A 72,089-nucleotide genomic window follows, 5' to 3' on the forward strand; every position below is an offset into this window, starting at 1 on the left:
GTGTGAGAATGGGACATCCCAAAATTGATCCTGGTTTTGGAGCACCTGTTTGCTGAATGAAATGCTGCTTATCCCACCATAGTAGGGAAGGGCAGTATTTTGCAGCAGCAGCAGGATGGTCATTACTCCAGAAAGTTCACCAGAGAATTGATGTCCAGCTGGCTGTGGAGGAGAGATTATAGAAATTAGAAAAGCTACAACCTGGAAAGATATGTCAGTCTACCTCCCTTTCAGCCCCTCATCTGACTGAGAAAGTGGGAAACTCATACCACAAGTTTGAACCCATAGCTTGTCAGTTTGTGCTGCTTGTGCTCAAAAAAGTAGATGGGAAAATAGGTGTGATCTTCTGATCAGAAAGTGTTCAACATATTGGAATTCCTGGAAGAAGTGGATATGAGGAGAAACTTGAGACAGAGTGTTAGGGCACCCCCTATGAACTTTGCCTTTTAACCAGATCATTAACGCAATGCAGAACAAAGGCATAGAATATTCAGATGCAGGAGAGGAATGTCCCATTGATGAAAGAATGACTATTTGGAATTATGCTGCAGAATTGCTGGCTATTGCAAAAAGTTTTAAATAACTGCTCAAAAAGTTTTAAATAAATTCTGATTGCCTGGATGGCTAGACTCTGGGACACACAAGAGTCGTGAGTAGGAAATGAAGCTGAGAAGATGAGTAATAGTACTCATAGTAAAAGTCCTACTCACCTCACTTCTTTGGCAACATCTACACAATGCCTACATATCCAAAGTAATCTTTCCCTTATGGATTGGATCATCTTGGGCATAAGAGATTCATGACATGAAGGTAGTATGTTAGAAGAGATATGGAAAAGCTTAGAGGAAGCCTAGGCTGTTCTGTAGGAATTGAGGATATGACAAGCCATTTATATTCAGGTTTTTTAAGAATCTCATAAAGCTGTATTTTTTTTTGCCAGATCCTCTAAAGGAGATGGAACTAGAACACAAGACCCTTTCTCTTCTGGAGTTCATTTAGCTCACACATAGGATGTAGACATTAAGCTGGGAGTCATAAGTGATTTTTGAAGGAGGCAGTTGTTTGGGAGATTCCAGATAGCAGGGAGTAAATCTTTTAAAGATCACCCACTCTTGGGAAATTTACAGCTCTGTTTTCATGTCAAGCATGTTCTGTGAGTTCCAGATAATCATCTGAACTTCAGGATGCTTTTCTGAACTAAAATTCTGAACCTCTTGAGGTTTGCTCCTTGCTATCTGAAATTTATACCAGATAGGCTATTTTCTAGAGAGTACATTTAGTATTTTATATTCTGACATAAAAAACGGACTCAGTGAGTTGGAGTAGAGATAAGCCTTTATCCTCAGAGTGGTATTGAGCTGCTGGTGAAATATGATCTCTGTGCTCTCCTTGATGACAAGGTCCTTTGAGGCCAAAGATCATCTTTTGTCATCTACTGACATTGCCTTAGCATATTATGTGGTATGCAGTGGTTAGCAATAAAAATAAAATTTAGTTAAGTAGTTGTGTACATATGATTTACTGTCACCTTACAGGAAAAACAGGAAGTAAAATTAATCTTAGTGTCTAACTCTAGTAAGTAGTGGTAGTGCTTAACTCCAGTTATAATATTCTTTTCATATTTTATACATTCCTTCCTTGTGTCTTTTCTTTGTTTCCCTATAGGTCTTTAGGACTAATCCAAGAAAAGTAAATATGAAGGTAAGACTAGGCCATGGGCCATACTTTCTGATATTATAGTAAGGAAATCCTGTGTATTCTTGATGATAATGTCCTGAAGACTAGAGGTCTACTTTCTCCCTTTGAGGCATGTGAAGAGTTCTCTGCTTTCACAGAGTTTAATTAGCAGCTAACCACGATTTGCACAAGGCTCCTAGCTATTAGTGTATGATAAGTAAATCATGGTTAAAGTAGTTTCTGGTTAACTTTACAATTCAAATGTGGGGCTCTGATGAGGCATTCCTGTCAAGAGAGCTCCCAAGGATAATTTCAAGCTGTTTCTTTGCTAATTCTGCTTCTAGGGTAGACAAGTAACTTATCTCAAAGTTTAGGAAGAATTAATTGGGCACGCTTAACTTCCCTAATTCTCTTTTATCCTTTGGGGGCATGAATGATTTGATTTGGTTTCCACAATCCTGTGTATTACTAGAGTATAAGTCCTCCCAATTCTGGATTTTAGTTATGGACTATTTTGTTCTCATTCAAAGTGGAGTCCTTAAACTCAAGTTCCAACCAATAAAAGGAAATTTTTGACCACCACCTTACTTTTTTATTTTTTAACATTCCAAAGCTGGATAGAATAAAGGTATTTACCGGAGAACCATAAAAAACTTCAGTAAACTGAAAAGGAGCATTGAGAAATAAAGAGCAAAGTACGTAATTTTGGAGGGTAAAATTTCTATGTGAAAATATTTTCATCTGCCATGGAAAGTGGTATTTTGACTTGGTCTTTAATGTGAAGTGAGATATTTTGGCCTTGATGTATTAAAAATATATATACGTTTGGGTAAGGTAGATTTGTACAACAAACTTCTGAAGCCTGGGGAAAATTTAATACCTGCTGTATCAGTTTCACAAATTCATGCGTAGGACTATGGAAATTTGTTCTCACCATTCTGGGGGCCAGTAATTTGAAGTCAAGTTGTCATCAGGGCTGTACTCTCATTGATACTTTTGGGGAGAACCCATTCCGTGCTTCTTTACATTCTTGTGGTTTCCTGTTTCTTTGGCTTGTGGCCACATCACTATAATCTGTTTCTATCATCAGATTATCATCATTTCTCTGTTCCTGCATCTTCTTTTTTAGTCTGTCTCAAATTCCCCCTATTATTTTTTACTGTAATTCTCTTTGGGGCCCTGCTGGGTAAATCAGGATGAAGATCTTTTCTCAAGATTCTTAGCTTAATTTCATACACAGACTTTTTTTTTTCCAAATGAAATGAGGTAGATTTCAGTAATTCCAGGTATTGGGACATAGATATATCAGACTTTTACCTGCCATAACATATATTGACTTTGACTGATGCCTGAAACTTACAACATAGGGGAGTGGTTGTTTCTGCAGAGGCAGAGATTTAAGAGACTTGGATTAAAGACAAGGACTTCAGGGAGAGGCAGGTGGCTGAGAGAATGACTGGAGCAAGGAAAGAAGGGACCAGGCTCTAGAATTTAAGGTGCTTGGGAGTCTATTGGATAAGAAAATCTCAGCTAACTTTCTGTTGAACTTACTTCTCAGACCCAGATTTTCCTAAGTAGGCTAAACTGAAACAAAAAACTCAACTGAAGGGAAAATAGGTTTTACAGAACTCTTCAGCATATGTGGCTTGCTGTCAGCTCAAGTAATTCCCTTTACCAAGTGGTCCCAAGCTGACTTCTAATCCATTAATTACATGTGAGAGAGGTATTCTCTACAAAGCAGCTTTCTTCAGTCACACAATTCCATAGTAGGAGGACATACAGTTCTGTAAGCTGTATACACATCAAAGGCTACAGAGGCAATATCATTGTATAGAACTCATAGGTCAATATTGCTACCTGCACAACAGGGTGATCAGAAAGGAAGTGTAAATGAAGACTCTGTGAAAACATATGAACAATGACATGTGCTGTATATAATAAAACTTATACTGCCAAATTAACCACAAGCTAAAAGAATCCTCTCAATTCTAAGTTCACAGATCAAAGTTTTTAGATAACTGGCATAGACTACTGGGCCTTCTAGTGAAGACCTTCTAGGCTAAAACAAGGAAGGCTTTTTCTTTCTTTCAAATGCTATTGAGTTTCTGCTGTTATTTGGCTATAGTTACTGCATTCTGAGAACAAAATTTTTCCTAGTTTGTTCTAGGGCCTAGGTATTGGATCACATTCTAAATTTCTTCATCATGGAGCTAATGGTATAAGAAAATTATCCTATTAACTCTTTGGACTTTTTAACAGCATGGTTCCTGAGAAACATGCATTAAATTAATAAAACACCTGAGGCCCTGTGAAACCAACACTCACATCAATGAGAGAAGTTCAAGTTATAAATATTATAGAAGCTTTCAATCCCACTAAGGAATAGAGAATACTGTCACTAAAAAGGAACCACATAACACATTGGGCAGGATTATTTATGGACCTTTAGAGCTTTAGACTTTCAACCCACAATAACCAAAATATTAAGCTTAGACTTTAATATTTTGGGAACTTAGTCCTTTAGAGATTCTTGATATATGTCCTTCAATAAATATCTACTGAATAATTTTAATGAAAGGTCTTATTTTCAAATATGAAACATTTAATGTTCAAATTATATTACCAGAATGTGTTTATATTTTTATCTTAATTTCTCATTTAACCTTATTGTCAAATTTCCTCGGCTAGATGAATTTTAGGATGACTAATAATAAAGAAAGTTGGCTTTCATCATAGGATATAAGTAGCCTTGGACTTGACTTTATTAATTTATTTTCTCAACCATTTCAGAGACTTCTAGGGCAAAATGTAGTTGTCCACTAGCAATCTCCAGAGTCTACTCAAATGAGTAGCCCCATGAAAATGACAGCAAGACTATACTGATCGACTTCTGTCCCTTTTTCCCTAAAGGGGCCAGCCATACTCCATTGACTACAGATTTAATGACATAGTTCAATGGGTAAGAGATTTAAAAGCAGGAGAATATTAGCGAAAACTTTTCATCTGTATGCTTAGTGTTGCCACCATGAGAAGGGAATTTTTATTAGTATATTTTTGACTTCCCTGAACTTTTATTATCTGTCATGAGGTAGAAGATGTGGGGTGTTTGTTAAATTTGGGAAGAATAACTTAACATTCTTGGTTAAATTCTTTTTATTTTATCATCTTGAGAATGAGCCTGTCGAGAAAGACAAAAGTTCTGTCCTCTTCCATTCTGTGATATTATAAGAGAATGCCTCTCTCACATGGGTTTTCCTAGAATCAACTGGGCACAGATGGGTAAATTATGTAATTATGGGGTCCCATCAGCAGATTCCATAGTCTTTTTTCTAAGATGGGCTGTCTAGGCAAAAATGTGATATCCAAACTAATGTAAAGCGTGGAAACCAGTATGAAATGAAAATAAAGGACACCTTGTTCAAAATGCAATGAACAAGATCTTCTGAATGGAACTTGTGAATGGAAACTTGTAAAATAGAGTAGCCTGCTTTTGAAAAGTTATAATAATTAATATGGGGGTATAATTGATAAGAATGCAAAAGCTAAAGACTAGTGTCCTTATGAGCAGAAAGATATTTGGATATACATAGACAAATAGAAGATGCCATATAATTATCAAGGCAAAGATTGAAGTGATGGAGATGTGCTGACAAAGAACACCAAGGTAGAATTCTTCCTATGTCCTTTTGAGGAAACATGACTTTGCTAACTTATTGATTTTGGGATTTTTGCCCTCCAGAACTATTAAAAAATAAATTCTGTCGTTTAAGCCACTAGCCTGTGGTACTTTATCAGGGAAGACAGAGAAAAGTAGAATACAATGCTAAAGTATGAAGCTTTTCCTTTTCATCTTTTGTCTCTCAAGTTTTAGGATTTTTTTAAAAAATTGCTATATAATATTCTTATGTAGCATTTATTAGTTTGAATTTTATCATTCTTCTTTACATGAGGCAATGCTACTGTTTCATGAAAATATAGGAATATTTATCTGAGACATTCTGATATGTAAAATCACCAAAAAATAAATCACGATTTTTATTTTGCACTGTGTATATGCACATTTCCTTTCTCTTTTTTTTTTTTTAAAAACCTAGAATTGGAGTTAGTTATTTCAAACTAACTTCACTGCTTTGATATCACTTTTTGGTATGCACACGTTCTACCAAAATTCTGTACCATCATCTTTGTGCTAAGTAAGGAAGGACTAAAAGGAACAAGAACTATGTATTGCTCTCTCTTTCACTTTCTTTCTATGTCTGCCATCATTTTCATAAGCATAAATGGATGGCTAAAACTGAACATGAGTGAGAAAGAATATGATGGAAAGTGCTTTAATTTTATCAGTCATATATGTTTTGATATGGCTGACTACAGAATTTTAATGGACACATGATACATGCACATTCTGAGACTCCAAAGTGAGACTGTTATGGAGGCTAGAGTAAATTTTGTGAATCCTACCTGTAAAAGAGCAATGGAAATAATGACAGAAACATTTATTGCATGTGTCACCTCTGTTCATTTGCATAATGCATTATCCCACTGACTTCACTTACAGAACCTAAGTCCAGAGGTTATTGTAAGTGAGGTCTACCTAATTATGCTATGTCCATGTATAAATATACCACAATGAATTATGAATCCTGAATACATATGTATATCTTCAAGTTATATATATGTGTGTGTGTGTATGTATAGAGATATTTATAAAACTTTCATTAAATTAACAATAAAAGAAGGGAAATTAGTAGAGTTGAGCAAGTCGATCAGGAGGGAGAAAGGGAGGAAAAGGGAAGTTGCTGGGAGATAAATCACATTATGCTATGTGCATGTATGAATATGTCATAATGAATTGCATTATTATATATAATTATAATGTAATAATCAAATATAAGTAAATGTAATAATAAAAATTTAATACAATGAATTTCAAGACAGCAACAGATGAATATTCAATCAAGTATGGGTCTTCCTGACTATAGATCCTAGATAAGTTCACTTTTTATGTGGCCATAAATCCAGGTCTAGGAAATATATTTTGACCTCCATCTTTCAGTTTTCACATAATTTTTTAACATCTTTAGAATTTGGACAGGTAATTGTGCACTTAATATTCACCACTTTGGAGATGACAACAATAGGTTTATACTCAAGCTGAGTATATTATCTATTATCTCTCCCACTTCTCACCTCAAATATCACTTTTTACCTAAATTCATTCTCTTAGAACTCAGCATTTAGTGTTAAATGTGAGATTTCACAATGGAGGTCAAATCCTTGTCAACCTCAATAATTGTGGTGTACAGGGGCTGGGCCTCAGTAGTAGTGCACTTACCTGGCATGAGTGAGGCACTGGGTTTGATTCTCAGTACCGCATGTAAATAAATAAAAAATATATTTTTTAAAATAATTCAGGTGTCTCATATTAATTTTATGAGAATCAAATGAATTGGTAAACTTTTAGTACCATGGCTCAGTGGTTGAGTGCCCCTAAGTTCAATTCCTGTTACTAAAAAAAAAAAAAAAAAAAAATTCTAAAGTGGACATTGAACTTTAATAGTCACAGAATTTAAGTGACTAGTTTTTATTTGTTTGTTTTTGGTACCAGGGATTGAACCCAGGGGTACTTAAACACTGAGCGACATCCTCGGGTTTTTTTTTTTTTTTTTTTTTTTTGGTGGTGTTGTTACTTATTCATTTTTGAGACAGGGCCTAAGTTGCTTAGTTGTTAAGTTGACAAGGCTGGCTTTGAACTTATGACTCTTCTGCCTCTGCCTCAGCCTCCCAAGCTACAGGGATTCTGCAATTAATAAAACAGGAATAGGCTGCTCTATCCTAGAGCATTTTATTGAAGTATGACTTTAGAACCTCTATACCTCTTGAAGCAGTGAATGTCTTCCCTACAACTCATTGTAGACTTGCTATAGATAGATTCTATCTAGAGTTCTTCTGTTCTCCAATGCCTAAATATACTGAGACTAGAAGATGCCCTTTATAAGCATATGTTTTTATTATGAACAATCTATAGATATGCATGTTTGCATGTTTCTATTTCTCTCTTAGAAATAAGGCTAAATTCCACAATATTCAAACATCAAACCCTTAAATTTTCTATAACCTGAAGGTCTATAATTAATCAGCAAACCTCTCCTCTGACTGCAGCACACTCTGAGATGGTCTCATCAAAATAAAATTATTAATTGTTTTTAAGTAAAAAGAAATAATGAGTCAAATAAGGAAATTGCTTATCAAAAGAACTTGTCTCACCACAGCAAAACTAAAGGTTAAAAAGTCAAATTAATACAGGAATTTTGACTCTTATAAGTGTAAAGAACTTTGACAAAAAATATCACAGTGCTGATTGCTATTATCATCTTTTCATTTATAGTTACAGTTGTTTATATTGTTTCTTGAGATTTCACTGAAGTTATCAAGGTTTTTATATGTCAATTTTTAATAAATATCTTAAAATTTCAACACAAAAAGTGAGTAAGACCATGAAAAATATTTTAGACAGGTTGACAATATGATTCCTTATTCATTTGTCTTTGTACTGAAGTTCCATATTATTCATAATCACATGTATAAGCCAAATACAACAAATCCCTCTACAGGGATGAAATGTAAAACAAGGTAGTACTAGAAAAGTCTTAAAAATTATGCATAGTATCTCAGTGGATTTAGCAAACAAAATAATTTTGAAACATTCTTACATTCTTTAAATGAACCCAAGCTACATTGATTTATATACATTTCAGATAGGCCTAAGTATGTGTGGTAAATTGGTGAGACCATGATATGGAAAGGCAATCTACATGAACCCCTGAAAAGCAGTCAAAGACAGAATTTATTTTTAATCATGTCAAACATAATAGGCCAATGAAATAGAAGAGGTCCTATATTGAGCCACACATGTAGGAAAAAATGATTTTCTAGAAGGGTGCAACAGCAATTCAATGGAGAGAAGAGTCTTTTTGACAAATGCTTTTGAATATATGTAGTAAATGGGTATGGAGAAGAGAGAGCCATACCAAAAAATAGGACTTTGTTCCCCAAATCTTACCACATAATTACTAACTCAAGATAGATCAAAGACAAAATATAAAACATAACACTATGAAATTTCTAAGGGACAAAATCTTCGTGTTCTTGGGTTAAGCAAAAATTTCCTACAGACAATATCAAACACAAGATCCATATGAACAAATAGATGACAAATTAGATTTTATCAAAATTAAAAAGTTCTTCTCTTTGAAAGATATTATTGTAATAGTGAAGGGACAAGGCACGGAGTGGAAGAAAATATTTCCAAATTATGCATCTGAAAAACTTCTTTCTAGACTAGGGTTATAGCTTAATTTATAATTTGCTTGCCTAGCACATGTGAAGCACTGGGTTTTATCCTCAGCACCACATAAAAATAAATAAGTAAAATAACGGTATTGTGTCCATCTATAACTAAAAATAATAAAAAAATAGACTTCTTTCTATATTGTATTAAGACTGCAAATTGGTGCAGCCAATATGGAAAGCAGTATGGAGATTACTTGGAAAATTGGGAATGAAAGCACCATATTACCCAGCTATCCCTCTTCATGGTCTATAACAAAAGCACTTAAAAACAATGTTTATAGCAGCATAATTCACAATAGCTAAGCTGTGGAGCCAACCTAGATGCCCTGAGTGGATGAATGGATAAAAAATGTGGCATATATACACAATGGAATATTACTCAGCAATAAAAGAGAATAAAATCATGGCATTTGCAGGTAAATGGATGGAGTTAGAGAAGATAATGCCAAGTGAATTTAGCAAAGCCCAAAAAACCAAATGCCGAATGTGTTCTTGATATAAGGAGGCTGATTCATTATGGGATAGGGAGCTGGAGCATGGAAGGAATAGACAAACTCTAGATAGGGCAGAGGGATGGAGAGGATGAGAGAGGGCATGGGGTTATTAATGATGGTGGAATGTGATGATCATTATTATAAAAGAACAGGTACGAAGACACGAATTGGTATGAATATACTATATATACAACCAGAGATATGAGACATTGTGCTCTGTATGTGTAGTAAGAATTGTAATGCATTCCACTGTCATATGTAAATAAAGAAAAAAGAACTCAATAGTAAGAAAATTTTTAAAAAATTAAAGACAGGGTAAAGGTATTTTACCTTTACCTCTAAAAGACCTCTAAAAATTCAAATGAGCACAAGAAAAGATGCTCCTCATAATCATTTCTTCAGCTGAATAAAAATTGAGACCACAAGGGAAAAGTTCTGTATACCTACTAAAAAGCTAAAATTAAAAAATATGACCATATCAAGTTTTGATAAGAAAGTGTAGATATAGAATCATGTCATCTGCAAATAGTGATAATTTAAGTTCTTCTTTTCCTATTTTTATGCCTTTAATTTCTTTCGTCTGTCTAATTGCTCTGGCCAGTGTTTCGAGAACTATATTGAATAGAAGTGGTGATAGAGGGCATCCCTGTCTTGTTCCAGATTTTAGAGGGAATGCCTTTAACTTTTGTCCATTCAGAATGATGATAGCCTGAGGCTTAGCATAGATAGCTTTTATAATGTCAAGGTAAGTTCCTGTTATCCCTAGTTTTTCTAATGTTTTGAACATAAAGGGATGCTGTACTTTGTCGAATGCTTTCTCTGCATCCATCGAGATGATCATATGGTTCTTATCTTTAAGTCTATTGATGTGGTGAATAACATTTATTGATTTCCGTATATTGAACCATCCTTGCATCCCAGGGATGAATCCTACTTGATCATGGTGCACGATTTTTTTGATGTGTTTTTGTATTCGATTCGCCAGAATTTTATTGAGGATTTTTGCATCTAGGTTCATTAGAGATATTGGTCTGTAGTTTTCTTTCTTTGAGGTGTCTTTGTCTGGTTTCGGAATCACAAAGAAACTACTAGAACTAATAAATGAATTCAGCAAAGTGGCAGGATATAAAATCAACACGCATAAATCAAAGGCATTTCTGTATATCAGCGACAAAACTTCTGAAACGGAAATGAGGAAAAACACTCCATTCACAATATCCTCAAAAAAAATAAAATACTTGGGAATCAACCTAACAAAAGAGGTGAAAGATTTATACAATGAAAACTACAGAACCCTAAAGAGAGAAGTAGAAGAAGACCTTAGAAGATGGAAAAATATACCCTGTTCATGGATAGGCAGAACTAACATCATCAAAATGGCAATATTACCAAAAGTTCTCTATAGGTTTAATGCAATGCCAATCAAAATCCCAATGGCATTTCTTGTAGAAATAGATAAAGCAATCATGAAATTCATATGGAAAAATAAAACACCCAGAATAGCAAAAGCAATTCTAAACAGGAAGTGTGAATCAGGCGGTATAGCGATACCAGATTTCAAACTATATTACAGAGCAATAGTGACAAAAACAGCATGGTACTGGTACCAAAACAGGCAGGTGGACCAATGGTATAGAATAGAGGACACAGAGACTAATCCACAAAGTTACAACTATCTTATATTTGATAAAGGGGCTAAAAGCATGCAATGGAGGAAGGATAGCATCTTCAACAAATGGTGTTGGGAAAACTGGAAATCCATATGCAACAAAATGAAACTGAATCCCTTTCTCTTGCCATGCACAAAAGTTAACTCAAAATGGATCAAGGAGCTTGATATCAAATCAGAGACTCTGCGTCTGATAGAAGAAAAAGTTGGATCCGATCTACAGATTGTGGGGTCGGGCTCCAAATTCCTTAATAGGACACCCATAGCACAAGAGTTAACAACAAGAATCAACAAATGGGACTTACTTAAACTAAAAAGTTTTTTCTCAGCAAGAGAAACAATAAGAGAGGTAAATAGGGAGCCTACATCCTGGGAACAAATTTTTACCCCTCACACTTCAGATAGAGCCCTAATATCCAGAGTATACAAAGAACTCAAAAAATTAGACAATAAGATAACAAATAACCCAAATCAACAAATGGGCCAAGGACCTGAACAGACACTTCTCAGAGGAGGATATACAATCAATCAACAAGTACATGAAAAAATGCTCACCATCTCTAGCAGTCAGAGAAATGCAAATCAAAACCACCCTAAGATACCATCTCACTCCAGTAAGATTGGCAGCCACTATGAAGTCAAACAACAACAAGTGCTGGCGAGGATGTGGAGAAAAGGGTACACTTGTACATTGCTGGTGGGACTGCAAATTGGTGCGGCCAATTTGGAAAGCAGTTTGGAGATTCCTGGGAAAGATGGGAATGGAACCACCATTTGACCCTGCTATTGCCCTTCTCGGACTATTCCCTGAAGACCTTAAAAGAGCATGCTACAGGGATACTGCCACATCAATGTTCATAACAGCACAATTCACAATAGCTAGACTGTGGAACCAACCCAGATGCCCTTCAATAGATGAATGGATAAAAAAAAATGTGGCATCTATACACAATGGAGTACTATGCAGCAATAAAAAATGACAAAATCATAGAATTTGCAGGGAAATGGATGGCACTAGAACAGATTATGCTTAGTGAAGCTAGCCAATCCCTAAAAAACAAATACCAAATGTCTTCTTTGATATAATGAGAGCAACTATGAACAGAGCAGGGAGGAAGAGCAGGAAGAAAAGATTAACATTAAACAGAGACATGAGATGGGAGGGAAAGGGAGAGAAAAGGGAAATTGCATGGAAATGAAGGGAGACCCTCATTGCTATACAAAATTACATATAAGAGGTTGTGAGGGGAATTTGAAAATAAACAAGGAGAGAAATGAATTACAGTAGATGGGGTAGAGAGAGAAGATGGGAGGGGAGTGGAGGGGGGATAGTAGGGGATAGGAAAGGTAGCAGAATACAGCAATTACTAATAGGGCATTATGTAAAATTGTGGATGTGTAACCGACGTGATTCTGCAATCTGCATTTGGGGTAAAATTGGGGGTTCATAACCCACTTCAATCTAATGTATGAAATATGATATGTCAAGAGCTTTGTAATGTTGTGAACAACCAATAAAAAAAATACATGTATGTTCAAACAAACAAAAAAGAAAGAAAGTGTAGAAACTAGAACTATTCTGCACTGCTAGTGGTATACTCACTTCAGAAACAGGTAGTTTATTTAAAAGTGAATCATCCTTAGCAGCCCTTCATACAAAGTCTTACAAGAGTATTTGCAGCAGTTTTGTTTTTAATTCTTGAAAACTATAACAACAGCATTTCCCAACAGCTGAGTGAATAAACAGTGGTGCATCAATACAATGAATACTCCACAGCAAAATAAAGGAATAGATTATTGGCACACACAAAATTCTGGATTACTTGCAAAATAATTATGGTTTGTAAAAGAAACTAGACAAAACAGGCCATGTTATATAAATTCATTTACATAAATTTCAGAAAATGGCAACAGTTCTATAGTGTGCAAAACAGATCATGGGAACATATTGAAGGGGGAGCAGAATGGGGAAAGATAAAAGAGAGAGCATATGAAGGGGCAAGAGGAAATATTTGCAAGTGAGAAAGTTGTTCATTTTCTTAACTATGTTAATGGTTTTATAAGAATATGCATGTGTCAAAATATCAAATTATACACTTTTATGCATATGTGTTAATTGTATGTCAATTATTATTCCAATACAACCATTTTAAAAAGACTGTTCTAACAAAAATATACCAGTAAAACATAGAAAGTCTAGTCCAGCATGGTGTCTGTTGGTGGAATTTTCCCATTGCTTATTTCCACAAACTGTCATTAAAAGTGATTTCTTCACTCCCCATTCCTTGAGACAGAGAAAACTTGTATCAAATCTGACTCAAAACATCACCACACCTTCACGTCAAATCCTCTTTTACAGTTAGGTCAGAGAGCAAAGAAGACACATGAAAAGTGGCAGACAGAAAAGAAACAGGTTTCTGTATGCATAATGGGGGAAAGATATGGCTATTGGGGCAAATAGTGAAGGGAAAGGGAATACATATAACAGAAGTGAGCATTCTGCCAGGCCCACGCCTAGAGATAACTGGCCTAGATCTTGGATCAGCCAGATTTGCTGCCAAATCAGGAAGGCGGCTAATGATTTCTACTTCCTATAGAAAAGTATAGATAGCTGTTTTCTACTTTCTATAGTAAGGTGTCCCAAATACAGTGTGGTTTTGGGCTTGCTCACCTTACCCTCCTATGTATAAAATACAATATCCCTTGAGGTTTGAGGCCTCAGGCTTCTGTAGGAAAAGAGCAGATTAACTTTCAGTTAAAGGGATTGAGCACCTTTTTAATGGAGCAGTGTTCATTCATAGAGGACTGTTTGTGGAAGGAAATTTGCTCCTTTTTTTTGCTGAGATTGTGATAGGAGACAGAAATGTACTGATGGATCCTATGAAGTCCTAAGCAGGTGACACAAGTGTTCCAGCGTTGCTGAACACACCCATACTATAGGCCCAATTGCTGTGACCAGAAGCCCTCAAACAAACATTTTTTAAACAGTGATGTTTCTTCCAAAGTCAAAAGGGCATACTGGCTGAGTGGGCCACCAGTGTTGTCATGGAAAGGGAGATAAGAATTTCTGTCTGATAACTGCTATATGGTGCTCCTACCCATATACCACCTGTGCTCTGGCCAGGTGGTCCCAGGTACTATTATGGTACATAGATAAACTAGGGCCTCCTATCGTAGGTATGGTAGCATTGACAGCAAATATACCAGCTGTGTTCTGAGACCAGAAGGGGCCACATAAACTGATGGGAAGAGGAAGCACAGGGCCTTCAAACATGGAAATGCATTTGTTCCCTGTTAATGCATGGCCTGCCTTCTGCAGAGGTGAGCCCAGAGTGGTTGGCATGAAGATGGCAGTGGAAGGATGTCTCAACACAGGAATGGTGTTGTTTCCTCTTGCTGGGGCAAGGTTGACTAGCCCTAGGTTAGCTATCAAAATGAGTGACAGGAATGGTACTGGGTATCCCCTTTAGTCTACTCAGAAGTTGAACACTCTGGACTTAGAACTGAAATCTGGGGTGGGGTCAACAAACCCATTGTTCCCTTAGCTTATAGGAGTTGTAGATCCTATGAACACCAATGGGCTGGGAGTGGTATTGGCAAACAATGAGGTGCCCAGAGCAGGGTACCTTGGTGGCAAGTACAAAGCCAGAAGTTATAGCAACATAAAAGTATAAATTACCTGAATTCTTTCCAAAGGCCAACTTGGTGCTAACTGGTGACTCCTGATTGCAGGTCCTGATTTTATTATGCTGCCACTGGGTGGTTGAACTACAGGAGAGATATGGCCAAAGCTGGTACTGGGGTTTTCTGGGTTCTCTAAAGAGAAAAATTTGCCATTTCTCTATTATTGTCCTCAAACATGGGCAAGTGGTATCTCCTGTATCTGCACACTGTGCTAGCAAACAGGTAGAGACTCTAGTTGAGGCAGTACTGCCACTGACTGGGTGGTAGGTTCCCAGAATCAGGAAATGCCGTGTAAAATGGGATGTAGTTGTCCCTGAAGACAGGAAGAGACTGAAAGATGATAGCCTTGGAAGATGGTGTTGGGTTCCATAGTGTGGGTGTCACTGGCACTCCTGGATGAGGATATTGAAGAATATCTGCCTAGTAGAATGGAGGTAACATCAGGATCCATCAGGAAGGACTATAAGAAGACAGACATTGGGAAGAGAGGATCTCTGTTGATGCCCAACAGGGGTCCCAAATGTGGGCTGAGAAAATGGGGTGGGGCAAGGGTGCTAGTATAGGTGGGTAGGTGGAGACTGGTCCTTTTGCAGGGTGCCTGTGCTGCAGGCTGCAATGGATCCGAGGAAATGGAAAAGAGCTCATGTTGGAGCCAGGGAGAAATCTGAAAGTAACAGCCTTCTAGGGACACTAGTGTCCCTGTCATTGACCCTAGGGTCTAAAGTTGCCTTCCAGGTCAAGAGTACAGATGCTGTGCCTGTTAAGGTGGGAAAAACTGTTCCTGAAGTTTGGGGCTGTCAGTATTAACAGGGTCCTGGAGGAAGAGACCAGAAGAGGACAGGAGAAGGAAAGGGAAAGAGGGGGAAGGAATTTATACAAGGGATTCCCTTGTGTAGGAGGGAAACTTGAAGGAGAAGGTTTGGAGAGAAGTGGTATGAGGAGGTGAGACAAGGGAGATGCTGCAGCTCTAACTAAAGGAGTAGGGTCTTCTTTCTCATTTGGTGGGACCACCAATTTGGGACTGAGCCCAAGGGAGGAATAAGAGCCAAAGGAGAACATCTGGTATGGGAAGGTGAGGAACAGAGAGGACTAGGAGCCCAGTGAATATTTTAGGAATATCTGGAATCTGCTGAATTAGTGAGAGTGGACATGGGTCTGCAGTTCCTGCATCATTTGGGGATGGAAGGGGGATGCTGCCTGGCAGTGTAGTTCACTCTTTTACCCTCCAAATCTTCCATTTTATCCTTCCAGATCTGGCTCTTCTTTTGACTCTGAATTTTCTTCTCCAAGATGCCTAAGTTTTCCTCAGTAGCAATGCAAGTAAGCTTAGGAGGCAGGGGCAGTTCACCTAGACTCCAAAGTAGTGTCAGTGGCTGAAGCAGTAGCAGCAGAAGCAGAAGTAGCACTCTTGGAATGGACATTTTCCTTTCTTTCTGTTTTTTTTTTTTTTTTTTTTTTTTTTTGCGGGGATGGGGGACAGGTAACAGGGATTGAACTCAGGAGCACTTGACCACTAAACCCCATCCCCAGCCCTATTTTGTATATTATTTAGAGAAAGCATCTCATTGAATTGCTTAGTGCCTTGGTTTTGCCGAGGCTGTCTTTTTTTACTTGCAGTCTTTCTGTCTCAGCCTCCCAAGATGCTGGGATTACAGGCATGCGCCACCATACCCAGCAGGACATTTTTCTTTTGCTGGGTCTATGACTAACAACTATTGGTGGAGGACAACTTCCTGGTGGAAAAATGATGGGTTTTCTCCCTGTATAGTTTTCTGACACCTCACAGTCTGGAAAGCTGAGCAAATAGTCTTTATCCAGTACTTCCTTGTTCACCCTTTGTTTTAGTCAGCTATTTTGCCACTGTGACTAAAGGACCCAACCAGAGCAACTGTAAAGGAGAAAAATTTTATTTGAAGGCTCACAGTTTATACAAGTCTGGCTTCATTCCTACAGTTACCACCTTCTCAGTCCATTCAGATTAGGTGGACTAATTAGGTTACATTTCTCATACTCTAATAATTTCACTTCTGTATATTCCTGTATTAACATAAGAACTTTGGGCAGATACCTCATATCCATACTGTAACAGGAATCACCATCCCTCTCTTCTCTGACCCTGGGGACTGAGTGTGCTGAAAACCCAGTGTGAAGGCAACTCAGACCCTGCCAGATCCCTCCTGGAACTTCTCTCCTACCTCTCTGTTCTCTTGAGTCTGGTACACCTTCTCAATGGTAGCCACAGTGGGGCCAGTTCTGCTGTAATTTCTAAGGAGAGAGTGACTAGATCTGCATCCCAAGACATTTCTTCCTCCGCTTCTTCCTCACTTCTTTTTGCATATTTGGTAAAACAACCATCTAGCATAAGTAAGACTCTTCTTCAGGTTCACAAAGATGCTAGTAGCCCAGCCAGTCTTCAAACCCAGGCTGTGTGACTCCAAAGCTCATGCATCATGTATTATCCTTTTTGTCTTTACCCCTTAGGGTTCTAAGCACCATTATCTATGATGAGCATATGCACTGTAGAGGAAGTCAATTCATAAGTTGACCAAGGCCTACAGTGAGCTCTAGTCCCTTCAGAAAATATAGGGCATCAATTGTTAGCAGAACTTTATTCTGCATCTCTTCTCAAATTGAGCCTTGTAGTCTAGATTTCTTTCTAGTTTGGTTTGAATGATCCAAATATTTAAAATTATACTATAGATCGATTTGGGTCTCTGGTGAAAGAAATTCACCAGTACATTATTCCATTTTTAAGTATATTTTTTAGTTGTAGATAGGCATAATACCTTTATTTATTTATTTATTCTTTATGTGGTGATAAGGATTGAACCCAGTGTCTCACTTGTGCTAGTTAAGGGCTCTATCACTGAGCTACAACCCCAGTCCCATGTTATTTTATTTAAATAAGAAGTCAGGTTGACTGGCCTTCCTGGAGTATGTCTACAAAGCAAGTACATCATTGATTTGCAAATTAATAATGGAACAATATATTGGATTAAAGTGAGATCCACACAATTTGGTCCTTGTGAGCATGCCAGCTGAGCCCTCTCTTCGCTACACATTATTGACATCTTAATAGGAATTTAAATGTACTTATTCTGAAAGAAGAGACAACTTCTTGGGTGTCAGAACAAGTAAAACATGTATTATTGTCCTATGAGCCTAGACGTTTCAGCAAGAAAAGAAAGTTCTGAAGAACCCTATGCATGACTTTGTCTAGTTAAAATTTTGTTTCTTTGACTTATTTAATTGGTATTTTTTTTCTCATGAGGCTGACACATTTTAGACACATGACATGCACAAGTTTCATAATCAATAATTATAGAGATGATTAAAATATTTTTATATACTTACAGTTTAAAAATCTATTTAAAATAACATAGGGTATATTTCATATATTTCAAAATTGATGCTCATAAGATGACTGTTGTACTAATATCAGAGCAAATTTGGACTTTATCCCCAACAAACTTTGAGATTAGGAAGACAGAAAAGATTTTGCTTAGACCCAAATTTTGTTTGAAAAGAAGGGAAGCATTATAAGCCCTTTTTAACCTCTCCAGGAGCATAAATGATTTATTAGCATGTCATGTAACTATGGTTTCTTGATATCATTTCAGGAGAGTTCAATAAAGAACAAAGTATCATTTGACTGAAAAAAAAAGTGAACTGGTACAAATTCAGAACAAAGATTTCCTTGAGAAGCTCAGAAAAGAGGATCACACATCATTTTTATTTGAAAACAACAAATTATAGTATTCTTTCCATCAATTTTCTTACCAAAGATAATGATTTATTAAACATTTGATGAATTTTAGAAGTACAGGAGAATAAAAAATTATTTGGATAAGAATATCTAAAAAAATTTCACCTGTTGAATTTTTTTTGTCAAATGAGAATAGATGGAAAAAGTGCTTTTTGGTAATATGGAATATTCTCTAACTCCTTGAAAGCAAAATAACTTTAAATGACAAATTATTTTTCTGAAATAATTTGGACTTACAGACACAAACATGTTGAGGTAAAATTTGTCAAGGCAAAATATTTTCAAAAAGCCTACTTTACTAATCAAGAAAATTATTTTAATAAGGTAAATTACAATTTAACTAGATCATTTTTAAAGCACTGATGTCCCATCATATCCAATGAACAAGGGGAAGGGGGGAAGCAGCACTGAATGGAATTGTGTTAGTGACAATAAACCACATTCTACAACCTATGCCTGAACCCTTTTACTCCTTTTTTTTTTTGTCTTAATCACCAATCAACAATTTTATGTCATACAGCCTGTGTGGGGCCATAATGAGTGGTCCACAGAGCTCATTAAATGAGCTATTTCTCCTAGGAAAATTTTCTCTTTGTTTTGCTCACTCTGTCTCTCAACACTCGAATATCCTTTCTGTTTCCTGAATATTTAGGCACATTCTTGTCTTATGGCCTCTATCTTTAATATTCATTTCCCTAGTATTCATATTGCTCTCTCCTGCAATCCCACTTTGTTCCTTCTTATATTTTGCCTTCTCCAAAAGGCTATCACTCATCACTTGGATTCAAACTGAAACCTCCCCCAAAGAACTAACAGTCTCCATCTCCAGTTCTTTCTTCCAGTTCTCCCTGCTTTCTTTCACTTAGACTGCTTTATGAATTATTTTACCCATTTACAAAATGTGGTATTTACAAATTGAAAGTATTTTTTGGGGAAGGGTATTCGGGATTGAACTCAGGGCCACTTGACCATTGAAGCACATTCCCAGTCCTTTTTTGTTCTTTATATAGAGGCAGAATCTCACTGAGCTGCTTAGCACCGCACTTTTGCTGAGGCTAGCTTTGAACTCATGATCCTCCTGCCTCAGCCTCCTGAGTTATTGGGATTATAGGCATGTGCCACTGGGCCAAGTGAAAAGCATTTTTGCTTAAATGATTTGGTTTTCATTTGTTTGATTTGCCTCCCTCAAACTAGAAGATGAGGGCATTTATCTAATTTTCTTCACTGCTGTTTTACCTGAATATACATGTAAAACTTTACAGAAGGACAATACCTTGCATTCAATAGGGGATCAATAAATGTTCTGGGCTGAATGAATAAATATGTACTTAAATTAAATGAATAAATCCACAGAGTTCCTAGAATGAGGACCAGTGCAAAGAGAAATATTCTACTGTGAGAGGCAATATTTGGCGTTCTCTGATATCTCTCCTAATATATAGATTTCAACACATTAGGTAATTTTATAGGGGAAGTTGGAAACTAATTCAGGGAGACACATCACAAAAATGTTTGTAATACATTCCTTAGAGTTCTTTTTAAAGGTGCACAAATATTGAAAATATATGCATGCATATATACCTCTATTATAAATGATACACTATATATAAATGATACACTGAATATCTTGTTGACTTACATTAGCATGCAGATTTAACTGTACAGTAACACAGAACATAGAATTTTATTTTTCTGTTATTCTGTCCTCAAAACCCAATGAAAGAATAATGGCATAGGATCAAGGGAAAGTGGGTGTTGTCTCAGATCCGCCACAAAATCTTGTGTCTACTTGGGATGTCTTATTTTTTCTGGACTTTACTTTCCTTTATTTCAGAAGAGTTATACCAAAATAATAATCAATGATGGGTATGACTCTAGATGGCAAACATCATGTCATACCCATCATTGATTATTATTTTGGTATAACTGACATGATGTTTGCCATCTAGAGTCATACCCATCATTGATTTCTCCAGAGTAACTCTAGTCAGTTCTTACTGAATTATTTTCCTGAATATCAGACAAAATTATTAGAGTGGAATGTGGAACTTTCCAAGAGGACCACTGACACTGATATTAGCTTAAGATAAACCAAGTACATTTTGTCTAGAATGAAATCTATTTTATCCTAACATATATGTGTGTATGCACATACCCACATGTACATATATGCCCTTCTTTTACAACCAAACTTTGGAGATAAACTTAGTCTTACTATTACCTAGGACATTAACTTCTGTCAGTAAGGCCCCTGGTAAATTCTCTTCTATGAAAATCTAGAATTGACTACCATTCTCTCTTGGGTCTCAAGGCAACTTAAAGCAGGGTCTTATATACTGGTGTAGGGTTGTCCCAAAACTACATTAACATTCATTGCAGTGTAGTTTAGATTTTGTTGGTATTCTAAAACAAGAATATTATATGCAAATTTGTGCAATATTTTTGTAACCATATTTTTGGAGCTTCCTCCATTTTGTAGATGATAAGATGAAGAGACACAAGAAAAGATGATTTGACCAGAGGCTCCAAAGTAGATAGAATTAATGCAAGTCACCTTCTCTTTGAGTTCACTTAGGTAACACATGGCATGGAATAGTAAGATTGGTAGCATATTATTATTATATGTGGTTTGTTTTGTGGAGTAGGTTGCATTTGTGTTTTTCAGGATAGCTTTCAACTGGACTAAAGTTATCTTCTTGCTTCTGATCCCAAAATACTGGAAATATAAGCATGTACCACCTTATTGGTGCATATAATGTATTTCAAAGGAAGGAATTCATATTAACTCTGAATGAATGCAAGAAGTATTCAAATCTCAAAAGATCATCTACTCTTAGGAAATTTAGAGTTCTATTTTCATGTCAAACAGGTACTATGAGTGCAAAGTTCAGTTGTCTTATCTGAACTTCTGGGTACCTTTCTAAACTAAAATCCTGAACCTCTTGAGGTTTGCACCTTGCTATTGGAAATTGAAACTGGATAAGCTATTATCTAAAGTGCATTCAGTATTTTATATTCTCACATAATAATAAGACAGTGAGTTGTGATGGACATGTGTCTTTGTCCTCAGAGTGGTATTGAGCTGCTGGTGATGATTAATCATCTCTGTCCTCTCCTTGATAGTAGATCCCAGGGACCACCATTTGTCATCTACTGATGTTGCTTTAACATGTTACATTATATGCAGTGATTAGCAATGAAAATGAGATCTTAATAAAATAAAAATAGTTGTTTACATTTCACTTATAGTCAACTTACAGGTAAGACAAAAAGAAGGAACCATCGATGTTGATGCCTAATGTTCATTTCTGGTAGTGTTGGCAGTGCTTGGCTCCAGTTATAATACTCTTTTCATTTTTTACATATTCCTTCCTTGTATATTTTTTTGTTTCCCTCTAGGTCTTTAGGACTAATCCAAGAAAAGTAAATAAGAGGGTAAGACTAGGCCACAACCCATACTGGCTTATACTGTAGTAAAAAATTGTGTGTGTGTGTTTGGTGATAAAATCCCTAAGTATAGAGGTCCACTTTCTCTCTTTGAGGCAGGCGAAGAGTATTGCTTCCACAAAGTTTAATTAGCAGCTAGCTACGATGTTTTGTACAAGGTTTCTAGCTATTAGTGTATGGCAAGTAAATCATGGTTAAAATAGTTTCTGGTTAACTTTAAAATTCAAATGTGGGGCTCTGACGATGCATTCCTGTCAAGAGAGCTCCAAAGGATAATTTCAAGCTTTTTCTTTGCTAATTCTGCTTCTGAGGTGGACAAGTGACTTATCTCAAGGTTTGGGAAGAATTAATTGGGCATGCTTAAGTTCTATAATTCTCTTTGGTTCTTTGGGAGTATGAATGGTTTGATTTGGTTTCTACAATCCCATGTGTTACTAAACTATAAATCAACCCAATTCTGGAGTCAGTTATGAGGCTACTTGGTTCTCATAAAATGGGATCCTCAAACTAGCTTTATTATCATTAAAAAGGATTTAAAAACAGCCTACTACAGGGACACAGCCACATCAATGCTTATAGCAGCACAATTCACAATTCATATAGGGTTAAATAGTGAGTTTTCTCAGTGGAATAGACAAACTGTGGAACCATCCTAGATGCCTTTCAGTAGATAAATGGATAAAAAAATGTGGCATATATACACAAAGGAACATTACTCAGCAATAAAAGAGAATAAAATCATGACATTTGCAGGTAAATTGATGGAATTAGAGAAGATAATGCTAAGTAAACATAGCCAATTCCCTCCCCCCCGAAAAACAAACAAATGCCAAATGTTTTCTCTGATATAAGGAAGCTGATTCATAGCAGGGTAGGGAGGGGGAGCATGGAAGGAATAGTCGAACTCTAGAAAGGGTAGAGTGGTGGGAAGGGAAGGGAGAGGGCGTGGGGTTAGAAATGATGGTGGAATGTGATGGACATTATTATCCAAAGTACATGTATGAAGACACAAATTGGTGTGAATATACTTTGTATACAACCAGAGATATACAAAAAATTGTGCTCTATATGTGTAATAAGAATTGTAATGCATTTCACTGTCATATGTAATTAAGAAAATTAATTTTAAAACTCTATTGTATAAAATTACTTATATTAATCATAGATCTTTTGATATGAGTATGAGCACAAAATTCTTATGTATCCACAATTCATGGGCATTGTAAGACTCCAAGAAGAGTATGTTATGAAAGCTATAGAAGATGCTTCATGAACTCTATGTGTGAATGGGGCAGTGGGAATGGTGTCAGACACCATACTGCTGAATCTCTTCTGCTCAATTCCCTGGTCCATTGTCTAACTGACTTCCCTTTCAGAACACAAGTTGAAACATTACCAAGGATTTCAAGACATTAAATCATGCACTAGACCTTTCTAACTGTAGATTCCATTAAACTATACTTGCAGACTGGCCTTGAAGGCAGCCCTAGTGAACTCTTTAGCCTCTCTGGGTTTTCACCTCATTTTTTAACTTAGAAACTGGACAGGGAAATGTGCTGGTTATTTTCACTACTTTGGAAATGGCAACAAGATATTCTACTTAAGTGGAAACATCTTATCTTTCCTATTTCAAGACTTGGATGTAAATTTTTACCTGACTCATTCTCTTAGAGTTCATCATGTAGGGTTAAATAGTGAGTTTTCTCAGTGGAAATAGAAAACCTGATTATCCTCAAACTCTGATAGTATGTTAGTTCTATTAATTTTATAAGTAATGGTCAGTCATTAGCATCCCTGGAAAAATTTCTAAAGTAGATTGTTAGTTTTGTTTGTTCCAGTTGAGGATTTTAAGACATGCAATTAAGACATTAATAGAAGATTTGGCTAGTCTATCCTTGAGAAAAGTTTATCAAAGTGTGAATTTTTGACCACCTGTACCAACTTCTTTCTTTGAAGGAGTGAATTACATTGTTTTCTTTTTGTGATCAGAATTTATTTTGCAGGCCTTGTTTTTTGTCCAATTTCTAACTATTATGAGAATAAAAGATACCATCTATGTATATGTGTTATTTATTTTAAACAACCTATGAACATGTATGTTTACATTTGTTTCTTAAAAATGAAGCTAAGTTCTCTAACATTCAAACATTAAGCCCTTAAGTTTCCTTGAATAAAGACCTACAAATAGTTGGTCTACCTGTTCTCCTACTGAATCTCATTCTAAGATGGGCCTTTCAAAGTATGGTTATTATTTTTAAATGAAATAGATAATGAGTCAAATAAGGAAAATGCCTATCAAAAGAACTTTTTTCACCACAGCAAAGACTGAAGGTCAAAAAGTCAAATTAATATGGGGATTTTTGACTGTTACAAGTGATGAAGAACATTGACAAGAAATTGTTCCATGATGACTGCTATTATCATCTTTTCACATTCCATTACAGTTGTTTTTATTATTTTCATGGGGTTTCATTGAAGCTATCAAGGTTTCTGTAATAGCAAAATTAAGAACACAAAAATCTCTTAAAATTTTAATACAAAGAAAAATGAATCAGAACATGAAAAATGTTTTAGACAAGTTGACAACATGTATTCTTTGTTCATTTCTCTTTTTGAGTGAAGTTCCATTTTATTCACACCCACATGTACAAGACACTGAATAACATACATCCAATAACCCTATGCAGATGATGATTAAAGTAGGTTGGTTCTAGAAAATCCTTCAGTATGGTACCTAGTATTTCTGCATTTGGCAAATAAAAACATTTTTAGGTACTTTAAAATTCTTATTTTATTTTATGATGATTTGCCTAATTTTTCTTATAATCATCTCATAATACCAGGTAAGTTTTAAAGCACTCATAGAAAGGTATTCTTTTAACAGTTCTTGAATATTCCTATTAATGTTTTTCCCCATTGCCCTATCATGATCTTTTAGGATTTCTTCGCTTCTCCCACCAATATATTCTCCACAATCTGGATACACATACACACATGCTAAATAGCTTTTTGGAAAAGATTAACATATTTTGGTGAGTTTAGAAGGCTACATAGAATACAGCTCTCAATATTTTCAAGGTGGCTTTTGAAAGTAATACTAATTTGAAGTCAAAGTGAGTTGATTTATAAAATGCGTTTTGTGTATATCTGACAACATGAGGGGCCAAAATGCCTATTTTCATGAACAACTGAAAAGCAGTCAAAGGAAGAATATTAAAATCAAGAGTCAGACATAGCTCAATGGAACTGAAGATAGATCCTACAGAGTTACAGGTATAGGAACAATCATTTTCAACAAATTCAGTGAAGAAAGGATGATCTTTCTGATGCTGTATATTCTCAGTGTACGGGTATGAAGCATAGAAAGTCATACAAAAAATACAAACTATAATTCCTACCTCATACCATAGAATGATTAACTCAAAACAGAAAAACTAAAATGTAAAACATAAATCTGTATCATTTATATTGGAAAAGCCTTTGTGTTTTTGAATTAAGCTAAAGATTTCTTATAGGCAACATAAAAAACAAAATCCATAAAGTAAAAAAAGGAATGATAACTAGAGTCATCAAAATTAAAAACTTCTGTTCTTTGAAAGACTTATTATGAGAATGAAAAAGATTGAAAAAAAAAACTGCAAATCATATATCTCAAGAAATCTCTATACTGAATAAAAAAGCTCTAAAACCTAATAATTAGAAATTAAAATAAATTAATAAAAGCATAGGCAAAAAATATTTGTGGAGATCTTCTACAAGGAATACCCGTGGATTCAAATAAGCATGTGAAAAGTGGTTCATCAAATCAATTATCAGAATGTTCAGTTTCCAGGAAGATGGCGGCAAAGGGAATGCAGCACCCCAGTGCGCTGCGCCACAGTGCAGGAGAAACACGAAGTGAAACGGCTGAAGGCTACCTTGGTGGGAATCCCCAGTGAAATTGAGGTGCTCCTGAATCTAGAGGACAGAATTCCAGTGCGCGGGATTCGGCCACAGGGGCTTGGTCGCGGGCGATTTCTCCGCACGGAGGGAAGCAGTACCTGGTCGGCGGACCGCCCTGTGGATGGAGTCTGGGACTCGCCCGAGTTAATTAGCCGCGAGGTACCAGAGCGGGATTACAGCGAAGCGGATTCTGGAGGCTCCTGCCAGTGGCACACTGGCCGCGCTGAGTGCTGAGTTCCAGCTTTGAAACAGAGGAGAGAACCGGTCCAGTTCGATTCCCGACACCGGTCGGAACACGGAGGAGGACAGCAGCCGCCATCATGGAGAGCTGATGCAATCATCCCTGTTTTCTACTGATCTCAGCTCATTCAACTACAGAACAGGTGATTCCAGGCTGGTATTTGCCTGCGTTGCGCAGACAGATCGCTCAGGCTCCGGACTGGAAAGTCTGAGGAGAATACTCTTCGGGCCTCACCCCTGGCAAGGCGGGTGAGGACTTTGAGCGGCCAGATTCTAGTTCCCCGGGTTGCTTTGGCCCAGGGCGGGAGATCCTTCGGGGACTCCGGGTGGAGGCCAGTTACAAGTGGACTGTGCGCTGAGGGGCGGCGTGGCTCTAACTACCGGAACAGTTTTGGCCCGGGGCTAGGGAACCCGCGGCAACAGCGTCTTTGACCTTGCCCCTGGCTGAGCGTACACTGAGCTGGGAGTGGTTGGAGCTGCCAGGCTCGGGCTCCCGGGGCTGCTAGGGCCTGAGGCTGGGGTACCTCTGTGGAGCCTGCTCCAAGCAGAGTGTGGCAGGGATCGGAGAGGCTGGGTTCTGGCTCTCGTGGCTGCTTGAGCCCAGGGCCGCGGAGCCTGCGGGGACCGCGAGCTGAGGCCAGCCACAAGTGAAACTTGCGACGAGGGGCAGCAGGACTCTGTCTCCTGGAACAGTTTTGGCCCGGAGCTGGGGAGCCCGCGGGAAGTGCGTCTTAGACTCTGCTCCCAGCGGAGCGTGCACCGAGCAGGGACAGTCAGGTGCGGCCAGGCTTGGGCTCCTGGAGGTGCTTTGGCCTGAGATTGGGGAACCCGCGGCGGTTGCCCTGAGGAGCCTGCTCCTAGCAGAACGGGGCAGGGATCGGAGAGACCGGCTCCTGGCTCCCGAAGCGGCTCTGGCTCAGGGTTGGGGATCCTACAAGGACTGCTTCTTGGTCCGGGTCCTGCTGGGTGCTGCGGGGGCCTGGGGGGCAGAGTGGAGCTGCCTCCTGCGCCCAGAGCAGGCTAAGGGTCCTGCCGGTGTGGTATCGCGACACCCCAACTGCAGCTGGGGCCAGGGAGAGTAGCTGCCCACGCCTGGAACAGGAACAGCGACCCGACGGCAGGGTAGCCAAGTCAACCCACTTGGAGTGGAGGCCGTGAAGATCTGCCGTCTGATCCTGCAAGGTAGGCAGTCCTGCGTCCCACTGGCAGGACAGGCTCGGCAGCCTGCCAGTGTGGTGGACGAGTAGCATCGAGGCAGTCACGTCACACTGGTTGGAGTGGGGGTTGAACAGAGCCGCCGCCAGCGTCCGGAAGGAGCCCAGAGACCTGTTGGAGAGGCAGTTAGGTACCCCCACTGGGAGTGGGGGTTGAGCAGAACTGCCGCCCAGGCCCGCAGGGTGGGCAGATCTGAGACCCACCGGCGGAACAGGCTTGGAGGCCGACCAGCGTGGTAGACACGTCACATCAATTGGAGTAGGGGTGGAGAAGAGCTGCCGCCCATATCCGGATCAGGACCAAAGATCCGAGGACGTGGTAGGAACGTCACCGCAATTGGAGTGGGGGCAGAGTAGAGCAGCCACCCGTGCCCGCAGGGCGGGCAGACCTACGACCAACCAGCGTAGTGGATAGATCACCCTGATTAGAGGAGGATCACAGCCACTACCCGCCCTACAAAAGAGATATCCCAACTATACAAGAGCAACATAAATAAACAGGGGGGAAAATTTCAAAAACACAACAGTTTCACGAAGCAGAAAGAAACGCAAGCAACATGAAAAGACAAGGAAAGAAAGGACCACAAGCAATGCAGGTCAACTCAACTCTAGAAGAGGTAATAGCTACAACAGATGGAATGTCAGATAAAGAGTTCAGGATATACATGCTTCAGATGATCTGGACTCTCAAGGAAGACATGAGACAGCAAAATCAGACAATGAAAGATCACATTGACAAGGAACTACAGAAACAAATCCAGGAAGTAAAAGATCAATTTCACAGGGAGCTAGAAGTAATAAAAAACAAACAAATAGAAATCCTAGAAATGCAGGAAGCAATAAACCAACTTAAAACCTCAATTGACAATACTACCAGCAGAGTAGATCACTTAGAAGATAGAACATCAGACAATGAAGACAAAGTATTTCAACTTGAGAAGAACATAGACAGTTCAGCAAGACTGCTAAGAAACCATGAGCAGAACATTCAAGAAATTTGGGATAACATTAAAAGACCAAACTTAAGAGTCATTGGGATACAGGAGGGCACAGAGCTCCAAACCAGAGGAATGAACAATCTATTCAATGAAATAATACGAGAAAACTTCCCAGAATTGAAGAATGAAACAGAATCCCATATCCTAGAAGCCTACAGGACGCCAAAAGTGCAAAATCATAAGAGATCCACACCTAGACACATTATAATGAAGATGCCCAACATACAGAATAAGGAGAGAATTTAAAAAGCTACAAGAGAAAGAAAGCAGATTACATTTAGGGGCAAACCAATCAGGATAACAGCTGATCTCTCAACACAGACTCTGAAAGCTAGAAGATCCTGGAATAACATTTTTCAAACACTGAAAGAAAATGGGCTCCAACCAAGAATCGTGTATCCGGCGAAACTAAGCTTCAGGATGGAAGATGAAATTAAAACCTTTCACGATAAACAAAAGTTAAAAGAATTCGCAGCTAGAAAACCATCTCTTCAAAAAATCCTTGGCAAAACATTACAGGAAGAGAAAACTGAAAATAACATTGAAAACCATCAGTGGGAGGTAGGACAGTAAAGGGGGGAAAGTAATCAAAGAGGAAAACTACTCAGGTTTAGTAACATAAATAAACAAATATGACTGGAGGAACAAACCAAATCTCAATAATAACCCTAAATGTTAATGGCTTAAATTCACCAATTAAGAGACACAGGCTAGTCGAATGGATCACAAAACAAGATCCAACAATATGTTGCCTACAGGAGACGCATTTGATAGGAAAAGATATACATAGACTGAAGGTGAAAGGCTGGGAAAAATCATATCACTCATATGGACTGCGGAAACAAGCAGGAGTGTCCATACTCATATCAAACAAAATAGATTTCAAGCCAAAGTTAATCAAAAAGGATAAAGAGGGACACTGCATACTGCTCAAGGGAACCATACACCAACAAGACATAACAATCATAAATATATATGCCCCAAACAATGGTGCAGCTACGTTTATCAAGCAAACTCTTCTCAAGTACAAGAGTCTAATAGACCACCATACAATAATCATGGGAGACTTCAACACACCTCTGTCACCACTGGACAGATCTTCCAAACAAAAGTTAAATAAGGAAACTATAGAACTCAACAACACAATTAACAACCTAGACTTAATTGACATATATAGAATATACCACCCAACATCAAGTAGTTACACTTTTTTCTCAGCAGCACATGGATTCTTCACAAAAATATATCATATATTATGTCACAGGACAACTCTTAGACAATATAAAGGAGTAGAAATAATACCATGCATCTTATCTGATCATAATGGAATGAAACTGAAAATCAACGATAAAAGAAGGAAGGAAAAATCATGCATCACTTGGAGAATGAACAATAGGGTACTGAATGATCAATGGGTCATAGAAGACATTAAGGAGGAAATTAAAAACTTCTTAGAGTTAAATGAAATCACAGACACAACATATCGGAATCTATGGGACACATTGAAAGCAGTTTTAAGAGAAAAATTCATTGCTTGGAGCGCATTCCTTAAAAAAAGAAAAAAACAACAAATAAACGATCTCATATATCATCTCAAAATCCTAGAAAAAGAAGAGCAAAATAACAGCAAAAGAAATAGAAGGCAAGAAATAATTAAAATCAGAGCTGAAATTAATGAAATCGAAACAAAAGAAACAATTGAAAAAATTGACAAAACCAAAAGTTGGTTCTTTGAAAAAATAAATAAAATTGACAGACCCTTAGCCATGCTAACGAAGAGAAGAAGAGAGAGAACCCAAATTACTAGCATACGGGATGAAAAAGGCAATATCACAACAGACACTTCAGAAATTCAGAAGATAATCAGAAATTACTTTGAATCCTTATACTCCAATAAAATAGAAGATAGTGAAGGCATCGATAAATTTCTTAAGTCATATGATCTGCCCAGATTGAGTCAGGAAGATATAGACAGCCTAAACAGACCAATAACAATAGAGGAAATAGAAGAAACCCTCAAAAGACTACCAACTAAGAAAAGCCCAGGACCGGACGGGTATACAGCAGAGTTTTACAAAACCTTTAAAGAGGAACTAACACCAATACTTTTCAAGCTATTTCAGGAAATAGAAAAAGAGGGAGAACTTCCAAAGACATTCTACGAGGCCAACATCACCCTGATACCTAAACCAGACAGAGACACTTCAAAGAAAGAAAACTACAGACCAATATCTCTAATGAACCTAGATGCAAAAATCCTCAATAAAATTCTGGCGAATCGGATTCAAAAACATATCAAAAAAATTATACACCATGATCAAGTAGGATTCATCCCTGGGATGCAAGGCTGGTTCAATATATGGAAATCAATAAATGTTATTCACCACATCAATAGACTTAAAAATAAGAACCATATGATCATCTCGATAGATGCAGAAAAAGCATTCGGCAAAGTACAGCATCCCTTTATGTTCAAAACTCTAGAAAAATTAGGGATAACAGGATCATACCTCAACATTGTTAAAGCAATCTATGATAAGCCACAGGCCAGCATCATTCTGAATGGAGAAAAATTGAAGGCATTCCCCCTAAGATCTGGTACAAGACAGGGAGGCCCTCTCTCACCACTTCTGTTCAACATAGTCCTCGAAACACTGGCCAGAGCAATTAGACAGACGAAAGAAATTAAAGGCATAAAAATAGGAAAAGAAGAACTTAAATTATCACTATTTGCAGACGATATGATTCTATACCTAACAGACCCAAAAGGGTCTACAAAGAAACTATTAGAGTTAATAAATGAATTCAGCAAAGTGGCGGGATATAAAATCAACACGCATAAATCAAATGCATTCCTGTATATCAGCGACAAATCCTCTGAAATGGAAATGAGGACAACTACTCCATTCACAATATCCCCCCCAAAATAAAATACCTGGGAATCAACCTAACAAAAGAGGTGAAAGACCTATACAATGAAAACTACAGAACCCTAAAAAGAGACATAGAAGAAGACCTCAGAAGATGGAAAAATATACCCTGTTCATGGATAGACAGAACTAACATCATCAAAATGGCAATATTACCAAAAGTTCTCTATAAGTTCAATGCTATCCCAATCAAAATTCCAACAGCATTTCTTGTAGAAATAGATAAAACTGCTAGGAGCCACAAGCAAATATACGATGTATGGCACCTTTGGTTGTAAAGTGACGCCAACTAGCCACTGATATGATTATGTTAAGATTTACATTCATATGGAAATTGGACTCCCGCTGTTCACCCTGGCCTGCTACCGGACTCATGTTACGGGACTCATAGAGAGTTCCCATTGGTTGGGGAAGGATAGTAGGAGGAAATTCCGGGGGAGGTCCGGGGGGACCCCCGGTTCCGGGAGACGGGAGGTTCCGGTAGACGCCCACGTGGGAGGACCGGGTTTGGCTTGCCGGCGCCTACAGAGTCTTGGCGGCTTTTTCAAAATAAAGTTTTGTTCCTGCTTGAGTGGCTCATGATTCTGTGCCCAGCCAAGACTGCGGCATTTGGTGGCCCGTATGGGGAATGCCTGAAGCTTAGAGGTGAGTAAAATTGCTTGCCCCTGAGGGAAGGCGACAAGATGGGTGCCCATCTCAAAAAACAATGTGTTCTTGTTTTGATTTATTTTGTTTTTATTTCGAGCTCCCTAGCCCTAGAATTTTCTCAGGCGAACTGGGAAAAATGGTTGGCTCAAGGTTTGAAGTTATTCGGCCCTGAGAAAGAGAAAATCAATGCAACCATTCTCTGCTACGTTTTTGTTTCATTCTGTTTCGGCTTTGTTTTATCCTATCTTATTGTGTTACGTTACCTTTATAGTAGATTAGAATCCAATAAAAAACAAACCGAAAAACTGTTAAGTAAATTGTTAGAGGTCCAGACTATGGTAGAAAAAACGCTAAGTCAAGCAAAAGAGAAGGTCTCTCAAGCTAGTCAGACAGAGGAAAATTTAAAGAAAGCAAGCTTAGAGGAAAAGCAGCCATCAGGTGGAGAATTACAACAGGAGGTTGCTACTAACTCCATTCTATCACCAGAGGGCATAATTCAACCAACAGCTCCATCTACCGCTGAGCGGCCCTCAACTCCCGTAGTTGATGGACGGAATTCTAAGACAGAACCCCAAAGATTAGCATGCCCTGTACTTGAGCAGGCAGGAGGGCAACGAATTCACCATACTTTAGATTTCAAAACAATAAAGCAATTAAAGGAGGCTGTAACAACCTATGGGCCGCAAGCTCCCTTCACAATAAGCATGGTCGAATCTGTTACCAACTTGGACATGACACCAGCAGATTGGGCTAACATGTGACGATCTGTGCTAAACAGAGGACAATATTTGTTATGGAAGGTTGCCAATGAGGAATTTTGCATGGAGACAGCTAGGCGAAATGCAGAAGCTGGTTACCCTCAAAGAAATATAGATATGCTACTGGGAAAGGGACCTTATGAGGGTCAAAGACAGCAAATTGAATATGACCCTGGCGTATACGCACAAATTGCTGTAGATGCAGTTAGAGCATCGAAAACTTTACAGGGGCATGGAGACTTACAAGGTCAATTATCTAAGGTAATACAAGGAACTAATGAACCTTACGCTGAATTTGTAGATAGACTTATTCAGTCAGCCTCTAGGATATTTGGTAATACAGAACAGGTAATGCCATTTATAAAACAACTGGCTTATGACCAAGCAAATCGTTGCTGCAGAGAGGTCATTAGACCATGGAGACATGAAGATTTAAACACATATATTAAATTATGTAGAGACATTAATGAACAAGGGCAAGTCTTAGCAGCAGTACAACAGGCTTTAGATGCCAGGCCAAAAACATGCTATAATTGTAATCAAACAGGACATTTTAAAAGGAGTTGCCCCATAAGAGGAGGGTTTAACAAAGCTGGGTATCAAAGGAATAGAATACCGGGTATTTGCCCACGCTGCCATAGAGGGAAACATTGGGCTAATGAATGCCGTTCTCAAACCACCATAGAGGGTATTCCATTATCAAAAAACGGACAAGGACCAAGTGTTTACCCACGATATCGTGGAGAAAGGTATCAGGCTCCATTGCCAAAAAACGGACTAGAGGGCCCAATGCCCCGGGGCCCAAAACCACAAATATATGGGGCAATGGAGGAACCCAACAGCACCATCAAGGTAGTGCCCAGGACGCATTATCCATTAAATCCCTCATCAGACAAACTAGAGGGAGCGCAGGGCTGGACATCTGCGCCTCTGCCAGAACAGTACTAACTCCAGAGATGGGAGTTCAAATCATTCCCACAGGAGTAAAAGGACCTCTTCCCCAGGGAACAGTAGGCTTATTATTGGGACGCAGTTCTTCTACACTAAAAGGACTTATGATAAGTCCTGGGGTAATTGATCCCGATTATGAGGGTGAAATAAAAATTATAGCTAGTTCTCCAAGAGGTATATCAGTAATTTCACCAGGAGATAGAATAGCACAGTTATTAATAATAACCAGCCTGCATGATAAATTTTCCAGTTGTAATGTAGAAAGAGGTTCCAAGGGATTAGGCTCCACAGGTGTAGATTGGGCTATGCTGTCTTTAAATTTAGATTCTCGCCCAATGCTAAAATTAAATATTCAAGGACATGACTTTAATGGGCTGCTGGACACAGGAGCTGACCTTAGTGTCATCTCTCGTCAAGAATGGCCAAAACATTGGCCATTACAACAAGCCACTGAAACGCTTCGATGCCTAGGAGTGGCGACTAATCCCGATAGAAGCGCAATGGTATTAGATTGGAGGGATCCTGAAGGATGTGAAGGAACTATACAGCCCTATGTATTAGATCATCTTCCTGTAAATTTATGGGGACGAGATGTCCTAGATCAATTAGGATTGACATTAACAAATAACATCAATCCTAACGCGCCCACTACTAGGGCTAAACAAGGCTTTAGGAAAGAAAAAAGATTAAGAGAACAAGAACAAGGTATAACAGCACCTATTCAAATAGATCAAGAAATAAATAGACATGAATTGGGTTTTCAGAAAGGGCCACTGAGACAATCAAAATTACTTGGAAATCAGAAAGACCAGTGTGGGTTCCTCAGTGGCCCCTGACTAAAGAAAAGATACAAGTAGCCCATGACATAGTCAGACAACAATTAGCGGAAGGACATATACAACCTTCCATATCCCCCCATAATACTCCCATTTTTGTCATTAAAAAGAAATCTGGTAAATGGAGATTATTACAAGATTTAAGAGCCATTAATAATGAGATGGTTATTATGGGACCTGCTCAATCAGGGATTCCTCAATTGTCTGCTTTACCAAAAACCTGGCATGTTTTAGCTATAGATATTAAAGATTGTTTCTTTTCAATTCCAATTCATCCCGAGGATAGTCCACATTTTGCATTTACTATCCCTGCACTGAATCATGAAGGTCCTGATCAGAGATATGAATGGAAAGTACTCCCTCAAGGGATGGCTAACAGCCCAACTATGTGTCAAATTTATGTTAATAAAGCAATCCAGCCACTTAGAAAACAAAATCCTGAACTACAAATATTTCACTATATGGATGATGTGTTATTGGCACATAAAGATAAAAACACATTACTAGAATGTTATGCCACACTTACAAACTTATTGAAAAATTATAATCTAGAGATAGCAATAGATAAAGTACAATTAAATCTTCCAATTAATTATTTAGGAGTTCTATTATCCTCAACCATGGTCCGTCCACCAAAAATTCAAATACGAGTAGATCAACTCAGATCACTTAATGACTTTCAAAAGTTATTGGGAGACATAAATTGAATAAGGCCTTATCTAGGCATACCAACAGGAGAGTTAGGACCTTTATTTGATATTCTAAAAGGTCCATCAGATCCAAATTCACCCCGCATGTTAACGCCTGAAGCAAGAAAAACATTAAAAATCATTGAAACATATATGGAAAATATGCATTTGGATAGAATTGATATAAGTTTGCCTTTATTATTTATTGTACTACCAACAAAAAATATTCCTACAGGAGTATTTTGGCAGGAAGGTCCATTATTGTGGATACATTTATCTTATTCTCCTAACACTATTCTTACTAGATATCTTGAGGCTGTAGGACAATTGATACTCAAAGGAATAAAAGCAGCTAAGGGAGTATTTGGGATTTCTCCCAATAAAATTATTACTCCATATACTATGGATCAAATTGATGAGTTAGCTAATGAGTTAAATACTTGGGCAATAATCATGTGTAAAACTAGTGTTTCATTTGATAATCACTTACCATCTAATCCTTTGTTGTCTTTTTGGTCTAAGCATCCTGTAGTTTTTCCAAAAATGACAAGAAAAACCCCTATCATAAATGCTCCAAATATATTCACTGATGGGTCACACAATGGTACAGCAGCAGTAGTTACTCCTGATCAAACTTTTACATTTTTAGTACCCAAGCAATCAGCTCAAAAGGTAGAGCTTAATGCAATATTACAAGTTTTTATGATGTTTAAAGATTCTGTATTTAATTTATTTTCTGATAGTCAATATGTAGTTAATGCTATAGTATCCCTTGAAGATGCTGGTAGGATTTCACCTTCTTCTACTGTTTTCTCTTTGTTTTCCACTATACAAAGTCTAATCTGGGACCAAAAAGATCCATTCTTTATAGGTCATATCAGGGCACATACAGGATTGCCTGGAGCCCTTAGTATGGGCAATGAACTAGCAGATAAATCTACACATGATATACATATTTTCTCCACAATAGAAGAAGCCATAAATTTTCATAAAAGGTTCCATGTCAATGCTAATACTTTACAAAAACGTTTTAAAATAACTAAAGAACAAGCCAGATATATAATAAAACAATGTCAAAATTGTGTGACATTTTTACCACAAGTTAATCTTGGAGTCAATCCTAGAGGACTGATACCTAACCATATTTGGCAGATGGACGTCACACACTTGCCAGAATTTGGAAAATTAAAATATTTACATGTTACAGTTGATACCTCTTCCGGATTTTTGATGGGCTCCCTTCATGCCGGAGAAAAAACTAAAGATGTTATAACTCATTGCTTACAAAATTTTGCCACTGTGGGCGTTCCAAAACAGTTAAAAACGGACAATGGTCCTGGTTATACTTCCACCTCTTTTAAACAATTTTGCTCATCATTTGGCATTACTCACATAACAGGAATTCCATACAATCCACAAGGACAAGGCATAGTTGAAAGAGCTCATCAAACTATTAAAATGTACTTATTAAAACAAAAGGAGGGAATTGGAAAGGGGTATATATCCCCCAAAGATAAACTTAAAATAACCCTTTTAACTCTAAACTTTTTAAATTTGGATTCATCGGGACTTAGTGCTGCGGAAAGACATTTGTACCCAAAAAATGTACATAAGCCTAAGGTACTTTGGAAAGATATTCTAACAGGACAATGGAAAGGCCCGGATCCAGTGATAGTCTGGAATCGGGGCGCTGTCTGTGTTTTCCCACAGGATGAACAGCAACCGATTTGGATTCCAGAGAGATTAACTAAAACAATTTCTACAGAAAAAGAAGATGATTTGACTCAAATCCATAACAGCTGACATCCAGAGCTCCAGCTTGGCTATTCTTACATCTGTGACAGTGATTAACCAAGGTTTTTTTTTTCTCAATATCTATTTTATTATTGCATTTTTCCCACATCATAAAGTTCTATTTTAATTTTGAGCTCATACAAACCTAGGTTAATGTTTTTCTAATCAGTTTTATTTTTTGACTGTGTTTTATTTTTTTGACTGTGGAGTTTTTAAACATTGCAATGGAGATTTCACCTAGGTATAGTTACAAGGCCTTTATTTACTATTGTCTTATGTGTTGTATGTTGTGTGCACACTTCTGTTTTGTGTTGTATGTCTGTATGTGTGTATGTCCATATTTCTTATATGAGGAGCGCTCATGAAAAAATGGATCCGAATTTTTTCTTTATTCATGTGATTTATATGGTTTAATTTAAATTAGGTGAACAGCTGTTAATGATTGTTTTTAGAGATGGTTAACAGATCTGTTTGTTTACTAATTTAAATTAGGTAAACAGCTGTTAAGGATTGTTTTTAAAGGAGTTTAACAGATCTGTTTGTTTACTTTCACCTTTACTTTTCATTATATTTAATAATTCTGTTCAGGATAATGTCTCTTTAGCATCATTGCCAGAATTTCCATCTCCATCCCAATTCCAGTGAAGACTGAAATAAAACCAAACTACAGCTTCTATGATAGCTATCACAGTAAACTGTATAAACTGATGCATCAATGAATATAACTCAACAAGTAATGCTCAATCAAGGACTTGATTTACTTTGGGAGGAAATGGACATATTGATAGACTCCTCCAATTTGAACTGCCTGCAGAACTTGCCTGGACTATATATCAGTTGCATACATTGTGAAATATCATCTGGTGCACCGAATTGTGGTACTGCTGGCATATCTTTGCTGATGGTGTCACCAGTGATGCAATTTCCTTGCCAGCTCACCCCATGTTTATTGTGGTAATACTGGCATATCTTTGCTGATGGTGTCACCAGTGACGCAATTTTTCCAAAGGAGCCATCAATTGGCTTGGTGTTGTGGCATTTCTGTATCCTCCTCCCTTCTACTAGTGATGGTCTAAAATTTGGGGGCCAACAGAGGTGAGGCAAGAACCTCACCCCCCCACTGGTGCATAGGCCTATCCACAAGCATGGCTGAATGCTGGACCGGTAGTCAGTGACGGATTGATCTGATTACAGTGGATTCAACCTAAGACAGGAAGCTGACGCCTAAATGTCAGTTCTCCCATGACGGGTAAGAACCATATGTAAAATTGGACAACCTACCAGGCACGGTCCCTAGCCACATTGCTTGTTGCTTAATTAAACAGAAGGGGGCAGATGCTAGGAGCCACAAGCAAATATACGATGTATGGCACTTTTGGTTGTAATGTGACGCCAGCTAGCCACTGATATGATTATGTTAAGATTTACATTCATATGGAAATTGGACTCCCGCTGTTTACCGGACTCATGTTACGGGACTCATAGAGAGTTCCCATTGGTTGGGGAAGGATAGTAGGAGGAAATTCCGGGGGAGGTCCAGGGGGACCCCCGGTTCCGGGAGACTGGAGGTTCCGGTAGACGCCCGCATGGGAGGACCGGGTTTGGCTTGCCGGCGCCAACAGAGTCTTGGCGGCTTTTTCAAAATAAAGTTTTGTTCCTGCTTGAGTGGCTCGTGATTCTGTGCCCAGCCAAGACTGCGGCATAAAACAATCAGGAAATTCATATGAAATAATAAAAGACCCAGAATAGCAAAAACAATGCTAAGCAGGAAGTGTGAATCAGGCGGTATAGCGATACCAGACTTCAAACTATACTACAGAGCAATAGTAACAAAAACAGCATGGTACTGGTACCAAAACAGGCGAGTGGACCAATGGTACAGAATAGAAGACACAGTAACCAATCCGCAAAACTACAACTATCTTATATTTGATAAAGTGGCTAAAAGCATGCAATGGAGGAAGGATAGCATCTTCAACAAATGGTGCTGGGAAAACTGGAAATCCATTTGCATCAAAATGAAACTGAATCCCTTTCTCTCGCCATGCACAAAAGTTAACTCAAAATGGATCAAGGAGCTCGATATTAAATCAGAGACACGGCATCTGATAGAAGAAAAAGTTGGCTATGATCTACATACTGTGGGGTCAGGCTCCAAATTCCTCAATAGGACACCCATAGCGCAAGAGTTAACAACCAGAATCAACAAATGGGACTTACTCAAACTAAAAAGTTTTCTCTCAAAAAAAGAAACAATAAGAGAGATAAACAGGGAGCCTACATCCTGGGAACAAATCTTTACCCCACACACTTCAGATAGAGCCCTAATATCCAGAGTATACAAAGAACTCAAAAAATTAGATAATAAGATAACAAATAACCCAATCAACAAATGGGCCAAAGACCTGAACAGACACTTCTCAGAGGAGGACATACAATCAATCAACAAGTACATGAAAAAATGCTCAACATCGCTAGCAGTCAGAGAAATACAAATCAAAACCACCCTAAGATACCATCTCATTCAAGTAAGATTGGCAGCCATTAAGAAGTCCAACAACAACAAGTGCTGGCGAGGATGCAGGGAAATGGGTACACTTGTTCATTGTTGGTGGGACTGCAAAATGGTGCAGCCAATTTGGAAAGCAGTATGGAGATTTCTTGGAAAGCTGGGAATGGAACCACCATTTGACCCAGCTATTCCCCTTCTCGGTCTATTCCCTAAAGATCTAACAAGAGCATGCTACAGGGACACTGCTACATCGATGTTCATAGCAGCACAATTCACGATAGCAAGATTGTGGAACCAACCTAGAAGCCCTTCAATAGATGAATGGATTAAAAAATGTGGCATCTATACACAATGAAGTATTACTCTGCAATAAGAAATGACAAAATCATAGAATTTGGAGGGAAATGGATGGCATTAGAGCAGATTATGGTAAGCGAAGCTAGCCAATCCTTAAAAAACAAATGCCAAATGTCTCCTTTGATATAAGGGGAGTAACCAAGGACAGGGTAGAGACGAAGAGCTTGAGAAGAAGATTAACATTAAACAGGGATGATAGGCGGGAGGGAAAGGGAGTGAGAAGGGAGATTGCATGGAACTGGAAGGTGAGCCTCAGGGTTATACACAATTACATATAAGAGGAAAGGAGGGGTAGGAGAAAAATTATATAAGTGGAAGAAATGATTTATAGTAGAGGGGGTGGAAAGAGAGAAGGGGAGGGGAGAGGAGGGGAGGGGAGGGGAGGGGGGATAGTGGAGAATGGGATAGACAGCAGAATACATCAGTCACTAGAAAGGCAATTTATAAATCAATGGTAATGTAACTGATGTGACACAGCAATCTGTATACGGGGAAAAAATGGGAGTTCATAACCCACTTGAATCAATCTGTGAAATATGGTATATTAAGAACTATGTAATGTTTTGAACAACCAACAATAAAATAATTTAAAAAAAATCAATTATCAGCTAAATAAAAATTCAAACCACAAAGGGAAACTATTATCTCCCTACTGAAGAGCTAAAATTAAAAATTCTGACCACACCAAGAGTTGATGAGGAAGGCTTGGAACTAGAACTTTTTCCCAATGGCTGGTGTTACATTAACTTTCAAGTACAGTTTGGCAGTTTATTTAAAAGTTTAACATATACTTAGCATATAATCCAGCCTTTCATTCCTTTGTGTGTTTATACAAGTTTTATTTAACAAGGACATTCATAACTGCTTTGTTTTAAATAACTGAAAACTATAACACAAACTTCCACTAATAGCTGAATGAATAGACAAGCTCTGGCCCACCCATTCAATTGAATCTACTCTACAAAACAGATGAATAGACTATCCATACACAATTCTAGATTACTCTCAAAATGACTATGCTTAATGTTATAGATTGGATCTGGAAACTATCCATACACAATTCTAGGTTACTCTCAAAATAATTATGCTTAGTATTATAGATTGGATCTGGAATATCCCCAAAGACTCATGTACTTAAAGGCTTGGTCCCAAAGTATCAATGTCCAAAGGTGAGGCTTTTAGGAAGTGATTTGATCATGAAGGCTCTGATATCAGTCAGTGGATTAATCCTTTAGAATCTGAATAAAGTATTGGAAGGTGGTAGAAATTTTAGGCAAGTGGAGGATGGTTTGAGAAAGTACGTCAGTCAGTCAGGGGATCCTCTTAGGGACTATAGCTTCTCTCTGGCCCTTTATTCCCCACTCTCTGTTTCCAAGCTGCCATGAGCCAAGCAGTTTTCCTCCGCAATACTATTCCACCATGATGTTCCACCTTACCTCAAGCCCAAAGCAATGATGGCAGCTGACCATGGACTGAAACCTCTGAAACTGTGAGCTTAAATAAATCTCTTCTCCTTTTAATTTGTTTGTGTTAGGTATTTTGGTCACAGTAATGAAAAGCTGAATAACATACTTGGTGAAAGAAGTCAGACAAAAGAGGTCATAAAATATAAATTGATTTACATACATTTCTAGAAATGACCATACCCCTATGATAATAAAACAGATTAGGGTTTGCTTTGGGACATTAGGTGGCAAGGTGGGAAAAAGTGGATGTGAGAACATATGAAAAACCATAAGGAAATCTGTGGGTGATGTATATGTTTACTTATTAATTATGTTAAATATCTTATGGGAATATGCATGTCAAAATTTATCAAGTTGTATACTTTGAGTATATACTGTTCATTGTATTTCAACTATATTGTAGTAAAGCAATTTTTTTAAACCAACGAATATCTTTTGTGTTGTTGTAAACCTTTATTTTATTTATGTGTGATGCTGAGAATCAAACCCGGTGCCTCACACTTGTGAGGCAAGTGTTCTGCCACTGAGCCACAACCTAGCCCCAGTAAAAGCAATCCTTAATGAGTCAGGTACAGAAATGTGTTCTAATAATGTATACTAGTCAAAACCAGAAAATCCATGTCCAATAGAGTGTCAGTTAAATTTAATTTTCTTTTATTATTTCCCTCAAGATATATATATATATATATATATATATATATATATATATATATATATATATATATCTTGAGGGAAATTATATATATATATATATAATATATATATATATATAATATATATATATATGAAAAGACTATTTATAAAAGGTAATAAAGCAATATTCATTAATATTTCATCAATTTTTTATATTCCTCTAACACTGTATCACAAAAGTGAGAGAAATAAAGATTGACCCCACATCAGCACAAATCACCTATGCCTTCCTTGCATTGAGCACTTGAGAATCATAGGCCTACTGAAGCCTATCAAAGACTCTGGTGCATACATCTTGGAGCAATGCTACCCAGTGACATTGGTGGCCTATTATGATAGATGTTTGCATGTGGCTGCTGAGTGTTGAGGGCCACAACCAAGTCAAGATGGCGCCTGGCAGTATGCCAGGAAGAGTGGTTTGTGAGCCAATGCCACCGAGCCATTAAGATGATGAAGATTCCTTATTGGCTCATTGCTGTATCTAGATGATGTTAATTGAAACAAGCTGTGTATAATCAGTTAGGTATAAATACCTCTGCTGTCCCACAATAAAGCGGCTCCTGCTGTTTCAATCTTCACAAGTTGTTTGTCACCCCTCCCCCCCGTTATTTTGCCCAGCCAGACTACGGCAGCTGAGAACTGTGGTGAGATGCTTTCTTGCAGCTTCATGTATATAGAGGCTATCCAACTACAGCTGGAGAAGGAAAGAAATAAAATTGGAAGTTCCCTGCAACAGTTGAGAGAATTTTCTTGGCTTCATTTTGGTAAACATGGCTTATACACATTTTCTATATATACATGCAGTTGTAATGATTGCCACCAAACTTCTTGGGTATATGAAATTTGTCTGAATTGATTGAAGCAAATTATAAGTCACTAGAAGAAGGTACAATACACTTTCATTTTTGTTTCTCCAGGGACAGACTCTTAATTTGTTATTTTTAATTGATATTTCAGATGATTCCAAAATGGGAGAAATATAAAAGTGCTCTCATTCTCAAATAATTAGTAGATTATGAAACCATATTGGTAATCCTAAAACTCATATTTGAAATATTTCCAGAATTTAAGCCTTTTGAAGTGCAATATTTTCTCACCTGCCTTTAAATTATTTTTATTTAATGTTCTTTGAATCACAGTTCTCCTTCAGGAATTAATATGCAAAAACTGATAAAAACATCTATTTTGAAAAGGCTTCCTAGTTCAAGTTAAAAGTCTCCCAAAGTCTATATAGCAGAGTCCCAAGTTATTGGGAAGGTTTGACAAGCATGTTTCTCAACAGTCCTCGAATTTATGTTAGGTAGTTTTAGAGCAGATAAAGCAAAGAAAACACACTGAATTCCTAAATAACCAGTGATACTGGTTTTTATTAATATTTCATGGTGACAAATACTCTTGATATTCTGCCATTATCTTCTTCACTTCATTTTTCTACCTTCTTCACGGGATATCTGACCAATTTAAAGCCCAATCATGCTTGCTTTTAAGTCATTAGAAATTGGATTGTCATTTTCTCCTTTTTTATTTCTCTGTACCATTTGATTCATTGAGCATATTTAGTTTGCTCATTTGGTAATATCAGATTGTATATTAAGGAAGACCCTATGGTTAAACTGAAGACAATTATGTGTGCAGTGAACTTAAGCAGCTTAGACACTTGCATCTGACCATTTTGTATATTTTTGTAGGTGACTCTTCAGCGTTGCTAATAAGATTGAACTTTTACTGAGGAGGATCATTGGCGGCATAAATCATTTACCTCATAATCCTGATTCTCTTTGATCATGAGAGAATACCTAAAGACATAGGTTGAACCCATCTGCCTTCTGAGGGCCTCCCAACCCTACTGCAGGAAGCCAATGTTGATCAGACACCAGGAAAAATGACCTACAGTTTCCCTGAAAGACAAGTGACAGGGTGGCAGGGAAGGTGGTGGCTAGAGAGTTCAGTGACAGATATCACTTACCCTGATCACTCACACTGTGTTGTCCTTGATTATCTGCTTATTGGTAAGTGATTTGCCTGTGGATGGGTCCCAAATGTTCTAGAATTCTGCTTCCATAAAATAAGCATATATTGCAGTATTTTTGTCTAAAAGAAAATACCACTTTATTCCTCCCATGCTCCCTCTCCCTATCCCAGTTTGAGTCAGCCTCCTTATATCAGAGAAAACATTCAGCATTTGTTTTTGGGGGGATTGGCTAACTTCACTTAGCATTGTATTTTCCAGTGCCATTCATTTACCTGCAAATGCCATGATTTTATTCTCTTTTATTGCTTAGTAATATTCCATTGTGTATATATACACCACATTTTTTATTCATTCATCCACTGAACGGCATCTAGGTTGGCTCCACAGTTATTGAAAATTGTGCTGCTATAAACATTGATGTGGCTGTGTCCCTATAGTATACTGTTTTTAAGTCTTTGGGGTATAGACCAAGGAGAGGGATGGCTGGGTCAAATAGTGGTTCCATCCCCAGATTTCCAAGGAATCTCCATACTGCTTTCCATATTGGCTGCACCAATTTGCAGTCCCACCAGCAATGTATGAGTGTACCTTTTCCCCACATCCTTGTCAACACTTGCTTTTATTTGTCTTCATAATAGCTGCCATTCTGACTGGAGTGAGATGAAACCTTAGATAGTTTTGATTTGCATTTCTCTAATTGCTAGAGATGATGAACACTTTTTCATATATTTGTTGATCGATTGTATATCATGTTCTGAGAAGTGTCTATTCAGGTCATTAGCCAATTTATTGATTGGGTTATTTGTTTTTTTGGTGCTTAGATTTTTGAGTTCTTTATATAACCTAGAGATCAGTGCTGTATCTGATGTGTGAGGGGTAAAGATTTTCTCCCAAGATGTAGGCTCTCTGTTGACCTCACAGATTGTTTATTTTGCTGAGAAGAAACTTTTTAGTTTAGGGCAGAGGGGTGGGAGGGAAAGGGAGAGGGCAGGGAATTAGCAAGGATGGTGGAATGTGATAGACATCATTATCCAAAGTACATGTATGAAGACACGAATTGGTGTCAACATACTTTATATACAACCAGAGATATGAAAAATTGTGCTATATATGTGTAATAAGAATTGTAATGCATCCACTATCATTTACTTTTTTTTAAAAAAATAAAAATAATAGCCTAAAAAACAAGTATGTAGAGTACCTCTTCAGACTTTCAGGTTAATATTTACAATTTGTGAAATAACATATGCTTAGTATATTCTTGCAAAAAAGATTTTAATCACATCAAATAATCACAATTACAGACATTTTTTGTTAAATATAACCAGTAACAGGTAAACCCAATCATTTGATCACAGTGTGTATGTTATGCATTTCATCTCTGGATATACAGAGGACGCTATAACTCACCCACATTAAAAGAAATTTAAGAAAGAAAAAAAATACCACTTTAGATGGAAACACTTGACAAAACAGTTGCTAAAGCTTAAAATATGAGTAATAAACATTAGGATAGTTCTTAAAGGGATATGTTTTTAAATATGTTCTTAAACTGTTGCTAGAGATATTAGCCTTTACTTTCCCTACTTTGAATTATTTTCAGGCAAATGTCAAATTGCATGATATTTCACAGATTCAATTTTTGAAATCACCTACACTCTCACCTCCCCTCTTGACATGTTTTTCTGGGCCCCCAAATTCTTGATTTGTGTCTAAAATTCCCCATACAACAGTAACTCACCTCCAAACTTGGCTTGCCAGAAGAGTTCTGGGGATCCATTGTTCTTGGATTCTTTCTAATTAGTTTTGTTACTTAAAATATTTATCACCGATTCATAGGAAAGAGCCAAAAATAGTAGAAAACTTTCTGACTTCTTGGTGTGAGTCACTTAATATCTGTGGAATTGTTTCCTTATCTATAAAATGGGTCTAATAATACCAGGTCTATCTACAAGTAAGATTGTTTTGAAGATCAAATGAAACAAATATTTATGCATGTTTTAACAATGGTTATGTGCCATATAGATACAAAGCAGCATTACTACTACTTTAATACTATTATTCTTAATCCTATTTCTACCATACAGTGAATAATGACAGTGGATGAGTACTATCCAGAAATACAAGACAATATTATATTTTATATACCTTGTTTCCTCTATGGGAATTTGTTTCCACTTGAATTTTTACTTATTAATACTTAGAGATAAATAAATGAAGGCTGATTAAAGAACAGAAGAAGAAAATAGTATCTAAGATGAATGGGCAAGAAGAAACAAAAAATTTTAAAGTACATAAATTGTGTACTCCTACTGGAAGAATTATATGTTTATTATCTATTTATATCAAACAATGGTTTTGTATGAGATTAAGTCATTTGATATATTGTGATTTCGCTGGTAACATAGATTGACTCAGCTCCGCTCATCAGAGGAAGATAAAGTACACACTGGGTAGAGCCCTTTGTGAGGCTCTATCTATGAAAATCATAATATTGCCCAAACCCCATGTACACTCAAAATCTCTGTTAACACTTTGTTAGAAGTAAATAGTTTCCTGGCAATTCTGTGCCTGAGATTTCTGAGCAGCTTGATGTTCCAGTTTATCCCTGGAGGGCATTATTAGTTACACTATTATTTTTTAAAAATGTGGAGATAATACATGTGTCTATCTCATAGGCATGCTGAGTAATAACCAAAGGGAGGGAATATTTTCACAGTCTGGTAATGAGGAAGCTTGGCTTCCTTGTATTTCCACATCAGCCACATCTGTGGGCTCTTTTGCTGTTCTACCACCACAGCATCATATTTGTGGCCCAAAGGGAAGTTCTGCTTCTGGACTTAGCATTTGTTTTCCCAATCACAGAGGACAAAAGAGATAGCTACACCTCAGTGGGTGAGTTTTAATCCTGACAGACAAAAGGCCGATGATCAAATAAATCTGCAACACCTGAACTTGAGCAGGAATGGTTGGATGAAGAGCAGGCAGGGGGAAAGAGGCAAGTAGCTGAGAGTTAAATTGCTGGCAGGGGCTGCAGTCAGCCCAGACCACAACCCATCCAGTTGGAGGCCACTGGTCAGTCAGACAAGGAATGAAGACCATCCTGTAAGAATCAATCCTTTAGTGGTTTGTTCTATAAGAATGTGCACGTGGTTCAAAGCTCCAGCACAAAAGTTTACCAGGTATCTGTGACTAATGTATTGTAGTTTACAAGGCCATTGCCTTTTATGTTGTTGGCAATAACATAATCTGAGAACCTGTTGTTTTTCTTGCAGAATTTAGAAAATAATGAAAATTATTGGGCTTTATAGAAAATGAAGTAAGTGTTTGTTTACTCTGTAAGTAAGAATCAAGGAATAGGAATATTTGCTGTATGAGAAGCTGATGTCTATGAATAGCTTCTCACACCTCCACCCCCATCCTAAAATAAACCATCTCCCATCAGTCTGAAGCTCCACTAGCCCACTCATATAGGAGCCTTTTCATTACCAAATCCCAGACACCCCATTCAATTATTAAAGAACGCCCTGTTATATTTATTACGGAGGTGACTGATATTGCTGCCAATTGTCGAATTTCGGTTTCCTGTGGTTGATTTTCATGCATGAAGAACACACAGCTGCTGGGCCGGCGCCAGCGTTCCATCAATCTCTCCAGGCTGCCTCGACCTCAGGATATGTAAGAGTAGTGGATAAATTGGAAGATCAATGACTTGTCCCTCCTGCCGCACCAGCTGCTATTGAGAAATTAATATGAGGATCACTATAAATAAAAGATAAAAGATGATATGGCTTACAGTGTAAAATATTAAGGCTGGACACAATGTGCCTGCAGAATCTAAACCAAAAACTAAGCAAATTAACCCTATAAGGGCCCTCCACTACCTTTCTGGAAATCCAGTTTGCGAAAGATCATGTTATAATATAATAAGGATCTCTTCATGGTGCCATATGGAGGAAAACAGGAAACATTAATGAAATATGAGCCTCAGGGATTACAGAGGTTTTTTTTTTTTTTTTTTTTAACCCAATCACCACCTTTAACAGCAGAAACCAAAGACCAGAGAGCTAAGTGGTTTGCTCAAGTTTTTGCAGCTAGTGGGAGACAGCTGCTAATGGATCTCAGTTCTGATGTTCGATCCTTTTCTATCAGGCCACCTCCTATCACAAAGGCTCTTAATAAAACTCTCATTTTTGTCTCTCTAGGGCTTTCCTTAGAAGAGCACTAATTTGAAATCATGCCAGAAGCAATACAAGATGATAGTATTGCTTAATATGCACTCAAGACCAAAGATCTATGAGCAGCATGATAATAACGTTTGACAGATATCATTTACAGAGCACCTTTGATTCTGCAGCATCACAGAGAATAGTATCTGTGTTTCTCCTGGGGACTGGGAAATGGAACAGAGAATCAAAGCCAAGAGGGTATTTGGAAAGGAAAAGAAAAAAATGCCTGTTGTACCAAATCACTACTCATGGAGAAAATAAGGCTTACAAGCAACTTGATTTCAAAATAGGAGCTAAAGTTGAAGATTCATAGGTTAATTTTGTTCAAATCTCTAAAGTTTAAATTCGAGGACACCTGGGTATGTCTGTCTTAAATGGCTCCACCACAGAATGACTGCACCCCTGGGATTCCCAGTTACAAGTTCTACTCTGCCCTTATTGTAGCTCCTCATATGAGCAACAAAGACATTATTGATAACAGAGAGCAGAGTTCTGTGTGTACCTTGAGTTGTAATTCCTTTTGGCCGTATGTCAAAACAACTAGGTGGGACTTCAACTCTTTAAAATGCAATTATGCTTCTATTGGCCTTGACTCTAGGTTCTACCCATGAATTCATTTGTACTTGGCAAAGAGCATTTAATTTCTCATCTCCACATGTTTTAAGCTTCTCTTTACAGCATGTCCTGACTCTCACCTCTTAATAATCAGAAGCCATCTACATGAAGCATTCAGTTTGGGTCCATCTCGTCTAAAGAGAATTGCACTTTAAGAGAAATAATGGGATGAAGATCTTATTTAAAGCCAAGTCACCTACTGGGTGACAAAGGCTGATTCTGTCTTTAGCAGGTTAAAAAGACTCTCCAGCTTCAAACTCTTTTTCTTCTTAAAAAATCTCCTGTCAGTGCTGTTTCTTAAGGGTCAAAAAGTATGCATTACAAAAAGGAAAAGAAAAAGGATTAGTGATCAATGCCAGCTCTCCCTGAAGTACTTACCTCAGTTGAAAAATGAATATGAAGATCACTATAAATAAAAGATAAAAGATGATATAGCTTTTGGAGTAAAATATTAAGCCAGTCACAATCTGATGTATCAAGTTTAACCAAATTAACCCCCTGGGATATACAGGAGCTTACTTTTTGTTGCTCTAAAAAAAAAAAAAAAAAAGAACTAGTATTCAAGAACTAAGCATATGTGTGAAAGGAGTCATCCAGGGGCTTAAGAAGAGAATTCAGTTCCTTTCCTTTTAGGTAGTTTCTCTTATCCACCTGCATGAGATTTGGAAAATGCTTTCCCCCAGGCCACAAAGGCAAAGCAATCATTCAGTTTTCTGCAAAGGAGCACCAACTTATCTTATTGGTTGATGTGGTAGCTGGAAGCTGTTTAGGGGATGGAGTTTTTTTTTTTTTTTTTTTCCATTTGAATCCAAAAGCTTTGCTCAGAAAATATGCTTTCCATTAGGATGTACACAAATCATTTTTCTAATATACCATTCATTAGATTAATGCTAGTATTAGACCTGTGTAGAACGCATATGTGTCCTGGGCATTTTTCCAGAAATGCATTATGTAACACATGGATTTCCAATTCACAATTGCAAAGGTTTCAAAACCTGAGCTTCAGAGGCCACTTTAGAAACAGACTAGCTGTGATGAATTTTTCACTCACTTGCCTAAATATCCTCCCCAAAATTGTGTCTCTGTTTCAGGAAATGAGATTTTTTTAAAAATCTCTGTCCAGATGCAGCAATTATTTTGATCTACTGAGAGAGATAGTCAGAGCTTTTCTCTGTCTGTTAGTTGTAGACTCTTTTTCTTGCATTTTTGTTTTACCTTCTCTCTAACCTTGAAAGAATAGAGAGATGGGTTGGGTGACTCACATTCACTTTTGGAATAGTGCACTGAATTATTTAGCATAAGCAATGGGGGAAAGTGGGGGAGTAAGAGAAGAGAAATAATTTTAAAATATCTTTAGCTGGAGGAAAATTGGCCTACCTACACAAGAGCAAATATGGCATGTGTAATGATTCCAATATTCAGAGATGTCTGTTTTAGCAATAAAGACCAGATCTGGACACAATCCCTGGCATAGTCAGACATACACCTGCACATTCACTATATCAAAAGAACCACAGAAGTGTGTTGAAAACTGCTTAAGTGAGAGACATAAACACAACTACAGATGAACGGACAGGAATTCAAGGCTTTCAATGATGGACTGCTGGCAAAGCAGTCAGCAGGTCGAGCTCTAGCCAATTTTCAATTGTGAGACACTAAGTTCACATTGCAGACATGCTAGAATGTTTGTTCTTCCTTGCTCAATATTTTAGGGAGGATATTAAACACCCCAGTTAAATGTCTGCCAGTGATTACCAGAGTTAAAGTTTTGAAAAGGATGACTATGATCTTTAATAGGGTTGTGGCCTTGTCAAGAGAGTGAGGGACAATTTCCAAAGTAATTTTAACCAAATATTTCTTTTGGATGATATACATGTCTAACTCACCATAAAAAAAAAAAAAAAACATGTATAGTTGGAATTAGAAACCAGTTGGTGTAAACCATGTATTGTTTTGTGGCTTAACCTTTTAGTTTTGTTGTTGTTGTTATTGTTCTTAGATTTGGTTAAGCTTGATCTTGCCCCAGGGCCTTTGTACTTGAAGATTCCTTTTTTACTGGAACAGTATTGTCAAAATAATTCCATAATAATTTCTTTCTATTCCTTTGCATGAAGCTTCTATCTTACATGGGGATTTTCTTTATCTGTTTTTTTTTTCCTGTAAGTTTGTTTTATTTATTTTTATTTTTTTATTTGTTCTTTTTAGTCATACTTGACAGTAGAATGTATTTTGAAATATTATACATACATGGAATATAACTTCCAACTTTTTTGGTTGTACATAATATGGAGTTACATAGGAATATATATATATATATATATATATATATATATATATATATATATATATGAACATAGGAAAGTTATATCTGATTCATTCTAATGTCTTTTCTATTTCCATACCCCCTCACTTGTAACAACTCCCCAATTTTCAAACCAGTGAACCTCCATTCCCCTGACCCCCACCTATTATGAGTATGAGTCAGTATCCTCATATTAGAACATTCAGCCTTTCATTTTTAAGTGTTGGCTTATTTTCTTAGAATGATAGTTTCCAATTCCATCAATTTACCAGCAAATGCATTAATTTCATTCTCCTTTATTTCTGAGCAATATTCCATTGTGTATATGAACCGCATTTACTTTATCCATTCATCTGTTGAAGGGCATCTAGATTGGTTCCATAGCTTAACTATTGAGAATTGAGTTGCTATAAACATCGATGTGGCCATGTCTATATAGTATGCTGATTTGAATTGCTTTGGGTATATCCTGAGGAGTGGGATAACTAAGCCAAATGGTGATTCCAATTCAAGTTTTCTGAAGAATTTCAGAAAACTACTTTTAGAGTGGTTACACCAGTTTGCAGTTCCACCAGCAATGTATGGGAGTAACTTTTCCCTCACATCCTTGCCAACATTTATTGTTACTTATATTCTTGATAGTTGCCATTCTCACTGGAGTAAGATTAAGTCTCAGTATAGTTTTAATTTGCATTTCTCTAATTGTTAGAGACATTGAACATTTTTTCATATATTTGTGGACCATTTGTATTTTCTTCTTCTGTCAGGTGTCCAATCCCTTTGCCCATTTATTTATTGGGTTATTTCTTTTTATATTGTTAACTTTTGTGATTTCTTTCTATATCCTGAAGATTAATGCTCTATCTATGGTGCAGATGGCGAAGATTTTCTCCCATTCTGTAGGCTCTCTCCTCACATTATTTATTGTTTCCTTTGCTATGAAGAAGCTTTATATTTTGACACTATCTCATTTATTGAATCTAGATTTTACTTCTTGCACTTGAGGAGTCATTTTGAGAGATTTGGTTCCTAAGCCAACCTGATGGAGATTTGGGCCTACCTCTTCTTCTAGCAGTTGCAGGGTCTCTGGCCTAATGCCTAGGTCCTTGATCCACTTTGAGTTTTGTGAAGGGTGGTCTACTTTCATTTTGTTATATATGGATTTCCAGTTTTCCCAGCACCATTTGTTGAAGAGGCTATCTTTTCTCCAGTGTATGTTTATGGTATGAGATAACTGTAATTATGTGGATTTGTCTCTGTGTCTTCTATTCTGTACCATTGGTCATGTCTGTTTTGGTTCATTACCATGCTGTTTTTGTTATAGCTCTGTAGTATAATTTAAGGTATGGTATTGTGATGTCTTCGGCTTCACTTTTTTTGCTGAGTATTGCTTTAGCTATTCTGGGCCTCTTATTTTTCCATATGAATTTCTTGACATGCTTTTTCTATTTCAATGAAGAATGTCATCAGAAACTTAATATGAATTGCATTAAAATCTGTAAAGTGCTTTTGGCAGAATGGACATATTCATAATATTGATTCCACCTACACTAGAAATGGGAGATCTTTCCATCTTCTAAGGTCTTCTTCAATTTCTTTCTTTAGTATTCTGTAGTGTTAAATATAGAAGTCTTTTATCTCTGTTGTTAGATTGATTCCCAAATATTTTATTTTTTGCGGCTATGGGACAGCTTTCCTAATTTTCCTAATAGGGCAGCTTTCCTAATTTTCCTTCCAGTTGATTCATCACTAATATGTAAAAACATAATTGATTTATGAGTGTTAATTTTATTTTTTTAATTTTTTTTAAAGAGTGAGAGGGAGAGAGAGAGGGAGATTTTAATATTTATTTTTAGTATTCAGCGGACACAATATCTTTGTTTGTATGTGGTGCTGAGGATCGGAACCTGGGCTGCATGCATGCCAGGTGAGCGCGCTACCGCTTGAGCCACATGTCTAGCCCCGAGTGTTAATTTTATATCCTGCTACTTTGCTGAATTCATTTATGAATTCTAGAAGTTTTCTGGTGGAATTTTTTAGGTCTTCTAAATATAGAATCAACAGGGATAGTTTGGGTTCTTCTTTCCCTATTTATATCCCTCTAATTTCTTTCTTCTGTATAATTGTTTTGACTAGAGTTTCTAGGACTATTTTGAATAGAAGTAGTGAAAGAGGATATCCTTTATTTATTTTATTTATTTATTTTTCTTTCTTTCTTTTTTAAAACTTTTTAAATACATGACACTAGAATGTATTGTGGCAGAATATATAGAGAGTATAACTTATCATATTTAGATTTCCACTCTTGTGGTTGTACATTTGTGAAGTTACTCTGGTTATGTATACATAAACAAGGCTAGGAAAATTATGGCCAATTAATTCTACTGTCTTACCTATTCCCCTCCCCCTCCCTTTCTTTAACTTTTCTTTGTCTAATCCAATGGACTTCTTTTCTTTCCCTCCCCACAGTCCCTTGTTGTGCGTTAGCATCCATAAATCAGAGAGAACATTCAGCCTTTGGTGTTTTGGAATTGGCTTATTTCATTTAGCATGATGTTCTCCAATTCCATCTATTGACTGGCAAATGCTATAATTTCATTCTTTTTTATGGCTGAGTAATATTCCATTGTTACACAGAAATTTTCTTATAGATTTAGTAACCCGATTTAGTGACAATTAATCTTTATTTCATGTCCTGTATAGATTACTAGTTTTTTAGGAATAACAATATTGTAATTATGAATGTGATAATATGTTTTTGTCTTATAGTTAGGTGGGCTTCTTCCCAATTCATTGTGATAGAGATTGCATTGTCTTTCTTATTCCTTTTTCTATGTCATCTCTGGAATAGTATCTAGCATATAGTAGCCTTTCAAGTTTTCTTGATCAGGTATATAAAAGGACATGAGTTTAAAAAGAATGACATTATAGCTGGGCATGGTAGTGCACACCTATAATCCCAGCAGCTTGAGAGGCTGAGATAGGGAGATTATGAGTTCAAAGCCAGCCTCAGCAAAGAAGAGACACTAAGCAACTAAATAAAATACAAAATAGGGCCGGGGATGTGGCTCAGTGGTTGAGTGCCCCTGAGTTCAATACAGGTATTCCCCCACCCACACCCCCACACACACACACAATAAGAATATTTGCCAGTAAATGGATCAATCTGGAGTGAAATAGGCCAAAACCAAAAGGTTCAATGTTCTCTCTGATATGTGGATGTTAATATACAAGAAGTGGGTGAATGAGGGGAAGAATAGAATTTCAGTAGATTAGCTAAAGGGGATTGAAGGGAAGGGAGAGGGAAGGAATAGAAAAGACAGTGGAATCATTCTGATACAACTTTCCTATTTATATATATGAATACATCACATTGAATTTCTATCTCATGTACAAACACAAGATTGGGATCCTAATTAGAATAAAATGTACTTCACGTTTGTAGAAATATGTCAAATTATACTTTACTGTTATGTAGAACTAAAAAGAAAAAAATTTAAAAATAAAATAAATAAAAAATAAAACCTCATGAGTAGATGAATAGATTTGGATTATTTTAGGTCACTCTAAATGATGGCTAGGTTACTGATTAGATTAAACTTGAAAGCATAAGATCTAAAAAAGATCTTGTTTATCCCTATAGCAAGGGCAAAATTCCCCTCTCTAGTATCCCTGACAGCTTACCAATTAATCTGTGCTTGAATAATTGGAAAAGAAAGACTCTAACCATCACACTTTCTTACCTGTTTTCAAACAGACCACAACCTGCCAGGGGAGTTTGTTTACCCTTATACAGCTGTAATTGAGAAAATTCTTTGATTTAATCAGAATTTTCCTCTCCCTCAGTCCCTTTACATTTTGCTCTTATTCTAATTTCAGAAATTATTCTAATTTCTGGAGAATAGACAGGACAAAGTTTCATCTAAATTATATCCTTTAGCTTTTTACATCTTCTTGTAACAGATTTATCACAGTGCTAGAGCAAGATTCAACTTGCTGGCTGCTTATTACCACATTCTTTGTTAGTATTTAGAAATAATTTGTCTTTATATTCCACATTTTATTTGAGGGGGTATAGAGTAAGGAGATCTAGAGGTTATGTCAGAAGAAATCAGACAGATGCTTTAACTAATCTTCTTTAATGTATCCAATGCTGACGCTATGAAGAATTGAGTTGAAGAATTATTGTCATTGCTTACACAAACAAATGAATAAACAAACAAATGTATTCATGGGGAAAGATTTGGAAACTGTGAAAGCTCTACCAGATGGGAAAAGTGTCAACTACATCTTAAACCTCTCAAAAATTTGTGATACAAAGCTGCTTTTCCTGATCTTTTTTTTTTTTTTTTTTTTTGGTATGTTCAGCTAGTTAACATTGAGGAAACCTCATAGTTCTGAAGTAATGATGGTTTAGTTGACATTCTTTGGGGACTTAGAGGACCAACATGGGTGTGTGGTAGGTTAGAGTTACACAAAGCCTTTGATATTTGGGCTCCACTGAAATCCCCATAGAGTCATTTACACCTGTCTGTTTCACCAATGTGTATGGATGGGAGAAAATCAAAACCCTGACTTATGGATTAGGGTAAACCAGCCTCCTCTCACCTTTACAGAGACAAAGAGGTACGCAGGTATAAAATATCTTCCAAGCAGTCTTGTGGGATTTGGCAGAATGTTAAGTGAAATGTAGAGGATATTCAACAAAAAGATAAGTAAGTCAGTGCTGCTGGAAAACTTTTTCAAGGGCAACTAACAGAGTCAGGAGGAGGACAACAGCAATAAAAACAATTGCTAAAGGCTAACAATGGCACATAGTGCTAAGTTCTTTACATATATTAACTCTTTCTGCACCACAACTCCATAAGATGGATGGGGTTATTGTCTTGGTTTTTCCAATGAAAAAATGACAAAGAGGTTAAATAACACTTCACAGTTCTAGCCAACCATTTGTAAGTGATAGGGTTGTGAAAAAGATCCAGTCTATCTAAATCAGAAATAGTGCTCCAAGCCAGTGGATTTTAAGCTATAAGTAATATTTACACATTTTGAAATTACACTACAAATGTGAATTTTTACTTCCCAAATTTATACAGGATACTCAAGGAAAATGATGTTAGTGAAAGCTTGGTCCTTGTCCGTGATGCCAATCTATTAACTAGGACATGTATTTGAGAAAAAGGTTTATTGCTTTGCCAGCAAAGGAGAAACATGGGGAGGACTCCAGTCCCAGAGATTGTGGTTCTGCCCATCAGCAGGAACAGGGGACTTTTAAAAAGGTGATTCAAAGGCTACATTCTGCATGTTCTCTGTTGGTGTTTTAATTCATTTGTTAATTTGGGAAATGGAAATTTCTGAGATTTTCTGGTACCATTCCGGAAGTCTAGATTACTTCATTCTTTTTATTTTAACTTCATTCTTATGGTGGGTGTGTATCAAGGACAGTTAATTCTGCCTACGATGGAGAAGAAAGGTAATCCTATTTCCCCTGAGATTAGGGAGGGGGAGAGATTAGGGAGGAGCAGAGAGAGAAGAAGGGAAAGAAACATGTACATTTTAAAAATAAATTGCAGTGGCAGAGCAGCAAGGGCTATATTCAAAGCATAAAGTGGACCACTGTTACCATGGACTTATTTTTTTTCTTTTTTTATTGGTTGTTCACAACATTACAAAGCTCTTGACATATCATATTTCATACATTAGATTGAAGTGGGTTATGAACCCCCAATTTTACCCCAAATGCAGATTGCAGAATCACGTCGGTTACACATCCACAATTTTACATAATGCCCTATTAGTAATTGTTGTATTCTGCTACCTTTCCTATCCCCTACTATCCCCCCTCCCCTCCCCTCCCATCTTCTCTTTCTACCCCATCTACTGTAATTCATTTCTCTCCTTGTTTATTTTCAAATTCCCCTCACAACCTCTTATATGTAATTTTGTATAGCAATGAGGGTCTCCCTTCATTTCCATGCAATTTCCCTTTTCTCTCCCTTTCCCTCCCATCTCATGTCTCTGTTTAATGTTAATCTTTTCTTCCTGCTCTTCCTCCCTGCTCTGTTCATAGTTGCTCCCATTATATCAAAGAAGACGTTTGGTATTTGTTTTTTAGGGATTGGCTAGCTTCACTAAGCATAATCTGCTCTAGTGCCATCCATTTCCCTGCAAATTCCATGATTTTGTCATTTTTTAGTGCTGCGTAATATTCCATGGTGTATTATTTTGATACATTTTACCAAATCTGTTAACTTTGTGCAGTTCAATATTATCCCATAACTTCATAAAAATTTAATCTACAATCCAGAAAATAAGGGTTAAAGAAAAACATTTTTTGAGAGTAAATAAAGCATATTGACTATGAAGATGCAAAAAAGAAACCTAAACAAACAAAGAGACAAAGACCCCAAACCCTGCTTAAGCTCAGTATTGTTAGGTAAAGGGTCACTTAATGCTCCATTAAGACTCTGATCAGAGGCTCCACAGAAGCCACCAGTCCTCTCGATCCACAGACTCACTGCTTCTGGAGTCACTGCCCTCTCTAGGACTCTAGTTTCTCACCTATAAGATCAGGGAACAAGATTAACTCTCACTGCCTAGTTTTCACATTCTGTACATCTGAGTCTAAGCAAGCAATGACTGTCTTTAATCATGACAGATTATTTTTTCCAACCATTCTTGTTCTCCTGATTTTTATGAGATTTTTAATATACAGTAGAAAAGAAAAAAATATATTGAACTCACTGTAACTAGCCAACTCATTCTAACTTCCCATTCTCATTTCACTGTCAGTTAAAACCGAGCGCCTTCTGCAGAAGTCTGAAGTAGACCTTGAGAACACACTGCAAGTTTCCAGAGACTTTCCCATATTTGGCTATCCTGTATTTTCCACTGGCATCATTATCTCATCGTGTCATCTGAAAATCCATCAAAAAGAAATTTAGTTTTAGGAGCTTATAGCAAAGCTAGTGGAGAAAGAAATCCTTGAATCTTTCTTACTTTACTGTATGAAACATCAGCCATATACAAAACATTAATGGCTAAACCTTAAAGGCAATGCATTCTCTTCAACACAAATAGCATACAGAGCTAACATTAGTAGGTACATACATAAACCCACATGGTCTTGAATGGTATTTAGACATATTAATTGGATTAAGTTTGGGGTTAATAGAACTTTTTTTTTTTCCTTCTGGACAACATAGTTTTTAAGAGACCTACTCAGTATACATATCTGGCCTCCTGGCCCCTCACTTATTCAAGTGATTTCAGTTAGTTCCCTGGTTTCTTTCTCCATTTATTTATTCTAGGATAAGTTGACATTAGACAGGAGTGCATCTCTATAGAAGCATTTGTCATGGTCTCCAAGGTAATCAACTTTGTTTTAGCATCTGGTGCAGAAAGCAACTAGTCATATGGCAAGAGAATTAAAAGGGTGAACCTTAGAGTAGGACTTTATGCATAGTTCTTGATTCCAAAAAAAAAAAAAGAGAGAGAGAGAGAAGAATGACACTGAAAATTTGGAATGAAGGACCTCTCAGATGCATCAGGTAAAGATAATTCATTGGTTACTTGGTGTCTTCACTTACCAGTAATTTTGGGTTATAAAGTATGACTGAGCAGCTATATCACTCTCTGACAGAACTTACTTAACCATAGCTTCGTCTTTCCGGAATTGGTTTATATGATGATAACATGCATAGAGAATGAAAATGGTGAACCTACAATTGGAAACACTCACTAAGGTACATCATTAATCAAAACCTCAGGTGACTTATTCACACTTTACCAACTGAGATTGTATTTTGCCATTCTTATTTGCTAAAGGAGTTGACAAAGCTGACTCTGAGTAGAGAAATAGCAGCATATTCACAAAATACTTTCACAATTACTTTTATGAACAAATTTCAGTGATCACCCACTGAAAGTAAACAAGGTCATTTTATTGTTTTAGGAATTTTCTCAATTTTAATTGCCATTAAAGGAGTTTTAACACTTGTTGGATAAATTCCTCTTTGGAATGCCATTCTTACACTTATTCATAATACAATTTGTTACGTAAAGCATGAATTTATAATATTATAAACTTTGAGATAGATTTCAAATGTTTTGAGTAGTCATATCATTCAGGGTTCTCAGATTTGAGCTCATGCTTGCATTCTATGCATTGCAATCTGGGCATGTTAAATGATTTCCATGCACTTAACAAGAAAATGATTATCTGAATTTAGTCCAGTTAAATTACAGTGATAATGGTTGATAAAGCAGACTTTCATAACAGCTAATAGCATGTACCCTGAAGCTGAGCAGTCAGTTTGAATTTTAGTTTTACCATTTGTAATTGTGTAATTATGGACAAGTTAGTTAACTTCTCTCTACCTCACTTTCTTCATCTGTATAAGGGTAATGAATAAAAGTGCCAATATTGCAGAGTTATTAGAAGGAATTAAGGTGTAATTTGTTTGAAAAGTAAAGAAATGCTTGGCTTATTAAATAATTTTTAAGTTCAAGTAATTATTAGTATTAGTAGAACAATATCCCCATAATATCTATCAAATTATCCCAAAATAATAATGATAAGATTCTATACTTTCAGTAGTTCTATTTGTTGGTAATTTAGATTAAACTAGCTCACCTTGTTTAAACATGAAACAAAGAAGTAAAACAGTTTTTTAAAATCTGGTCAAGGAACTCAAGATACATAATTCAGAAATGTTTCTAACTGGTGGCATCTGCTTCAACTCTGTCACAGGCAGAGAAAGTTTATTGTTCCAGAAAGTGACAGCCTAATATTTGTGAGGCATAAAAGAGAAGATAAATGTTCAATAAGATATATGCCCGTAGGCATAGTCATGCCACATATAGTGGGAAATTATCCATGCTGGGTTCAACTATTGTGATCCAGAGCCTGTCATTGCCTATTATAAGGGAGTGGGAAGACATAAGAACCATATGTGTTTGGCATTAGGTTCATCTAATGTCATCTACTGTCAATCAGCCTCTGAGAGCACCCTCCCCATGGACAACCCCCTGTGCTCTTTTATCATGCTCTGATGCAGTCTATCATCAGTGAAGTGAGAATTAACTCTTTTTATAAGTGTGTATACAGAGTAAAGAATAAAATTAATAAGTACTACCAAAATTAGCTGTAAGTTCTAGAGAAATATTAAATAATATAGATATAAGGAGCTAGACAAATACTTATTTGGCATGAGCTCAATAAAGATATTTCTTGGTAAGAAGCAAAATGTTTGCCAAAATGGAAGCCCAGAGTCATGCTTCTAAAGCCTAACCACCCATCGAGAACAAATAAACCCACACGTGTACATACGTACATACATGCACACACTAAAGGAAACCTCTTCACACCAGTGTTCCAAACCACTTGATAAATCTTTGAGAAGGGCAGACAAAATAGGTTGATAGAGTCTCTTTATAAATAAGAAAGTAATAGCTCTGATAAAATGAATAATTAAATGCACAAAGGAGCCTTCAGATGGAAAAATAAATTAGTGGATAAAAAATAAGTTAAATTGGTTAAAACCTCGTTCTTTGTTTGTTGTATCCAAAAATATAAAAACATATGTTTAAATACAAAGTAATAGAGTTATCAAACCCAAACCCTGGGAAAAGAGAGTCCTTATTGCTTTCTTTTCATTTAGAATTTGAGTTGCTCAAAGTTCAAAGTCATCGATAATCCTCATTGCCTATTCTATAGGCAACAATGCATTTCTGTTATTAAGTGAGAATATTTCTGTAAATACCTTTGGTTTGGAGTTGTAAGGCATAAGTTTATGAACCTTGTTTATGGAATAGAGTGATTTTTATTCCTCTTTAAAATAGTTGATTTATAATATTTACCAAAGAAAGCAACGCAAACAAAATGTTACTATATTATATGTGTTAAAAGAAATTATTTTCTAATGAAATAATTGGAAAATGTGTCCTTAAAAATTTTATCATCAAGAGGATCATTATAGGTCCAAGAAACTTAGTTTCATAAACTTTAAAAAGGTTAATCATGAGACTGAAATTATACACAAATACATTCATATCCACAAAGAAGGAAGGACTGCTGAGAGAGCACTTGGAGTCCCCTTTATAAATAATAGGTAAATAGTGTTCTCATGGACAGTAATGATTCCTTGGAGGCAAAAGAACACTTATAAGGTCAGAGAAAAACTATTTTAGATACCAATTCTATTAAACCTACTACAGTGAATATTTGTGCTGAAATTCTTACCAAGTACTCATTCTGCTGGAGATTCAGAAGATCAAAAAAAAAAAAAAAGTAAAAAAGTTAAATACACACACACACACACACATATAGATATACACACTTACACTACACACTAGGGATTATATGCAAAGCAGCAAAATGTTATTGAAATTGAATTTCTTAGTAGTATCAAATGCTATAAGAAAATCAAATAATACTTCCAATTTTTGAGAAAATTTTAAATATTAAACATATAAACAGTAAAATCTTTAAAGTGAAAAAATAAATTATTTTTACATATCCAAGGATATAAAACTATATAACCCATTCTACACAGACAAAAGTTGAAAACATTTTCTCAAACACTTGAGAAAAATCTCTCAAATATAAAACCCACTCAACCTTGAAAAAAATGGAATAAAAAGGCACCCAAGAAGGCTACTATAATGATACTAAAAAATATAGCTTGATAGAAAATAAAAATATGTTCCTCTTTATTCCTCGTAAAAATTTCCCTTGAGTAGCACTGTTTCAGTGATGTAAGCTTATATTATTTTTCCCGAGAGGCCTCACCATACTACTTGGTTCTACCAAGAATAATGTAAGATATACAATAAAATAGAAATGCAATGTATAATATGTAATATTATAGTATCTATTCTTATATAATGTATTAATAATATATTAATTAAAACACAAAGATTTTCATATTGGAAAAAGAGAAACATCTCACTACATGTTATACAAAAGAAACTACTTTAACTACCAGGCATAGCTAGTTTGAAAATAAAAGGTTGAAAGAAATATTACCTCAGAAGAAAATTGGGTGGGTAGGGGAACAAAGTAAATTCCAAAGCAAAGATAATTACTGGGAATGAAAAGGACAATTTCATAAACATGGGTTGTTACTGTTTGGGTAAGAGATGTACCCCAAAGCTTCTATGTTAATGCAGGAATGTTGGAGGGGTAAAATGATTGGACTGTGAGCGCTGTAACCTAATAAGTCCATCCTAGTTTGAATGAACTGAGTTGGTGGTAACTGCAGGCAAGTGCAGCACGGCAAAGGAGGTAGGTCACTGGGAGTATGCTTGGAAGGCTGCATCTTGCCTGTGGCCTCTTCCACCTCTCCCTGTGTTTCCTGAATGCCATGAATAGAGCAGTGTTCTTCCACTGGGCCCATCCACCATGAAGTTCTGCTCCACCTTAGACCCTGAGTAGTGAACTAAGCTTACCATGGACTAAATCTATGAAAAGTGAGCCAAAATAAATTTTTCTTTCTCTAAGGTGTTCTTGACAGGTAATTTGGTCAAACTGTTGAGAACCTGACTAAAACAGTGGTCCATTCATGGTTAGAATAAAAGATTTATTCTTCAAGAAGATTAGGAGTTTAGGAGATCAAGATGGTAGAGTTGAAGCAGGCTGCTTATTCCAATTTTTTTGTAGTTCAGACTCAAAACAATGAGAGAAAAGTTATTCAGTGAGTTGAGTGACTAAGGGAATGAACTGAGGCACACATTTAGACTGCCAGAGACCTGAAGAGACTTGAAAATTCAAATTATTGGAACAGAAAACAAATAGGTTTCATGAGTCCTGATCTTGTACCTATAGTGCCTTAATAAGTCTGAGGTGAGGAAATAGAGAAAAAGAGAGAGAGACAAAACTGATAAGTTTCTCATAGAAACAGCAGAATAGAAAGACTGAATTAAGCCAAGTCAGGAACTCCAAAGAGAGTAAATGCATGAAAAGTGCTCCAGTTTCCTCAATTTGTTAATGGAGATCTGTAGTGGGCAGCCATTTTATAAAGACCATGACAAAGCTTACAGTTCTGGAAGTATTAAATTCCTACAGCTTCATCACACCTAGAAATAACAAATATTTTACAGGGAATGCCTTTGAACCTGGCCATCTGATTAACTTATGTAATGGAATCACAGCAAGCCAAAAGCCACTGAGTCCCAGTCCTGGTGGCAATGGAATGGAACACAGTGGGTGGAGTGGATAGGCTGCCAACAGTGTCCTGGCACATAGTGCCATACCATACACTGAGAACTAGGTGGGCGCGTAAACACCTGCCACAGCCTGGTACAGTTAAATGTGTTCAAGTATCTGGATATTAAGAAGTGCCAGGATTCATTACAGAACTTTAAGATCTCTTAAGCCACACTGGAGAAGGGCAGGCCAAGCCTCCACCCAAATATATAACTCTTAAACCCAGGGCAGACATGGCTGGTGGGGTCACTACCTCCACACCCAAAGGCACTCAGAGATCATGTAATCAAGGCTTGGGCATTTACTACACTTACCAGTATCTATAAAAATCCAAAGTTGCAAATGCTAGTAAGAGGTCTCTCCATTGCAAGCACCTCTGAAAGGAATAATATACTCATTAATGTTAGTTTATTATATCAGTATAAAAAGGCTTGTATTTTTGTGTTAATTTGATATTTTCCTCCCCACACACTGTTTAGTTTACATACACCAATACATTTTATGTATTTTTTAATGTTTTAATTTCTGCTGCTCTTTTCTATTTTCTTTTCCTTCTCTATATAGTTTTTTATTAATTTTACTTTTTGAAAGCCATACTTTTTAAGCCTATTTTAAAATATCACTCCACTTTTCCACTTTTGCATTTGTGGAGAACTTCAATTTTTTTAATTTTAATTTTGTTATTTTTAGATATACATGGCAATAGAGTGTATTTTGACATGCTTATATGGAGCATAACTTCCCATTCTGTGGTTATACATGATTATGGAGTTTCACTGGTCATGTATTCATATATGAACATAGGAAAGTAATATCTGAATTATTCTACTGTCGTTCCTATTCTAATCCTCTCACCTTTCCCTTCATTCCCATTTGTCTAATCCAGTGAACTACCATTCTTGACTTCTTCCTGCTTATGGTGAGTTAGCATCCACATATCAGACAATATTCAGCCTTTGGTTTATTGGGATTGGCTTATTTCATTTAGCATGATAGTCTTCAGTTCTATCCACTTACCAGCAAATGACATAATTTCACTTTTCTTTATGGCTGAGTAACATTCCATTGTGTATACATACCACATTTTTTTAAAATCTATTCATCTGTTAAAGTGCACCTATATTGGTTTCATAGCTTAGCTATTATGAATTGAACTGCTATAAACATTGATGTGGCCATGTCAATATAGTATACTGATTTGAAGTCCTTTGGGTATAGACCAAGGAGTGGGATAACTAGGTCAAATGGTGGTTCTATTCTAAGTTTTCTGAGGAATCACCATACTGCTTTCCAGAGTGGTTGTGCTAATTTGCAGTCCCACCAGCAATGTATGAGTGTACCTTTTCCCCCACATCCTCACAAACATTTACTGTTACTTTCTTTTTTTCTTTTTTTTTTTTAAGAGAGAGAGAGAGACAGACAGAGAGAGAGAATTTTAATATTATTTTTTAGTTTTTTTTTTTTTTTTTTTTTTTTTTTCGGACACAACATCTTTGTTTGTATGTGGTGCTGAGGATCAAACCCGGCCCTCACACATGCCAGGCGAGTGCACTACAACTTGAACCACATCCCCAGCCCCTACTGTTACTTTTTTTTTTTAATTGATTGTTCACAACGTTACAAAGCTCTTGACATATCATATTTCATACATTAGACTGAAGTGGGTTATGAACTCCCAATTTTACCCCAAATGCAGATTGCAGAATCACGTCGGTTACACATCCACAATTTTACATAATGCCCTATTGGTAATTGTTGTACTCTGCTCCCTTTCCTATCACCCACTGTCCCCCCTCCCCTCCCCTCCCTTTTACTCTCTCTACCCCATCTACTGTAATCCATCTCCCTCCTTATTTATTTTCCCCTTCCCCACCCAGCCTCTTATATGTAATTTTGTATAGCAATGAGGGTCTCCCTTCATTTCCATGCAATTTTCCTCATCTCTCCCTTTCCCTCCCATCTCATGTCACTGATTAATGTTAATCTTTTCTTCCTACTCTTCCTCCCTGCTCTGTTCATATTTGCTCTCATTATATCAAAGAAGACATTTCGCACTTGTTTTTTAGGGATTGGCTAGCTTCACTAAGCATAATCTGCTCTAGTGCTGTCCATTTCCCTGCAAATTCTATGATTTTGTCATTTTTTTATTGCTGCATAGTACTCCATTGTGTATAGATGCCACATTTTTTTTATCCATTCATCTACTGAGGGGCATCTGGGTTGGTTCCACAGTCTAGCTATTGTGAATTGTGCTGCTATGAACATCGATGTGGCAGTATCCCTGTAGCATGCTCTTTTAAGGTCTTCAGGGAATAGTCCAAGAAGGGCAATAGCAGGGTCAAATGGTGGTTCCATTCCCATCTTTCCCAGGAATCTCCAAACTGCTTTCCAAATTGGCCGCACCAATTTGCAGTCCCACCAGCAATGTACAAGTGTACCCTTTTCTCCACAACCTCTCCAGCACTTGTTGTTGTTTGACTTCATAGTGGCTGCCAATCTTACTGGAGTGAGATGGTATCTTAGGGTGGTTTTGATTTGCATTTCTCTGACTGCTAGAGATGGTGAGCATTTTTTCATGTACTTATTGATTGATTGTATATCCTCCTCTGAGAGGTGTCTGTTCAGGTCCTTTGCCCATTTGTTGACTGGGTTATTTGTTATCTTATTGTCTAATTTTTTGAGTTCTTTGTATACTCTGGATATTAGGGCTCTATCTGAAGTGTGAGGAGTAAAGATTTGTTCCCAGTATGTAGGCTCCCTGTTTACCTCTCTTATTGTTTCTCTTGCTGAGAAAAAACTTTTAAGTTTAATTAAGTCCCATTTGTTGATTCTTGTTGTTAACTCTTGTGCTATGGGTGTCCTATTAAGGAATTTGGAGCCCGACCCCACAATATGTAGATCGGATCCAACTTTTTCTTCTATCAGACGCAGAGTCTCTGGTTTGATATCAAGTTCCCTGATCCATTTTGAGTTAACTTTTGTGCATGGCGTGAGAAAGGGATTCAGTTTCATTTTGTTGCATATGGATTTCCAGTTTTCCCAACACCATTTGTTGAAGATGCTATCCTTCCTCCATTGCATGCTTTTAGCCCCTTTATCAAATATAAGATAGTTGTAACTTTGTGGATTAGTCTCTGTGTCCTCTATTCTATACCATTGGTCCACCCGCCTGTTTTGGTACCAGTACCATGCTGTTTTTGTCACTATTGCTCTGTAATGTAGTTTGAAATCTGGTATCGCTATACCACCTGATTCACACTTCCTGTTTAGAATTGCTTTTGCTATTCTGGGTCTTTTATTTTTCCATATGAATTTCATGATTGCTTTGTCAATTTCTACAAGATATGCCGTTGGGATTTTGATTGGCATTGCATTAAACCTATAGAGAACTTTTGGTAATATCGCCATTTTGATGATGTTAGTTCTGCCTATCCATGAACAGGGTATGTTTTTCCATCTTCTAAGATCTTCATCAACTTCTCTCTTTAGGGTTCTGTAGTTTTCATTATATAAATCTTTCACCTCTTTTGTTAGGTTAATTCCCAAGTATTTTATTTTTTTTGAGGATATCGTGAATGGAGTGTTTTTCCTCATTTCCGTTTCAGAAGTTTTGTCGCTGATATACAGAAATGCCTTTGATTTATGCGTGTTGATTTTATATCCTGCTACTTTGCTGAATTCATTTATTAGTTCTAGTAGTTTCTTTGTAGACCGTTTTGGGTCTTCTAGGTATAGAATCATGTCATCTGCAAATAGTGATAATTTAAGTTCTTCTTTTCCAATTTTTATGCCTTTAATTTCTTTCGTCTGTCTAATTGCTCTGGCCAGTGTTTCGAGAACTATATTGAATAGAAGTGGAGATAGAGGGCATCCCTGTCTTGTTCCGGATTTTAGAGGGAATGCCTTCAACTTTTGTCCCTTCAGAATGATGCTAGCCTGCGGCTTAGCATAGATAGCTTTTACAATGTCAAGGTAAGTTCCTGTTATCCCTAATTTTTCTAATGTTTTGAACATAAAGGGATGCTGTACTTTGTCAAATGCTTTCTCTGCATCTATCGAGATGATCATATGGTTCTTATCTTTAAGTCTATTGATGTGGTGAATAACATTTATTGATTTCCATATGTTGAACTGTCCTTGCATCCCAGGGATGAATCCTACTTGGTTATGGTGCACAATTTTTTTTGATGTGTTTTTGTATTCGATTCGCCAGAATTTTATTGAGGATTTTTGCATCTAGGTTCATTAGAGATATTGGTCTGTAGTTTTCTTTCTTTGAGGTGTCTTTGTCTGGTTTCGGAATCAGGGTGATGTTGGCCTCATAGAATGAATTTGGAAGAGCTCCCTCTTTTTCTATTTCCTGAAATAACTTGAAAAGTATTGGTTTTAATTCTTCTTTAAAGGTTTTGTAAAACTCCGCTGTATACCCATCCGGTTCTGGGCTTTTCTTGGTTGGTAGTCTTTTGATGGCTTCTTCAATTTCATCCATTGATATTGGTCTGTTCAAATTGTGTGTATCCTCCTGACTCAGTCTGGACAAATCATATGACTTAAGAAATTTATCGATGTCTTCACTATCTTCTATTTTGTTGGAATATAGGTTTTCAAAATAATTTCTTATTGTCTTCTGTATTTCTGTAGCATCTGTTGTGATATCGCCTTTTTCATCCCGTATGTTAGTAATTTGAGTTCTCTCTCTTCTTCTCTTCGTTAGCATGGCTAAAGGTCTGTCGATCTTATTTATTTTTTCGAAAAACCAACTTTTAGTTTTGTTAATTTTTTCAATAGTTTCTTTTGTTTCAATTTCATTGATTTCCGCTCTAATTTTAATTATTTCTAGCCTTCTGCTACATTTGCTGTTGTTTTGCTCTTCCTTTTCTAGGGCTTTGAGATGAAGTGTGAGCTCATTTATTTGTTGTTTTTTTCTTTTTTTGAGGAATGACCACCAGGCGATGAATTTTCCTCTTAAAACTGCTTTCATTGTGTCCCATAGATTCTGATATGTTGTGTCTGTATTTTCATTTATCTCTAAGAATTTTTTAATTTCCTCCTTTATGTCTTCTGTAACCCATTGATCATTCAGTAACATATTGTTCATTTTCCATGTGATGTAGGATTTTTCCTTCCTTCTTTTATCATTGATTTCCAATTTCATTCCATTATGATCAGATAAAATGCATGGTATTATCTCCACCCCTTTATATTTACTGAGGGTTGCCCTATGGCATAATATATGGTCTATTTTTGAGAAGGATCCATGTGCTGCTGAGAAAAAAGCATATCCATTTGATGATGGTTGATATATTCTATATATGTCAGTTAAGTCTAGGTTGTTGATTGTGATATTGAGTTCTATAGTTTCTTTATTCAATTTTTGTTTGGAGGATCTGTCCAATGGTGAGAGAGGTGTGTTGAAGTCACCCATAATTATTGTGTTGTGGTCTATTTGATTCTTGAACTTGAGGAGAATTTGTTTTATGAATGTCGCAGCACCATTGTTTGGTGCATAAATATTGATAATTGTTATGTCTTGTTGGTGAATGGTTCCTTTTAACAGTATATAATGTCCTTCCTTATCCCTTTTGATTAACTTAGTCTTGAAGTCGATTTTATTCGATATGAGGATGGCCACTCCTGGTTGCTTACGAGAACTGTGTGCGTGGTATATTTTTTCCCATCCTTTCACCTTCAGCCTGTGTATGTCTTTTCCAATCAGATGTGTCTCCTGGAGGCAGCATATTGTTGGATTTGTTTTTTTAATCCATTATACCAGCCTATGTCGCTTTATTGGAGAGTTTAGGCCATTAACATTCAGAGTTACTATTGATATATGGTTTGAACTTCCATCCATGTTTGATTGTTTATCCTTTTTTTATTATTAAAAAAAATATTTAGTTTGTTTCTCTGTGATTATCTTTCCCCTCGCCCTCTGTCTTTACTGAGGCACTTCCCACTGATGGTTTTGGTTATTGTTTTTCATTTCTTCCTCGTGTAGTGTTTTGCTCAAAATGCTTTGCAATGCAGGTTTTCTGGCTGCAAATTCTTTTAACTTTTGTTTATCATGAAAGATCTTTATTTCGTTGTCATACCTGAAGCTTAATTTTGCTGGATACAGAATTCTTGGTTGGCATCCATTGTCTTTCAGTGTTTGAAATACATTGTTCCATGACCTTCTTGCTTTCAGTGTCTGTGATGAAAAGTCCGTTGTTAACCGTATTGGTTTACCCCTAAATGTAATCTGTCTCCTTTCTCTTGTAGCTTTTAATATTTTCTCTTTGTTTTGTATATTGGATATCTTCATAACAATGTGTCTTGGCGTTGGTCTACTGTGATTTTGTGTGCTCGGTGTCCTGTATGCATCTTCAATTTGTATATCTGTTTCCTTTTTTATTTCTGGAAAGTTTTCTGTAATTATTTCATTCAGCAGGTTTCTCATTCCCTTGGTGTGAATCTCTGTACCTTCTTCTATCCCGATGACTCGTAAGTTTGGTTTCTTCATGTTATCCCAAATCTCTTGGATGTTTTTCTCGTGATTTTTTACCAGCCTTTCTGAGTTGGCTAGACTCTTTTCAAGATGGTATATTTTGTCTTCATTATCTGACGTTCTGGTTTCTACTTGTTCCACTCTGTTAGTGATACTCTCAATTGAGTTTTTAATCTGGTTTATCGTTTCCTTCATTTCTAGAATTATTGTTTGATTATTCTTTATAATCTCTATCTCCTGATAAAGATGCTTAACTTCTTCTTTTAGGTGTTTATGTAACTCATTCTCAATGTGTTCTTTCGCTGCTTGAATTTGCTGTCTTGTATCCTCTTTGATGTTCCATTCCATCTGTCTAAGGTGTTCCTTGAGGTCTTTATATGACCATTTTTCTGATGACTCTAGGTCCTCCTGAATATTTAGGCTATCCTGCATTGTTTGTACTCCTTTTCTTCCTTGTTTCTTGAAGCTGCTCATGTTGCTTCTTGTTCTGATTGACTGCTGAGTTACTGTTTATTCCTATAAATTTATTTGATGCTAGGGAGGAAAGGTATTAGAAGGGAAGGGAAGAAGTCACTAAGGAGAATGAGAGTAGGCAGGTAGAATTCAAGGAAGGGGGATAAGAAAAATGAACAGACAAAAGAAGAAAGAAATAGGAACTAAAAAAGAACAAAAATTTAAAAAATATATATTAATAATAATTTTAAAAAATTAAAATTAAGATTAGAAGAGAAAAAAGAAAAAAAAAGAGAAAGGAAAAAAAAACCAAGATAGAAAAATGAAGATGAAAGAAAAACCCCAATCAAGAAAGAAAAAAAAAAAAAAACCCTAATAAATGCCGTCTTAGAGTTTGATTAATTTCTCTTCCACTAGGTGGCGCTGTGCCCACCAGGTCAAGTCTTTCCCGTCAGTACGCGGGAACCAATCACTGTGCAGCAGCTCCTCCCAGACTGGGCGAGTCTCCAAACCTGAGTGCCTAGGGCCTCCTCTTGTGTCCAATCCCTTCCACTTTTCCTCTAGCCAGGCCCCTCTCACGGGTGCCGCTCACCGCAATACTGGCTACACGCCAGGTCTGCTGCTCCCGGGAGCCCTGTTTTCATGAATGACTGGGCACACTCTTCCAGTTTGCCATTCCCTCAGACCCTAATTTTGTAGAGCTTGGTGCTGAGAATCCTCAGCGAATTTTACTTGCCCTCCAGTAGCCACACCCCTGTAGCTGGTGCAAGAGACCTCAGCAGTCAGCCCTGGCGGGAGCGGCAGTCCTGCACCACCTCTGACTCCCTTGGGCTGGCTGTAGCACTCACGGGAGAGCTGGGAGGGGCTCTTAAGTTTTTCCCGATGCGTGGAGAGGGAAAGCCAGGTGTCCACACACCTGTAGCAGCAGGCTTCAATGAAGTTATCTCCTGTGCTGCAGCCCTGCGACTTCAGCCCTCTGCCACAGTGGTGTCCTCCGCAAACGGCGACAGTTCGCCTCCCCCTGCCGGGCGACCAACGCCACGGGCGGGTCCCCACTGTCTCCCAAGCCCCGCCTGGACCCTGCGGCCACTACCCACGAAGGCCCGGCAGGCATCCACCTCCGCAGAATGAGAAGTGCTGACCAGCCGCCTCGGCTGGATGGCTTAATGCTGAGTCGGCGCGGCTGTCAGTCTCAGCTTTTCAGACGCGGCGGTACGGGGCACGGAAAACGGAGAGGCTTACTCACTTCCCACCACCATCTTCCTCTTCTCGCTATTTCGGGATGATGGCGGGGTGCTGGCTCGCTCTCTCCGGTGTGTCTCTGCCTCGAGCTCCCACGCCTCTCTCCTCCACGGCCTCCACAGCCAGCACTGCCCTGGTCGCTCTGTTCCCGGCTTCTAGCCAGCCGTGCCGCGTCCCGGTCCGTGTTTTTCTGGCTCGAGCTCCAGCAGCGCCCGGGGCCGGGGAGGCGACCGCCGGCAAGTACCACAGTCCCCGGGCCCCGAGTCCCAGCGGCCACAAACCGACACTTCTAATAGACCTACCAGATCCCGGCAGGACCCCTCTTCATGGAATTTTGCTAGGAGTTCCTCCGTGTGAAGACTGCCGCTGTTCCAAAGGGTCTTTTTGATCTCGTTAATGTGGAGACATTAGAGTCACTGCTTCCTCGTCGGCGGCCATGTTCCCCCCCCTGTTACTTTCTTAATAA

Source organism: Spermophilus citellus (genome assembly GCF_964194105.1).
Source record: "Spermophilus citellus genome assembly, chromosome: 2".
Taxonomy (NCBI): Eukaryota; Metazoa; Chordata; class Mammalia; order Rodentia; family Sciuridae; genus Spermophilus; species Spermophilus citellus.